Source organism: Lithobates pipiens, unplaced genomic scaffold (assembly GCF_037356315.1).
Source record: "Lithobates pipiens isolate NorthernLeopardFrog02 unplaced genomic scaffold, aLitPip1_a1.2 Scaffold_1, whole genome shotgun sequence".
Classification (NCBI taxonomy): domain Eukaryota; kingdom Metazoa; phylum Chordata; class Amphibia; order Anura; family Ranidae; genus Lithobates; species Lithobates pipiens.
The window spans coordinates 170,344,464-170,405,411 of NW_027507685.1; the positions used below are offsets into that span (position 1 = coordinate 170,344,464).

The 60,948-nt window shown below is 43.3% G+C and overlaps 1 protein-coding gene across 1 annotated transcript; it reads right to left on the reverse strand.

Moving 5' to 3' along the window:
• Nucleotides 1–5,398: 5,398 nt before the first annotated feature.
• On the reverse strand, nt 5,399–39,972 carry CCNQ (cyclin Q). The gene is made up of 6 exons (XM_077478871.1): nt 39,810–39,972; nt 32,477–32,580; nt 26,614–26,797; nt 23,693–23,825; nt 17,006–17,233; nt 5,399–9,507 (listed from the first exon to the last, which is right to left on the reverse strand). The coding sequence occupies exons 2-6, from the start codon at nt 32,568–32,570 to the stop codon at nt 9,418–9,420; spliced, it is 729 nt and encodes a 242-aa protein (XP_077334997.1). The 5' UTR covers nt 32,571–32,580; nt 39,810–39,972; the 3' UTR covers nt 5,399–9,417.
• Between the last annotated feature and the right edge of the window lie 20,976 nt (nt 39,973–60,948).

Below are 60,948 nucleotides of genomic sequence, written 5' to 3' on the forward strand. Positions count from 1 at the left end.
ATTGTGGAACAAGTAGGTTGATTTACTAAAGGCAACTAGACTGTGTGGGAATTTCCTCTTAGCTTAGTAAATGTGGTAAAGCTGTGCTGATGTCAATCATCCGAATATGTTCAAAAACCAAGCTTGTGATCGGGTATTCTTTGCTAAGTGAATTTGCATCACGTTCACTAAGCTTTGCGCAAATTCCTTTGGAAAGTATGACAGTGAACAGCCTATTTGCCTTTACTAAATTAACCCCTTTGACTCCCAACTGTGGGATATTGAAAGCCTTAAGCAGACCTTGCGGTAAAATGCTGTTTATTCTGTCCCCTTGTATAAATTTCTAGCATACCGTAGGTCCAAACATACCTTTAAAGAAATATATTTTTCTGAGCATGGCACCGCTACCTTTCTGGGAAGAATTCTGGGTGATATTCTGGAGATGACCTTCCAAAAGCAAAAGCATCTTCTCACTGGAATTTAGCTATGCTGTATTCTTCAGAATTCTGCTGGAAGGACTGTGATGCCACCCTGGCCTTGGCACCATGGACGAAAGGCAGGGTTAAGATAAGTATATAAATAAGTATGTATATAACTTTTCTGTAAAGGTATGTTTTAAACCTACTGCTAGTGATTTATACAGGCGAAGGTTGCCTGGACATTATAAGTGGACCTTTCACTTCAAAGTGTAATTTATATGGCGACTCCACATGGTGGAGTGAAGGGAGAATGGTGTGCAAAATCATTTTTCGTTCACCTCTATGGTCCAATCTAGAACCTAAAGCGTAACTAAAGTCTAAAAATATCCCCTTGCCAAGTCTTCTTCCAGGTTCAGCATCTTTGACCATCTTGATTGGTCATGTATGATCAAAATATATCTTCTAGTAGAGTAGAAAAGGACTAGGAACCCATCAAGTGGAAATCTCTTCAAGGCCAGAGGAAGTCCCCTCTACAAGTGCAACCAAGGGCATGTGTGTTCCCAGGCTTCGCTTTCATTTCTACTGAACTAGATGGACGTATCTTTTTTCAACCAGACTGTGTGACTATGTATGTAACCATGAGTTTGGGCACTTATGAAAATGCACGCATTAGCAGGTGCCATGAACAATTACTGGTTCCCATCACATGTCTGCTAAAGGGCAGCGCATTTCTGTGCATGTTGGAAAAGAAAGCGGTTTGGCACGTGTGCCTGGTATGCAAAGGTGTGAATCTACCCTTCATTGTCACCAAAAGAGGGGTCCCCACTGGAACACCTCTTGTTCTGGTGACAACTTCAACGTTTTGGATTTTCTATCACTTACTGTCTCAGTGACAGTGGTCACCAGTACAAATTAAGAAGGCGGATCTGTTTAAAAGGCCACAAAAAAAAAATAGACAAATGGTAGTGAGGTGCTGGATATGGATCCCTAGCTTAGGAGACAAAAAAGGGGACGGTGATTGAGTCCGAAGGCTTCGGGTTTGGCAGAGCTCCTTACAGCAGGGCCCCCCTGCTGGGCACAGGGGTTACCAAAACTGAGAAGTCTAAATGTAGACTACCTACTATAGAGTCCAGAAGTATTTTATTCATTCTGTAGTAGACAAAAGGTAAAAACAGAAGGCAGCCAACCCGTTTGGAGGAACAAACAATCCCCTTCATCAGGGCTTCAGCATTTATCAAAGTGCTCTGCTGCATAACAACACTCCTTCACTCTTCACTCACTGATCATTCTTATTAACTTACATAAATCAATCAAATTTCACGTTAGTAGAGTAAGTCTTCCTCTATAGCAGGGGTCTCCAAACTTTCTAAACAAAAAGTCCAGTTTACTGTCCTTCAGACTTTAGAAGGCCCGGACTGTGGCCATTGGGAGTAGAAATTGACCTGGCATCAGTGGAAGTATTGGTGCCTGTGGGAGAAATATTGCCCATCATTGGCATCAGTAACAGGAATAGGGCCCATCATTGGTATCAGTGGAAAGAATAACGCCCACTGGAACTGGAGGGTGATCGATGGCGGGAGGTACTGACCTGCACCCACGACTAGAACTGGATGCGTTGGCTGCGCCCCTGGTCCCCCCCTTCCTTCCATCCCCCCTCCCTTACTCTCCCTCTGACGTCCCCTCCCCCCCCTCTTTCATGCTCTCCCTCCTTCCCTTTTTTCTTTTCCTTTCCCTCTCTGCTTCTTCTATCTGTGGCACGCAGCTTGGATGTGGGGGATCCTATTGAGAACCTCATAGCCTAGGCTGCTCTGCTTTTACACAAAAATGAGGAACGAGATTCGCGGAACCATCCAGTGGTACAGGAAGCCCCTAGGCAGAAGGATACCTCCTACTACAGCATGGTTGAGACCCATAGAAATTGTTACATTTTCTCACTTTGGTGAAACTCAGGGCCCCAGGTGAGCCTGGGGGTCGCCTTAGAGACTAAATGTTCTTTAATGATATTTCCACACCTCATATGGGTTACGGGGGTTTTCTCAGTTCATTGCATACCATGATGCCCTGTGTGCCTATTTCTTATGGATGTTGTATTTCGTGTGTCTTTGTCCTTGATATAAATAAAAGATTTGAAAAAAAAAAAGAATAACGCCCATCATTGGCATCAGTGGGAGAATAGGGTCCCATAGTTGGTATCAGTGGAAGGAATAATCCCCCATCATTGGTATCAGTGGAAGGAAAAGTGCCTCATCATTGGTTTCAGTGGAAAGAATAGTGCTCCATCCTTCATGTCAGTGGGAGGAATAGTGACCCATCACTGGTATCAATGAGTGGAAAAATGCCCCATTATTGGGGTCAATGGGAGAAATAGTGTCCCATTGTTGATGTCAGTAGCAGGAATTATGCCCTATTGTTGGTGTCAGTGGGAGGAATAGTGCCTTGTATCAGTGGGAAGAAAAGTGCTCAAAGAGCTGAATACGGGGGCCACATCTGGTCCCCCGGCCGGAGTTTGGAGACCATTGCCCTATATTAACATTTCTGCTTCAGCTTTTTCATTGCAGGTAAATAATGAATTCCAAGCAGAAGTAACATGCCATCATTGAGTTCTTAATGAAGGAGGGGTGCAGGATGACACCATTGACATCCACAGGAGGCTAAAGATTGTCTATGGAGATTACACCATTGACAAGAGCGTCTTGTCACTGTTGACTCTTGTCAGACAATCTGCATCACTCCTTCATTAAGAACTCAATGGATTACGAGCAAAAGCTTCATGCAGTCATTGAGTGCTTGATGAAGGAGGGGTACAGGCTTTCCGACAGCCACAAAAGGCTACAGAATGTTTTTGAAATTATAATATTGACAGGAGCATTGTCTTGTCAACAGTGACTCTTGTCAATGGTGTCATCTCAGTAAAACATTTTGTAGCCTTCTGTAGGTGTCGGAAAGCCTGTACCACTCCTTCATCAAGAACTCAATGAAGGTAAGTTGCTTCTGCTTGGAAACCATTATTTACCTGCAATACAAATACTTTCGGTACAGCCCTTGTATATCCAGAAGCCAATTAGTCACATTGATAACTGCCAAAGCCCTGATGAATGGGATTATTTGACTGCCAAAACAGGTTGGCTACCTTCTTCTTTTACCTTGTATCTACTATGGCAGTGGTTCTCAACCCGGTCCTCAAGTACCCCCAACAGGCCATGTTTAGAGAATTTCTCTTAAATAAACTAACTCCGATTTAAAGCACTTGTGCAAGATAAAGGAAAACCTACAAACACGGCTTGGTGGGGGAACTTGAGAACAATATTGGTTCCATAGTACAGTGGTTCTCAACAAACTACTGCTGGAAACTTTTGTTTTCTGGTTCAACTACATTAAAAAAAAAAAATGACAAAGGTTCTAACCTTTTACCACTCTGTTCCAAAAAAAGAAGAAAAAAAAAAAACAATTTTAAATGGATATAGTTGTGCTTTATGCATAGTAGTATTGAATCTTATTACGACTACTGCCCCCCGGCAATGCCTTTATCTCCCTTTCTTCCTTGGAGGCCATTGCCATTTTTGTTTAGGCATCATTCATGGTCAGAAGCTTTTTCCTTTACGAAGATGCTGGCCCAGGGATGATGCACTTAGATAAATCTCAGCAACTGCACAGTAAGTAGTCATTTTGTTCTTGGATGTACGTACACGTTGTCCCACAGGGATTGACCCTCTGGTGCCATCTTTCGCCCTGCTGCATGAAAGTTACATTGCTATGAATAATCACTGGAAGTGGGACATGGTAGAAATGCGTCCTCCAACTGAGGAAAAAAATTGGATTGTTTTTATTAAGGTAATGAAAATGTGCATCAGCAAAGAAGGTGGGCTTTAACACCCATTCGTCTATGGGTGGCAGAACTTCCTGTGCTGAGAGGGCGGCACAGTGGTGTAGTGGTTAGCACTCTCACCTAGCAGTAAAAAGGGTCGCTGGTTCAAATCCCCAACCATGACACTAACTGCCTGGAGTTTGCATGTTCTCCCTGTGCCTGTGTGGGTTTCCTCCAGGTACTCCGGTTTCCTCCCACACTCCAAAGACACACAGGTAGGTTAATTGGCTTCTTTCCAAAATTGGCCTTAGTATATGAATGGGGACCTTAGATTGTGGGCACCTTGAGGGTAGGGACCAATGCGAGTGTGCCATGTACAGGGATAGGGGTAGACACTCCCTCAGGTTGAACTGGATGGACTGGTGTCTTTATTCAACCTTACCAACTATGAGAGAGCTATAAAGACAGATTTTGGGTTCCACTAATATTGGGGACCACTCCTGACCACTGTGACAGCCAATAAGCTGCTTCTCTGATTAATGCTCTCCTTGCCCGGCCTGTCAGTTTAGGTGGACGGCCATATCTTGGTAAGTTTGCAGTTGTGCCATACTCTTTCCATTTTCAGTGCTCTGAGAGATGTTCAAAGCTTGGGATATTTTTTTATAACCTAACCCTGCTTTAAACTTCCCCACAACTTTATCCCTGACTAGTCTTGTGTGTTCCTTGGCCTTCATGATTCTGTTTGTTCACTAAGGTTCTCTAACACAGTGGCCACCAACCCTGTCCTCAGGGCCCACTAACAGGCCAGGTTTTATGTATTACCTTGGGGAGATGCAGACTAGAATAGTGCAATCACTGAGCAGGAAATGATATCACCTGTGATGTATTTCAGTTATCTTGCAAACCTGGCCTGTTGGTGGGCCCGGAGGACAGGATTGATGGGCACTGCTCCAACAAACCTCTGAGGGCTTCACAGAACAGCTGTATTTATAGTGAGATTAAAATGACACCTCTTGACGCATGGGCCTTTGCAGCGAGAGGCCGAGAGCATGCACCGTACAGTGGCCGGTGGTGACTGCCAATCACAGCGATCACATGACCCGAACGCCCGCCACCTAGCTTTGAGAATCCTTAACAAGGCCGGGAGGGCGGTCTGCAGGAAAGGGGTAAAAAATTCACACCGTGACAACTTAGGCACGTTCACACAAAAGCAACATGGTGTCCACTGCTTTAATGGCACATTTCAAATAAGGACAGGTCATAGTAACAATTTGCAAAAACCCGTACAGCGGTTTAAAATGGACATGGATACAATAACGGACTTTGCAAAGCAGAACAAACTTCACTTTACACTTCAGTTACATACATTGGAAGGATTTCACCAACTTCCTTGTAGATGCTCCCCTACCTCTATATACTGAGCCAGATCATTCCACTCACTTCCTTAAACGGAAGGAAGAAAGAACGCTCAGTGAATTGGGGGGGGGGGGGTCCCACTATATTCTCACGAGTTGTAATAAAAAAAAAAAAAAAATATTATGGGAAGTATCAAGCCAATCAGATGGGCAAACTAAATTTCTGAGCTGGGGGGGGGGGGGGGGGGCAGATATGTTGAGAAGACCCTGACTGAGTTCAAGAAAGAGACCTATGAATATTTGGGGGGGGGGGGGGGCGTAGTCAGTTGTAGAATAAATGGCAATTAAAATCAGCTTTCCAATTCAAAGCTGAACATTCAACATTGACTAAATATCAACGTCATGTGTATTCCTCTTGAATCTCGGCGTGCTTTCTGTATTTCTTTCACATCTGTGCCGTGATCCAGTGTGAGGCTTCCTGTAATAAAGACAGTGCACTGCTGCTCTCTCTCCTTGTGCAGGGGGACTGGTCTAGACTACACCCACCTTGGAGTTATAGAGGAGGTCTAGCACTAGAATTATTGCTCTCGCTCTAACGTTCACTGCGATACCTCACATGTGTGGTGGGAACACCGTCTACATGTGCGACTTACATATGCGTTCGCTTCTGTGTGCAAGTACGGAGGGATGGGGGCTTCCTTTTTTTAACTACCTTTATTCCTATTACAATAGGACAGGTCCTCTTTATGGAGGGATCTCGGGTCAAAAAGACCCCAAAATCTCTCATTTACCTTAACCACATGCCGACCAGCGCACGACGATATATGTCGGCACAATGGCATGGCTGGGTAAATGGGCATACAGGTACGATCCCTTTAAATCGCGGGATTGTGGGCGGGGGCGCGTGTGGCCGCGAGCCCCGTGGACTTTGCCTGCTGGGGGCCCGCGATCATGTTACGGAGCAGCGGAATGAGGAGATGCCTATGTAAACAAGGCATTTCCCCCGTTCTGCCTAGCCACATCACAGGGATCTACTGCTCACTGTCATCGGGAGAAGTGATCTCTGTCACGTCCTGGTGAGCCCACCACCCCCCACCCACCCACCCACAATTAGAATCACTCCCTAGGACACACTTTCCCCCTTGATCGCCTCCTAGTGGTTAACTCTTCCATGCCAGTGTCATTTACACAGTAATCAGTGCATTTTTATAGCACTGATCGTTGTATAAATAACAATGGTCCCAAAATAGTGTCAAAAGTGTCCGATGTGTCTACCATAATGTCGCAGTCACGATAAAAATCACAGATCGCCGCCATTACTAATAATAAAAAAAAAAAAATGAATAATAAAAATGCCATAAATCTATCCCCCATTTTGTAGACGCTATAACTTTTGCACAAACCAATCAATAAACGCTTATTGTGACTTTTTTTTACCAAAAATATGTAGAAGTATACGTATCGGCCTAAACTGAGAAAGAAATTAGTTTTTTTATATATTATTTGGGGATATTTATTATAGCAAAAATGTAAAAAAAAAATATTGCTTTTTTTTTTTTCAAACTTGTCGCTCTTTTTTTGTTTATAGCACAAAAAATAAAAACTGCAGAGGTGATCAAATACCACCAAAAGAAAGCTCTATTTGTGGGGAAAAAAAGAATGGCAATTTTGTTTGGGTAGAACGTCGCATGACCGCGCAATTGTCAGTTAAAGCAAAGCAGTGGCGAATTGCAAAAAGTGCTTTGGACGGGAAGGAGGTAAATCCTTCCGGGGCTTTAGTGGTTAAAAAGCAAAAGATCAAAAATACATATATTTTTTTTTGGATCTCTTGCTTTAATCATTTCCGGACCAGCTCATGCTATACGTCCATACTTTGAAGAGGAATACCGTTGTCGTGGCAGCAGATAGCTGCCATAACCCAGGTATCCTCTTCTTCAGCCGGCGGTCCGCTTTCAGATAAAAGTGGTCTCAGCGGCAGACTCGCCACAACATAATTTTTATGGTGGGCACGCGCTCCATTGGTCTCCACCACTTACAGGAGCCGCTGCTAGTGACATCAAACGTCACTTCCGCCCAATGCTGCCCTCAAAAGGAGAATTTTAAGTTTTTTTTCAAATTATAATTTTTTTTTTTGTGTAAATATGAGATCTGAGGTCTTTTTGACCTCCGATCTCATATTTAGGAGGACCTGTCATGCTTTTTTTTTGTCTACATTTCTTGTAATAGGAATAAAAGTGACCCAAATGTATTTCTTTTTTTAAAAGGACAGTGTCAAAATAAAAGAAAAAAAAAGTGAGAAAAAAAAAAGCCCAAAACAATTAAAGCGCCCCGTTCCACTGAGCTCACGCGCAGAATGAACGCATATGAAATTGGTGTTCAAACCACGATTCCATCAGGTATCGCCGCGATCGTTAGAGCGAGAGCAATAATTCTAGCCCTAGACCTCCCTGTAACTCAAAACTGGTAACCTGTAGAATTTTTGAAACTTTGCCTATGGAGATTTTTAAGGGTAAAAGTTTGTTGCCATTCCACGAGCGGAACCAATTTTGAAGTGTGCAATACTGTGTATCAATTTACTTTCACAATATAAAATAAATAATTGGGCTAACTTTACTATTGTCTTATTTTTATTTCAAAATGTTAAATGATTTTTTCCAAAAAAAGTGTGCTTGTAGGACCACTACGCAAATACGGTGTGACAGAAAGTATTGCAACGACCACCATTTTATTCTCTAGGGTGTTAGAAAAAAAATAATATAAATAATATGTTTGGGGGCCTAAGTAATTTTCTAGCAAAAATTTGTAAACACCAAATCTCAAAACGAGGCTCTGTCCTTAAGTGGTTAAAAAAAATGTTTACTTCCACCCTGGACCAGAAGTGACGTCATGATGTTGCTCCGGTCCTCCAAGGCCATAGAGGTGATCAAAGACTATCTAGTCTTTGTCCGCCTCTGTGACCAGCCAGCCGCACGGTTTTTCAGGTGCGCCTGTAAAAATAGTAAGCCTGAGAAACACCGGCGAGCAGAGGGGGGCTGGAGGGACAGATGCCCCCCCTCCTCACTTCTGAAAGTGTTCCAGCGGCTCATGAAAAAGCCAGCCATCGGCTAAAAAAAAGAAAAAATACCGGGGCTATGGTCGATAGCTCCAGCCATAACCCAGTAAACCAATTCAAAGCCACAACAGTCTGCAGTCTGTAAAGTGGTTAATGAGTAAGCAAAGCAGCATATAACACACAAGTCAAACCTACTGCCTGAGATCATAACTAATGCATTTCACCCATGACGCAATGCATTATAGTTTGTGGCCTGAGGTTGGAGGTCTGTAGTGTAATGAGCAAGCAAAGAAGCTTACAAGGCAAAGTTAACTGTACTTTGAAGACATCATCGGTGTGCAGACCTTCCTTGAGTACAGCGTGGAACAAGAGGGGGTTTCTAGGCTGCGGAAGGCGGGCTGGGCCACAGGACCAAAGAGCACATATGGAGTGTTGGCACGTGCAGAGATCGTCCAACTGTTTACATATAAAGTTTTTGATTCCTGGAAGGCTTGTCCTGTGATCTGCTCTGATGACCCATCTCTAGGCCTCTAGGCTTGACAACCCAATAAATGCTCCAAATGATTCTGAATGTAAAGTCCAAATTTAACAGTGTTCCAGCATAAAACCTCATTCTGAACTTTGTAATCAGGAAAAGTCACAAGGCAATAGTTGAAAAGTTACTTTGGAGGAGTTGGCGTTGTGAAAAGATGGTTTGAGTTATAACTAATGTACCCAAGGCCGGCCATAGCAGGGATTATCTGAAAGAAGCTGCCAATATATCCCTTGTCTCCAGGTAGTTCATTTCAGTCCTTGGTAACATTGTGGTCAAGGTATTTCAGTATCCAGGGTATAAATGTTTATTAGTTCAGATATGATGTCATTGATGGTTGTTCTTGTTATATCCTCACTAAATACCTGTAGTCAAGGGGAAAAAAAGTGTTAGATGCACCAATGTTTTTGAACTTGTCTGGCATATGCAAGTTAAAAAGGCATAGTCCACCTTTTGTAATAAAAAAAAAAAAAAAAAAAGGAATAAATGCAACAATGAAAAAAATAAATAAAATAAAACATAAAAAAAAATAAAAAAATGCACCCACATCTATGAAACAAAATAATAATAATAAAAAATATAAAAAAAAAATATAAGGAAGGCAGCAAAAAACCCAGCAAAGCATGATCTGATTTGCTTACAGGGAAAAAAATCCTTCCTGATCCCCCGAGAGGCAATCGGATTTTCCCTGGATCAACTTTACCTATAAATATATATTCATATCCAGTTATATTATTTACATTCAGGAAAGTATCCAGGTATTTTTTTAAAGCAATCTACTGAGCTGGCCAGAACCACCTATGGAGGGAGTCTATTCCACATGTTCACAGCTCTTACTATGAAAAAACCTTTCCGTATTTGGAGATGAAATCTCCTTGCCTTTAGACCAGGGGTCTCCAAACTATGGCCTTCCAGTTGTTCAGGAACGATAATTCCTGTCATGCCTAGTCATGTCTGTGAACGTCAGTTTTACAATACCTCATGGGACGTTTAGCTCCACAACAGCTGGAGGACCATAGTTTGGAGATCTCTGCTCTAGACATAAAGTGTGCTGCCTTGTCCTCTGTGATGACCTTAACGTGAACAACTCAACAACAAGTTCACTATATGGTCCCCATATATATTTGTACATGTTGATCATATCCACCCTTAATCTCCTCTTCTTAAGAGAGATTAAATTCAGTTTCTCTAATCTTTCCTCATAGCTGAGTTCCCTGCACATTCTCCAGTTCCCCGATATCCTTTTTGAGAACTGGTACCCAAAACTGAACTGCATATTCCAGATGAGATCTTACTAATGATTTGTACAGGGGCAAAATTATCTCTCTTAATACAAGAAAGGACTTTGCTCGCTTTGGAAGCCGCAGCTTGGCATTGCATGCTATTACTGAGCTTATGATCTACAAAAACCCCCAGATCCTTCTCCACTATGGATTTCTCCAGTTGTTCTCCTCTTAATATGTATGATGCATGCATTATCTTAGCCCCCAAGTACATAACTTTACATTTATCAACATTAAACCTCATCTGCCACTTAGTTGCCCAACTGAGCTCATCTTGTAAAAATTGGAGACATCATGTATGGACGTTACTCCACTGCATAGCTTGGTGTCAAGACAGAAATGCTACTTTTAATCCCAGGTCCTATATCATTTATAAAGATATTAAAAAGTAAGGGTCCCAGCACTGAACCTTGGGGTACACCACTGATAACCTTAGACCATTCAGAGTAAGAATCATTAACCACGACTCTCTGAATTGGTCTTTTAGCCAGTTTTCTATCCATTTACAAACTGATATTTCCAAACCTGTAGACTTTACATTACACATGAGTTATGTGTGGGGAACTGTGGGGAACTGTGTCGAACGCTTTTGCAAAATCCTAGTATACCACGTCCACCGCCAACCCTCTGTCCAAGGTTTTACTTACCACCTCATAAAAAGAAATCAGATTTATTTGACAACTTCTGTCTTTCATGAATCCATGCTGTCTGTTGCTTAAAATATTTTTTCCAGCAAGAACTTGTCTATGTGATCTTTTATTAAACTCTCCAGTATCTTCCCAACTATAGCAAGAACTCACCTATGTGATCTTTTATTCAACTCTCCAGTATATTCCCAAACTATAGAAGTTAAACTAACAGATCTATAGTTACTTGGTAAAGACTTTGATCCCTTTTTAAACATGGGCACCACATTGGCCTTATGTCAATCCAGTGGTACCATTCCAGTCATTAAATGAATCCCTAAATATTAGAAAGAATGGCTTTGAAATGACAGAGCTCAATTCTTTTAGGATCCGTGGGGTGGAGGAAAAATATACAATAGTATGATGCTACCCAACATTTTCCAGCTTTTAAATACAGGGAAAGAGCAAGCATGGGGGGCCTGAGGGGATACCCCGGAACTAAGGGAAGTAAGAACAGAATTGAGAAGAAAAAGAAAGGAGGTATGCAGCTTTCTTCCCAAGAGAAACTGTCCATAATAGGGGGAAGGGCAAAAAAATAAAATAAATAACAATAATCAATAAATAAAAATCAAAGGTATCGGAAACATTTCCCAGGCTATCATTCCAGCCCAATCCAGATTCGTTGCAAGGCCAAATGTCCAGAAAATGTAAGGTCCTCCATCTCTTGAATATCATTGACTCTGGCAAATCACTGTCTCAGTGATGGTGGGGATGGACTCTTCCAGGAGCTAGGGATACATGCTTTGGCTGCGTCTAATCAGCTGTAGCAGCATGGACTTCTTGTATCTCTTACAGGACATGGAGCTTAAATGGAGAAGTATTGCCATCAGATTACCTTCTAAGGTATACCCCATAATGTGATGAATGATTTCCAGAACTGGACATTTTGTTTCATTCGTTTATTACTATTCTAATTATTAGGGATAAAATAAAAAACAATTTTGGGGAAAGTGAGGTTCTCTTGAAGGGCTTGTTGACACATGAGGCAGTAAAACGCCACAGTTGAGCCAAAGTTTTATAGCACCCCCCCCCCCCCCCCCCCGAATGCTACCTTGTAACCCTTACAGTACATGGGCAGATCCACTGCAATGGAGGGTTTTTTATCTTTCCCCAGAGATAGTCTTTGCAGTTTGTAAGTTACCTTTTTAGCTGCAGACAGCGGCTGGGGATACACATGCTGCAGCAGCTGGGGAAGAGGGTATACATGCTGCAGCGGCTGGGGGGAGGGTATACATGCTGTAGTGGCTAGAGTGGGGTCCACATGCCTTAGCGACTTGGGGGAGGGTATACATGCTGCAGCAGTTGGGGGGAGGGGTACACATGCCGCAGTGGCTGGGGGGAGGGTATACATGCTGCAGCAGCTGGGGGGGAAGTACACATGTCCCAGTGGCTGGGAGGAGGGTATACATGCCGCGGCAGCTAGGGGGGGCGGGTATACATGGTGCAGATGGGGGAATACACATGCCGCAGCGGCTGGGGGAGGATACAAATACCACAGTAGCTAGGGGGGGTGCACATGCCACAGTAGCTGGGGGGAAGGTATACATGCTGCAGCGGCTGGGGGGGTACACATGTCGCAGTCGCAATGCTTTGCGGCCATGGCAGGAAATACCCCCCTGTTGCTTTTGGTGGTGCTACCACCCACCAATCGCAACCTATTCAAGTGAATAGGGCTGCCCTGCAAGTTACATGCAATCGTTGCAATGCAGCACATTACTGTGGAGTCCAAGGGCTTAAAATAAACAGTGAGGAGGCAATACAGCCCCTCCTCACCGCCTGTTAAGCATTGAACGATTTTCAGAGGAGCGGCAGTACTTGCCACACAAGTGAGCGAGCCCTGAGAAATATAGCGGCATTATTACCTTCCTTCTACCAGCTAATAGGATAATAAAGGAGGAGGAATACGCTAATAAGTCCATCACTCTGCTCTCTCCTCATGCCCGCACATGTACATTCTCCTAGGACTGCACCTTCCTCTTACAGTGGCCACAGGGCTGCTGTGCAGAGGATGACAGGAGACTGGTATTAACAACTTATGCCAGTCATAAAATAATAATAATAATAATAATAATAATAATAATAAATAGACAACTGCACTACGTAGGGTACATATACCTAAAAACTGGCTTTGAAGAGGCGATGAAAGGAAAATGGGTAAAATAAAAAGTGGGGCTGGGATGGGGGATTGAATGGTTTTAGAACAGCTGAATTTGCCTACTTAGGAGTGCGCTTTCCTGGAATAAAAAGAAGAATCTCACTGTTAGTTTATATAGAACATCCCAGAATAGCTCTTGAAAAGTTGCCATGGCACAGTAACCGAGCTGGTATTTAAACTGAAATTTGCATAATATTTGCAGTCAGCTTAAAGCCCAACTCCAGGAAACTCGAACACCATCCTCTGTAGTGGGGGCTGTGCCTGCACTGCATGGGGTTAACTACTCGTTTAGGTGGATGGGCCTAGAAAAGAAAAGATTTATTTAGCCAATCCCCCCCCCCCCACCCCCTGCTGGTAGACTGGTCCCTATAGAGCAGTGATGATGAACCTTGGTAACCCAGATGTTTTGGAAATACATTTCCCATGATGCTCATGCGCTCTGCAGTGTAGTTGAGCATCATGGGAAATGTAGTTCCAAACATCTGGGGTGCCAAGGTTCGCCATCACTGGGTGTCTTCTCTCTGGATTGAAAGAGTGAAAGCATTTTACTTAACCAATCCTCTGCTCCCCCCAGCGGGAGGCGGCTCTTTACCCCTCTCACCCCATAGCGGGCAGCACTCCTCCATGCTATGGCAATGGACTGTTTCTGCATTGCACTGCTATGGTCCCTGCGTTGGTCTGGGTGATGTCAGAGGGATGTTACTGCCTTCGTAGCTGCCTGTCCCGTGTGTGCTCAGAGTAAGACTCCACGACACCTTCCAGTGGGCCTCCTACAACCCATACCAAATGGAGAGAGGCCCTGGACTCACCTGGATTTCATTGTGGAGTTGCCCAACTCCCAAGGCAACACTGTTATCTTTATGGTGGTTGACCGGTTCTCAAAGATGTGTCATTGTATTGCACTTAAGAAGTTGCCTACCTCTAAGGAACTGGCTTCCATTTTTGCTCGGGAGATCTTTCGCTTACATGGGCTACCCAAAGTGATTGTCTCGGACAGGGCAGTCAGTTTGTCTCCCGGTTCTGGCAGTCTAATGGGGCTGCAGAGCGAGCCAATCAGTCCTTGGAGCAATTCCTACATGGCTATATTTCTGACCACCATAACAACTGGTCAGACCTATTACCATGGGCAGAGTTTGCTCACAACAGTGCCTTGAATGCTGCCTCCTGATTGTCTCCATTTATGGCGAAATATGGTTTCCAACCTTCCATGTTGCCTGTCTTGTTTGTTCCACAGAGTATTCCTGCATTAGAGGAGCATCTCCGTGGTCTTCGTTCCACTTGGGTACAAGTCCAGGAGGCTTTGCATCACGCTAATGATAGGTACAGACTCAATGCTGACCGCAGACGCCTGCGCCTTCCTACCAGGTTGGGGACAGGGTCTGGCTGTAATCTCGCAACCTCCGATTTCGTGTTCCCTCACTGAAGTTTGCACCTCGGTTTATTGGGCCTTTCCGTATCATTCGCAGGATTAACCCAGTGGCTTACGCGTTGGACCTTCCTCCTAGTATGCGCATCTCAAATGTGTTTCTTGTCTCCTTATTGAAACTGTTGGTCTGTAACCGATTTACCACCTCGGTGCCACGCCCTCACCCTATTCAGGTTGAAAACCATTAAGAGTATGAGGTACACTCCATAGTTGACTCCTGTAGGTTCCGTGGGCGCATACAGTACCTGGTGCATTGGAAGGGGTACGGTACGGAGGAACGCTCCTGGGTTTCATCCTCGGATGTACATGCTCCTGTCCTCCTCCGCAAGTTCCATAGACGGTTTCCCCTCAAGCCTAGTGGCCCTCCGAGGGAGAGGGGTCATTGAGGAGGGGGTACTGTCAGGGCTGGCTTAGCCCTTCCTTCTCTGGGCTGGCTGCTCAGCTGTCGGCTAATTGCCAGCTCTCATTTCTCTCCACAGTTACCAGCTGTTCCTGATCATGCTTGTCTGACCTGCCTACTTAAAGCTGTCCAGCTCACTTCACCTCTGCCTTCGCCTTGGTCACATCACAAGAAACAATCTCCTGCAGTTCTGTTTAAAGACTGGCTGCTTGCTGACATCCCTTCTGGCTCCTTATCCTGCTTGATGTTACTCTACTTGGATCCCTGACTTCTGGCCTGGCTGATTACCCGATCTGGTTATTGAACTCTGGCCTGGCTGACTACTTGATCCAGTTACTGAACTCTGGCTATGCTTTGACTATGCTTTTTCTATTTACCTTTTTATTTAATAAACAAGTGTGATTTAATTGTACTTCTGTCTCGGTCTGATTCATGGTTACTGACAAGTTGTCATTTCAATCATCAGCTGAAGTGTTGGTCAGTTGTCAGGTCTGGGCTCAACCCTTCCTTCTCTGAGCTGGCCGCTCAGCTGTCGGCTAATTGCCAGCTCCTATCTCTCCACAGTTACTCAGCTGTTGATGATATCCTGCTCATCAGTCCTGCCTACTTAGTCAAGAGGATCTCTGCCTTAGTCTCTGTGATGTTGACCAAGGCGATCTCCTGCGATCCTGTTAAAGACTGGCTTTGCTGACATCCCTTCTGGCTCCAGATCCTGCTTGCTGTTCCACTACATTGATCTCCGACTTCTGGCTTGGCTGACTATCCGTTCCGGTTACTGAACTTTGGCTATGTTTTGACTACATTTGTTCTATTTACTTTTATTTTTAAACAAGTGTGATTTAACTGTACTTCTGTCTCAGCCTGATTTCATGGTTTCTGACATCAATGTATTCCGAGAGCAGAGGAATCCCCGCTGTCAGAATACAAGGGGGTGCTGATAAGTATTGCGCCTTACCCAGAAAAAATTTGAGGGAGAAAGCTGTAAAATTGCAGGGTGTATTGGCAAATTTGTCTATATTCAATGGTGCAAAAATCAACTACCTATAATTTTAACTTATCATTTTCATGTCCAAAATGAACATGGCAGCACCTCCAGAAAAAGTCAATGTGGCAGAGCCTAGGGCCATAATCAATTTCCTGTTACTCCAAGGGAAAGGTGCAAAGAAGGTCCATGATGAAATGTCACAAACGTTGGGTGACGGTGGCCCTTCATATGCAACAGTTATAAGGTTGGGTTGTCCATTTTAAAACTGGCCAATTTCGGTGTTGAAAGTGAGAAACCCAGTGGAAGGCCTGTTTCTGTCTCAAAAGTCGAAGGTTTTGGGATCCGCTTTGCCCCAAGCTTTCTCATTTACAAGTTGTTGTGGATAATGGGACCAACTCTCTCACGTGATTATTCCCCAATATGTAGCAATACTTTTGGGTTGATATTAGGCTCCATGAACATGTCATTGATGGCTTTCACATTTGCAGGAACAGAGAAAGAAAAAGGCCTTCCACTGGGTTTCTCACGTTCAACACCGAAATGGGCGGTTTTACAACAACATTCAACTGTTGAATATGAAGGGCCAATATCACCCAACTGTGTGGCTTGGGTGACAGGCAGAGGGATTCCAGGAAGTAAATGCTTCATGAATCATCTGCCCTTAATCAAGATGGCCACGGCCGAGAAATGTAATGGGGTTGTTTCTCAACAAAATAAAGCATGAAGACATGGATGGATGGGGGAGTTTGCTTTGAATGTTAAAAATGAATTAGCGTTTATGGTGCTCAGATGCAGTGCAGATCCGCTTTAACATTTCTTCCTTCTCATTCAACAAGTGTGTCTGCCTACCATACCAATACACTGTGACACTGCACCAGTAAACAGCAACCTGCAATTATAAAAGTGACCAGTCGGCACAGGTACCTACCTTCCACCATTGGTTCTCTGCACTGTCGTTCCCTTGGACTTCCACTCCGTAGCACTGCAGAGCGAAGTATATTACCGCTACAGCGATATGCTGGGCCTCGTAGCGCAGACAAATGTCTCCATGGTAGCTGTCTCTGAGAAGAGACCAGGAAGCTGTAGCAATGGGGTTGCGCTCCCAGCTGTGCCGATTCATCCAGTTCTTTACCGAAACCAGGTAATGCAGCAGATACTGAAAGTGAAATGATATGACATTAGTAACTCTCCACATTAAACGCTTCAGTTTTAACCACATGAGCTCCGGAAAGGTTTTACCCCCTTCCGAGACAGGATTATATCCAGGCCCAGATCTGGGGAAGGGTACAGAAAAACATCTGCAGCATTGAAGGTCCCAATGAGCACAGTGGCCTCCATCATCTGTAAATGGAAGAAGTTTGGAACCACCAGGACTCTTCCTAGAGGGGGCCGACCGCCCAAACTGAACGATCGGGGGAGAAGGGCCTTAGTCGGGAAAGTGACCAAGAACCCGATGGTCACTCTAACAGAGTTCCAGTGTTTCTCTGTGGAAGGAGGAGAACCTTCCAGAAAAACAACCATCTCTGCAGCACTCCACCAATCAGGCCTGTATGGTTGAGTGGCCAGACAGAAGTCACTCCTTAGTAAAAGACATGACAGCCTCGCCTGGAGTTTACCAAAAGACACCTGAAGGACTATAAGACCATGAGAAACAAAATTCTCTGATCAAAAAGTGTCAGTTAGTGTCAGAATGTCTGCCGCATTATCACAGCCCCGCTATATGTCAAATGATCGCTGCCATTACTAGTAAAAAAAAATAAAAAAATATCCCACATAGTTTGTAGACACTAGAACTTTTGCGCAAACGAATCAATATATGCTTATTTGAATTTTTTTTTACCAAAAATATGTAGCAGAATATATATATTGGTCTAAATTTATAAAAAATAAAATAAAAAAATTGATTTTTTTCAATCTTTTTTTTTTATTGGATGTGTAGAAAGTACAAAATATTTTTTTTCTTAAAACTATCGGTCTTTTTTTTGTTTATATGCAGAGGTGATCAAATGCCAAAAGAAAGCTCTATATGTGGGGGAAAAAAAAAGGACCCAATTTTATTTGGGTACAGCGCCGCATGACCGCTCAATTGTCAGTTAACCACTTCCAGACCGCCGCACGCCAATGTACATCCCTACTTGGGGACAGATATCATTATGGCAGCAGCTAGCTGCCATAACCCCGGTATCCCCGTGTTCGACCAGCAGTCCGGTACAAGATAATAGTGGTCTCTGCGGCGGATTCGCCACGAGATCACTTTTTAATCGGTGGTGGGAGAGGGTCCCTCCCCCTCCTCCCGATGCAATCCGGTGTACTCCGCCGCTTACCGGAACTGACGACAGCAGCAGAGGCGGTCGCGTCTGTTCCCTGGGCTAACATGGAGACGAGTGAGGGGAAGATGGCCCCCACCCGTCTCCATGAGACTGCAGGGCGGAAGCAACGTCAAAACGTCACTTCCGCCCATAGCTCTTAACCACTTGAGGACCGCCGTATTGCCATTGTACGTCAGCACAATGGCACAGGCAGGCATAATCACGTACATCCACGTGATTGCCTTCCAGCGGGTGGGGGGTCCGATCGGACCCCCTCCCGCTGGTTACGGCGGTCCGATTCGGTCCAGGAGCGCTCCGTGATGAGGGGATGGCCGTTGGTTTTCGGCCACCCCCTCTGGATCGCTCCTGGCCAATGAGAAGCTTCCTCCCCTGTGTATTGTTTACACAGGAAGGAGGAAGTGATGTCATTCTCCTCGGGGCGGTCTTTTTGACCGGACTACGAGGAGAACAGTAAAAGTAAGTGTGCACCAACACTACACTGACATGTAGGTACACACAGGCACACAAACCCCCCCCGATCCCCCCCCCCGATCGCCCCCCGATCCCTCCCCCCCCAGTCACAGTGTCACTGATTGCATTGATCATTTCTTTACTGATCAATGCATTCAGTGTCAGTTGTGACAGTAAAAACTGTCAGGACAGTTAGTGTTAGGTCCAGGGTAGCCCCCTATCACCCCCCAATAAAGATTTAACCCCCTGATTGCCCCTAGAGTTAACCCTTTCACCCCCTTTTGCCAGTGTCACTAAGCGATCATTTTTCTGATCGCTGCATGTGTCGCTAGGTAGCTAGTTATTTTTTTAGGTTCACCGCCAGGTTTTTATAGCGCTAGGTACCCCGATATACTACCCAATAATGTTTTTAACCCCCTGATTGCCGCTAGTTAACCCTTTCACCCCCTTTTGCCAGTGTCACTAAGCGATCGTTTTTCTGATCGCTGCATTAGTGTCGCTACAGTCGCTAGGTAGCTAGTTATTTTTTTAGGTTCACCGCCAGGTTTTTATAGCGCTAGGTACCCCGATATACTACCCAATAATGTTTTTAACCCCCTGATTGCCGCTAGTTAACCCTTTCACCCCCTTTTGCCAGTGTCACTAAGCGATCATTTTTCTGATCGCTGCATGTGTCGCTAGGTAGCTAGTTATTTTTTTAGGTTCACCGCCAGGTTTTTATAGCGCTAGGTACCCCGATATTATACTACCCAATAATGGTTTTAACCCCCTGATTGCTGCTAGTTAACCCTTTCACCCCCTTTCACCAGCGATCACAGTATAAGTGTCACTGGTGACGCTGGTTAGCCAGTTAGTTATTTAGGTTCCCCGTCAGGTTTTTATATAGCGCCAGGGACCCCCATATACTACCTAATAAAAATTTGAACCCCCTGATTGCCCCTAGTTAACCCTTTCACCACTGATCACCGTATAAGTGTTACGGGTGACTCTGGTTAGTTTGTTTTTTATAGCATTTTATATTCAAATCCGGAAGGCAGTGCTTGGTTTTCGGGGTCCCGTACGTGGCTAGGCTCCCAAAAAGTCCCCCACATGTGGTATCCCCGTACTCGGGAGAAGCAGCAGAATTTATTTTGGGGTGTAATTTGACTTCTGCACATAGCATGTGTGAGCAATATATCATTTAGTGACAACTTTGTGCAAAAAAAAAAAAAAAGTTTGTAATATTCCCGCAACTTTTGGCAAAATATAAAATATTCCATGGACTCAACATGCCTCTCAGTAAATAGCTTGGGGTGTCTACTTTCCAAAATGGGGTCATTTGGGGGGGTTTTGTGCTATTTTGGCATTTTATGGCCTTCGAAACTGTGATAGGTAGTGAGGAGTTAAATCAAAAATTTGCACCCTTAGAAATCCTGAAGGTGGTGATTGGTTTTTGGGGTGCCGTGCGCGACTAGACTCCCAAAAAGTCCCACACATGTGGTATCCCCGTACTCGGGAGAAGCAGCAGAATGTATTTTGGGGTGTCATTTCACATATGCCCATAGCATGTGTGAGCAATATATCATTTAGTGACAACTTTTTGTAAAAAAAAATTTTTTTTTTTTTTTTTGTCATTATTCAATCCCTTAGGACAAAAAAAATAAATATTCAATGGGCTCAACATACCCATCAGCAATTTCCTTGGGGTGTCTACTTTCCAAAATGGGGTCATTTGGGGGGGATTTGTACTGCCCTGCCATTTTAGCACCTCAAGAAATGAGATCGGCAGTCATAAATTAAAAGCTGTGTAAATTCCAGAAAATGTACTCTAGTTTGTAGACGCTATAACTTTTGCGCAAACCAAAAAATATACGCTTATTGACATTTTTTTTACTAAAGACATGTGGCTAAATAAATTTTGCCCTCAATGTATGACTAAAATTTAGTTTATTCGATTTTTCTTATAACAAAAAGAAGAAAATATCTTTTTTTTTCAAAATTTTCGCTCTTTTTCCATTTATATCGCAAAAAAAAAAAATCGCAGAGGCAATCAAATACCATCAAAAGAAAGCTCTATTTGTGGGAAGAAAAGGACGCAAATTTCGTTTGGGTGCAATATTGCATGACCGCGCAATTACCAGTTAAAGCAGCGCAGTGCGAAATTGCAAAAAGACCTCTGGTCCTTAAGGTGTTTATTGGTCCGGAGCTGAAGTGGTTAAAGGGCCATTTTATTTTTTTAAATGACAACTTTTTTTATTTATTGCATTTTAGTGGAAATATGAGATCTGAGGTCTTTTTGACCCCAGATCTCATATTTAAGAGGTCCTGTCATGTTTTCTATTACAAGGGATGTTTACATTCCTTGTAATAGGAATAAAAAAAAGTGAAAACAAAAAAACAAACAAACACATTTTAAAAATAGAAAGTAAAAGAAAAAAAAATATATCAATTTTTAAACGTGCCCCGTCCCGCCGAGCTCGCGTTCAGAAGCGAACGCATATGAAAACGGTGTTTAAACCACACATGTGAGGTATTGCCGCGATCGGTAGATCGAGAGCAATAATAGCCCTAGACCTCCTCTGTAATGCAAAACATGCAACCTGTAGAATTTTTTAAATGTTGCCTAAGGAGATTTTTTAAGGGTAAAATTGCACCCGCCATTCCACGAGCAGACGCAATTTTGAAGCATGACATGTTGGATATCAAATTTACTCGGCATAACATTATCTTTCACAATATATAAAAAAAAAAATAAAAAAAAAATTGGGCTAACTTTACTGTTGACTTATTTTTAAATTAAAAAGTGTACTTTTTCCCGGGGAATGCCCCAAGGCTATGTTCTGTACTTTTCTCTTTTAAAACAAATAAAAAGAATTAAAAAAAAAAAGTGTACTTTTTCAAAAAAAGGTGCGCTTATAAGACCGCTGCGCAAATCCGATGTGACAAAAAGTATTGCAACGACCGCCATTTTATTCTTTATGGTGTTAGAAAAAAAAAAAAAGGTATAATGTTTGTGGGTTCTAAGTAATTTTCTAGCAAAAAAAAAAACTTGTAAACACCACATCTAAAAAAAGAGGCTCGGTCTTAACCACTTCAGCCCCGGAAGAATTTAACCCCTTCCTGACCAGAGCACTTTTTGCGATTCGGCACTGTGTCGCTTTAACTGAAAATTGCGCAGCCTTGCGACATGGCTCCCAAACAAAATTGACGCCCTTTTTTCCCCCACAAAAAAATTATTTTGGTGGCATTTGATCACCTCTGTGGTTTTTATTTTTTGCGCTATAAACAAAAAAAAGCAACAATTTTGAAAAAAAAACGCATTATTTTTTACATTTTGCTATAATTATCCCCCCAAAAATATATTAAAAAAAAACTAAAAAATTTTTCCCTCAGTTTAGGCCGATACGTATTCTTCTACATATTTTTGGTAAAAAAAAAAATAATCGCAATAAGCGTTTATTGATTGGTTTGTGCAAAAGTTATAGCGTCTACAAAATAGGGGATAGTTTTATGCCATTTTTATTCATTTTATTAATTCTTTGTTCTTTAACTAGCAATGGCAGCAATCAATGATTTTTATCCTGACTGCGACATTATGGCGGACACGTCGGACATTTTTGACCCATTTTTGGGACCATTGTCATTTATACAGCAATCAGTGCTACACAAATGCACTGATTCCTGTGTAAATGACACTGGCAGTGAAGGGGTTAACCACCAGGTGGGTAGTGTAATGCGGTCAGACTTTCTGATGGAAAATGTGCGGTCGGATAGTTTTGTCGGAAAACCCGATCTTGCCTGGGCTCCATCTGACTTTTTACGCCAGAATTTCCAACACACAAAGTTTGAGAGCTGGAGCTAACAAAATTACGACAACAAAATCAGATCGTTTAAATTCCGATCATGTATAGACAATTCCGACGGACAAAGTGCCACGCATGCTCAGAATAAATTACGAGACGAAAGCTATTGGCTACTGCCCCCTTTATAGTCCTGTTGTACGCGGTTTACGCCACCTCGTTCTGAACGATCGGATTTTCCGACAACTTTGTGCGACAGTGTGTATGCGAGACAAGTTTGGGCCAAAATCCGTTGGAAAAAATCCAACGGATTTTGTCTTCGGAATGTCCGACCATGTGTACAGGGCATTAGGGTTAAGTATGTCCTGGCCAGTGTTTCTAACTGTGGGGGGGGGGGGGGGGGCATGGCTACATGTGACACATCACTGATCATAGCTCCCGTTCACAGGGAGCAGAGATCAGTGTCCTGTCACTGGGCAGGACGGGGAGATGCTTGTTTACATTAGCATCTCCTCGTTCTTCCTCTCCGTGAGATGATTGCGGGTATCCCCCGCGGCATGAGTCCGTGGGACCCGACTCATGAAGCTTGCTGCTGGTGGCGCGCGCCCGCCTCTTAAAGGGCAGCGTACAGGTACGTTAGTTTGCCTGTATGAGCCCTTCTGCCGACGTATAGGAGCATGAGGTGGTCGGCAAGCGGTTAAAGTAACGCGCGCCATAGTGCAAAAAATGGCCTGGCCATGAAGGGGGAGGGGGGGTAAATCTTCCGGAGGTCCAGTGGTTAAATACACAATTAAGCTCTACTTTTTTTTTTGCCATCCACATTTCGGTACACATTGTCTATTCTATTATACAGACAGAAAAGACTGACAATGTACGCCGGGTCTCATGCTGAGAGTGAAGCACGACAGAGATAAACTTCACTCCATGGGTATCCTTGGAACATTCTGTACTCATTTCCCTAATGACGGGTAGTCATAGTGTTATCATTACGTGAGTCCTGCCAAGTCATGCTTCCATTATGCCGCTGCACATAACATGCTGTGTTCAATCACTCACTTTGTGCGGATGGTTAAAGGAGACCCGAAAATGTAGCAGCCTCAGCACCAGCAATTCACACTGCACAATGCTGTCCCGGAGCTCCCAGAACTTGGAGTCCACTTCTAGCGGATCACTCCCCGGATTCAGATACCTGCTCAAGACACATGCGGGAAAAAAAAAGGACCATCAAACTCACCTCAAACTCACTGCTCTACAATTTTACAAAATTTTCATAGATTTACAGTGGGGTTTAGAAAAGAATTACTCCTCCCCCCCCCTTAAAATAATCAAATTGTGTTGCTTTGCAGCCTGAATCGAAGACAGGAACTTTTTTTATCCAGCTGTATTTACTAGAGCAACTTAACACCGACATGTCAAAAAAAAAAAAAAAAAAATACAAATATAATTCAAAAACAGAATCACAGAGTTGGAAAAAGGATCACCCCCCTTATGTCAGTGTTTCATTCCAACCTTTAGCTTTAATTAGTAGAGTCAAATCTCAAATTTTTGATTTCATTCAAACCTTTAGCTTTAGTTAGTAGAGTCAAAACCTTTAGTTGAGTTAAATCTCAAATCTTTTGAATCAACAAGTTTTATTTCGTTTTCAGTGCATACATGTTACAGTGTACATTTCCAGGTATGGTACATATTATACAAGGCTTCAAACAACAGTCGTGTCTCCATCTGAAATATTTGTTATCACAAGTCCTATGCATGAAATAAAGTAAAGAGGTACCTCGTGTCCATGTTTTGTGGTTTGCTATATTACCCATGGGCTTGGTGATCCACATGCTGTTGACTTTCCCATGCGTGGTGTGAGAGTTAGCCCTTGTACACACGGTCGGACATTCCGATGGACAATGTCCGATAGGACCGTGTTGTCGGATAATCCGACATTGTGTGGGCTCCATCTTTGGCTCCCTGACATTTTGGCTTGACTGACTATCCGTTCCGGTTCCTGAACTCTGGCTATGTTTTGACTATGCTTACCTTTTTTATTATTAAAAAAGTGAGATTTAACTGTACTTCTGTCTCAGTCTGATTCATGGTTTCTGACAGTTGGAAGGTAAACCTTCTTCCCATTGACAACTTTCTGGCAGCAGATTTTTCTAAAGAATTTGAAGGTATTTTGCCCCATCCATTTTTCTTCTATCCTGACAAGTGCTCCAGTCTCTGTTGCTGAGAATCACCACCATAACAGGATATTACCACCCCCATGCTTTACTGTAAGAATGGTGTTCTGCCAGACATATCGCTTGCAGGTTTAGGAGATATTTCCAGTACCTACAGGTAAGCCTTATTATAGGCTTACCTGTTGGTACAAGTGGTGTAACTAGGTTTACAACCACTTATTTGACTGTGTTTCAGCCTACATATGAAATTGATGATCATTAGCACATGCTTGGGATAATTGGTTAATCAGACACCTGACTCCAAGGCTGGGTTCACACCGCAGCACGCTCCGGCTCACAGCGGGGGTCAAGTGCGTCTCCATTCATCGCTTTAGGTCTGATTTTTGCCCAAATTTTGACCTAAAATTACCAGAAAACACACAGGAGTCCTGTGCGATTCACGCCGGAGCCGCTCTGGAGATGTATGAACCGGCTCCATAGAGAGCCGGTCACAATCTCCTGCTATTCAAATTGGATGCGGGGAAGCCCACATCCAATTTGCAACAGTGTGAACCTGGCCTTATCCTACAAAATCCCTGACTTGTGTGCAAGTGTCAGGGCTGGGCTCAGCTGTTGGCTGATTGCCAGCTCCTATCTCTCCACAGTGACTCAGCTGTTGTTGATATCCTGCTCCTCAGTCCTGCCTACTTAAGCCGCCCATCCCAGAGGATCTCTGCCTTTGCCTTGGTCAACATCACAGAGACCATTTCCTGCATTCCTGTTAAATAAAGACTTGCTTTGTTAACATCCCTTCTGGCTCCAGGTCCTGCCTGGTGTTCCACTACATTGATCCCTGACTTCTGGCTTGGCTGACTATTCATTCTGGTTCTGAACTCTGGCTATGTTTTGACTACATTTGTTCTATTTACTTTTATTATTAAACAAGAGTGATTTAAAATGTACTTCTGTCTCTACCTTATTTCATGGTTTCTGACAGCAAGTGTACAAAGTGTGTAAGAATTTATGCAGGTTTGAAGCCAAAGGGGGTTCACACCAAATATTGATTTGATTTAGATTTTTTTTCTCTTCATTCGCTTTATATTTTAATTGTTTTGTTTTTATCAATTTTACAAAATGCAGATTTATGAAAGCCATCTTACGTTACAGCATTTCTTCACACTTGTCTAACGCCCCATACACATGGTCGGACATTCTGACCACAAAATCTGTCGGATTTTTTCCTATGGATTTTGGCCGAAACTTGTGTTGCATGCACACGGTCGCACAAAGTTGTCGGAAAATCCGATCGTTCTGACCGAGGTGACGTAAAACACGTATGTCGGGACTATAAACGGGCCTGTAGCCAATAGCTTCCGTCTCTTAGTTTACTCTGAGCATGCGTGGCACTTTGTCCCTCGGAAACGTCTACACACAATCGATCGGAATTTATGCGATCGGATTTTGTTGTCGGAAAATTTTAGATATTGCTCTCAAACTTTGTGCGTAGGAAAATCTGATGGAAAAAGTCCGATGGAGCCCACGCGCGGTCGGATTTTCTGGACAACATGATCTGATCGCAAATTTTCCGTTGGAAAGTCGGACCGTGTGTACGGGGCATAGGAATTTTGCACAGTAGTGTGCTTTACTGTCTCCCTGCCTGAAACAAAAACAATGCAAGAATAGGAATAAAGCCAAGTGTCGGCCCCGCTCACACTATCCCAATTAAAGAATAGGACCACGGCCCATGCCCTCACCCACTCAGTCCATTGGCATCAAACATGTGAATATGCATAAAGAAGCAACATGCCACGCAAAAGTAGTTCTCACCTATGACAAACATTGATGATGTCTCGCGTTCGAAGGTGCTGCTCCTCTACCTTTCCAGCCAGGTAAATGGCGGACATTGCCACAAGGTACGGGTCATACTCATCAAGCGTGCTCTCATGGAAAAACTTGTGATAGATTGTACAAGCTGTAGCTATTGGGATGGACTGCATTCCCAACTTAACACCTACGAAACAGATAATTAGTTCTGTTATATCCGTGATTTGTACAGAATCAGATATCCTAATGGGTCAGGCCTAGATCTACTTCACATGGGCTTCAGCTTGTATAAGAAGTGTGAACAGCAAGCTTTGACAAAGCATCTGCAGTGCTTTTAGCAGGCTTTGTTGAAGCTTTTAACCACTTCAATACTGTGCACTCTCCCCCTTCCTGCCCAGGCCAATTTTCAGCTTTCAGCGCTGTCGCTGTTTAAATGACAATTTTGAGGTCATGCTACACTGTATACAAACAGGATTTTTAATCATTTTGTTCCCACAAATAGAGATTTCTTTTGGTGGCGTTTGAGCACCTCTGCAGTTTTTATTTTTTGCTAAAGAAATAAAAAAAGACAGATTTTGTTATAAAATTTTGTAAATAAGTATGTTTTCTCCTTCACTGATGGGCATTGATGAGGTTGCACTGAAGGGCACTTATAAGGTGGCACCAATGAGGTGGCACTGATAGGCGCTGATGATGGGCACTAATATGCACAGTCCTTCACTGAAGGTGGGGACAGGCCTAGCTGTTCATTCTCAGGAGAGCCACTGGCTGAACCCGGAAGAGGCGACAGCTTCCTGATGATATCATTCAAACAGAATCGGGGGGGGGGGGGCGGGGGAGAACAATGCTGAATGCTGGGTCTGCTTGGCGGCACCCACTGTGCAGCACCCGCAACCAGATAAGCAGGGGTTAACCATTTGCTTACTGGGCACTTATACCCCCCCTTTCTGCCTAGGCCAATTTTCAGCGCTGTCACACTTTGAAGGACAATTGCGTGCAGTACCCACATGCCATTTTTATTTTATTTTTTTGAGACAGATAAAGATTTTTTTTTTTTTTAGTTTGTTATAAAATTTAGCAAATAAGTCATTTTTTTGCTTTACTGATGTGCACTTATATGCGGCACTGATGAGGAGACACTGATAATATGTGTAAATGTCCCATTACTGGCTCTCCTCTCCTGACGCATGAGAAAATAAGAGCTGATAACTAGCAACTCTGTTTACATTGTGCTCAGCTGTGATTGGTCACAGCTGATCACATAGTAAAGGGTTGCTGTGATTGGCCCTTTAGCACGATCTGTGATCCCCAGGGGATGCACAAGGTTGACGTGGTTCCAGGACATCAATGGACGCCCTCCCAGAAAACAACATGCTGTAGTCATCTTTCGGCTATAGCACGGCCGGGAAGGGGTAAAAATAAAATTGGAGGAGGAAGATCTGCTTTAAGAGCAATGATGAGCCCATAGTCCTGCATTGGATATTAGGATGCCGAGGGACAGTGCACTGCCGGAGAGGTTATCAACTTGACAACATGAGATGCATTGGGTGCAAAAAAATAAATAAATAGCATAGATAGATAGGGATAAGTGTTTCTGTAAGACAGAGGAGCCACTTTGTCAATCTTATACCTAAAGGGGGTTGTGTTGAGTCTTTTGTAGAGTTCCTTTGATGTGGAGATGTGCAAATCATAGTGGCACCTGCAATTTCTGCCTCTGGTTAGCCCATGTTCCAAAGTCTTGAATTTTCCTTCGATCTCTTGTTCTGCAATTTAAAATTCCCCCTATGCACTATGACACATAAGTCATTTAAGTTGTGGTCGCTTCCTGCAGAAGGGAGCAGCTAGGAGAACAAATGTTCCACGTAAGAAGCTAAGACTATATGTGCTGGCCTGCAGTACCGTTTAGTCACCTGAAGATGTCGCTGTCACTCTTCTCAGATTGAGACAAAGCACAGAACACGAATATTATACCCTGAGCCCCTACAAAGCCAGAGGATGCATCAAACCAATGAAGGGTTCAAACTAAGCAAGACGAATAGGATTATCACTGCTCAGCTTGAATCTTCATAATCCAGGTGACAAATTGAAGCCTGTAGTTAGAGCATAGCAGGCAATCGGAGAAATGATGGATAAGTTCAGTGCTGGCGGCACAGCAATAAATCAGGTGTTCAGAATGACACCCCGGAGTTGGCGATAAACTTAATAGAACGCTTGCGAAACTCTTTTTGTTTACTAAAGTCAAAGAAAGCCTTAGAGGGTAGAAACACGGGAGAGGCCATTGCTAGATTGGTTGGAAATTATCATCCTGGATGGTAATGCCTTTACTAGACAACTGCAGACTTAGCACAAGCAGGTGGTCTGCGAAATCTGAACTCTCGTTTTTGCATGTTTTCTCCAGGACAGTAAGTTTGATGGTGAAGCCAGGACCAGGTTAATGGTTCTCCTGTCTCCTTCCAAGTCCATCCATATCAGTCAACCAGAACAATCCCCCTCCAGATCCATCCATACATACCTGTCAACTAAGACAGCCTCCCTTCATAAATACCCATCACCCAGGACAGTCTCCCTCCATACATACGTGTCACCCATGACAGTCTCCCTCCAGGTCCATCTATACATACCCATCTCCCAGGACAGTCTCCCCTTAAGCACCCAAAGTAGTGTCCTTTCAGGTCCATCCATACTCATCACCCAGAATAGTGTACCTTCAGGGCCATCCATACCTACCACTGGAAACATCCAGGTCCATCCATACCCACCACCGAGAACATCCAGGTCCATCCATACCCACCACCGAGAACATCCAGGTCCATCCATACATACCACCGGGAACATCCAGGTCAGTCCATACCTACCACCGAGAACATCCAGGTCCGTCCATACCTACCACCGAGAACATCTAATTCTGTCTAAACCCACCTCTAAGATCAGTCTACCTTGAGGTCCGTCCATTCCCACCACCGCAGTCAACCTCCAGGTCCATCTATAGCCACCACTAAGGATGAGCTCCAGCGTGTTCGCATGGTCCACGTGCAGAGCCCGACAGGAAGTCGGCGCAGCGCTGTGCTAATCACAGGCAGTGAGACATTGCCCCGATCTCCGCAGCCATGCATCGGGGCAATGTCTCACTGCCTGTGATTAGCGCAGCTCTGCGCCGACTTCCTGGCGGGCTCTGCACATGGAGTATGCAAACACGCCTGAGCTCACCCTTAGCCACCACCAAAAACAGTCTACCTTCATGGTCATCCATACCCACTACCGAGAATATCCTGGTCTGTCCATGCCCACCACCAAGAACATCCAGGTCTGTCCATAGCCACCACCGAGAACATCCTGGTCTGCCCATACCCACCACTGAGAACATCCAGGTCTGTCCACAACCGAGAACAGTCTACCTCCAGTACCATCAATGGTGGGCAAGATGGATCCAGGGGGTGATAGTTCTGATCGACAGGCATTTAACGCATTTATACTTACCTGCTCTGTGCAGTGGTTTTGCACAGAGCAGCCCCCACCTTCCTCTTCTGGGTCCCCCGCCAGCGCTTCTGCCTTCTCCCAACCCTACAGCAAGCCGCAAACTATACTATAGAGTGCCCCTATACCACAGTAAAAAATCTTCTGCCTTTATAAATCACTTTTAAATCACTTCCTTCTCCTGCCTAGGACTGCATGTTCCATGAGGCATTGCTCCTCACAGATTCACAAGCTCTCAGGCACTTACTGACATGTATGGACAGTGTACTCAGTTGTATGTGTGCTGCACTGTGTATACTGACGTGTAAAAAATAATGCATGCTGTATGAAGGCCTACTAATCGGCTGACCAACTAAGCAATAATGAACATAGTCGACTATTTTTATCATGAAACTAAAGATATGTTGGTATTGCGCTGCCCCTATATTAAATAACCCTCCGAGGGTGATAAGTATAATGCCTAGTTACACAAATCAATAGTGTAGTATAAAAATATATCTAGAAATGTCTACTGAATAATAACAAAAAGTGCAAAGTGCTACATTAAATAAAATAAAATACACCACAGAGGTGATAGAATCCAAATAAATGAAAATCAAGTGAACAAAAGGTAAGTAACTATTTTGATAAAGTGCAAAAAAAAAAAATGCAAAAAATAAAAATAAAAAAAATTTAAAAAGGAAACGCACTACAGAGTCAATTGAAAACCTCCACGGAAACACAACTGCTTCAATTGAGTGCAAAGCCAGAAAACAGTGAATTGATCATAAAGTGCCAAGTGCGTCTTATAAATGTGCAAATAAGTAAACACTCTCCAGAGGTGATATAAGTGTACCACCCTAATAATAAACAAATGATATACAAGAAAGTAAGAAAGAGTATACCTAGACCAAAAAGAGGGTACCCTCTCCTGATCACATGGAAATAAACTTTAGAATTAAACAAAAAATATATATAGTAGTAAACGCACTACAGAGCCAGCTGTAACATACGTTATAACAGAATGAACCCGGCCTCTATAGATTAAATATACATACTGCAATCCATCAAAAAGAAAAAGATATAGATATTCAAGTCCATAAATAAACAACAGTCTCCTGATGAAGTCACGTGATGTGATGTCACGCGTAGGGACGGGAAGGAAGCTGACTGTGGATGCACTTTCTGCTGATTACTAGAAAAAGGCTTTTTTCTATCTATTAACGTGTGAGTACCCTGTGTATGAAAATTTTTAATAAATGCTATTTGTGAAATACTACACTATGGTATTCCCTCTCTATTAATCTATTGGGTCCTATGGAGCAATAAGAATAAAATTCAAAGGAGAAGGTGACTGAATTTACCAGGAGAGAAGACATATAAAGAAATCTATATACCTCTATGCGAATCCCTCCTTGCTATAGGTAAGGGGCCACTGCCCACTAAAGTGTGATCACAGCGGGATTAAGCACTGGGAGATCCACACCTCAGTTGAATTTGCACAAGTTTGCACAAAGCACTTGCACTTAAAGGAGACTGTTGTTTATTTATGGACTTGAATATTTATATCTTTTTATTTTTGATGGATTGCAATATGTATATTTAATCTATAGAGGCCAGATTCATTCTGTTATAACGTATGTTACAGCCGGCTCTGTAGTGCGTTTACTACTATATATATTTTTTGTTTAATTCTAAAGTTTATTTCCATGTGATCAGGAGAGGGTACCCTCTTTTTGGTCTAGGTATACTCTTTCTTACTTTCTTGTATATCATTTGTTTATTATTAGGGTGGTTCACTTATATCACCTCTGGAGAGTGTTTACTTATTTGCACATTTATAAGACGCACTTGGAACTTTATGATCAATTCACTGTTTTCTGGCTTTGCACTCAATTGAAGCAGTTGTGTTTCCCTGGAGGTTTTCAATTGACTCTGTAGTGCGTTTACTTTTTTTTTTTGCACTTTATCAAAATAGAAATTTTTTAAGAGACTGTTTTTAGTTACTTATCTTTGTTCACTTGATTTTCATTTATTTGGATTCTATCACCTCTGTGGTGTGTTTATTTTACTTAATGTAGCACTTTGCACTTTTTGTTATTATTCAGTAGACATTTCTATATATATTTTTATACTACACTATTGATTTATGTAACTAGGCATTATACTTATCACCCTTGGAGGGTTATTTAATATAGGGGCAGCGCAATACCAACATATCTTTAGTTTCATATTAAGTGGATACGGTGTGATCCATTCCGGTAGTAGCAGCAGCCCCTGACATTTGATAGATCACCAGTGGTAACGCAGGAATAAAACACTATAATTTATTTTTATCATGGATTATGTGGATGAGTGGGTTGAGCTGTAAAAGATTGGGATGTGGGTTGGAGTGAACTCTCATAGAACTCACCGGCCTCCATAATAAACCTTGTCACCCTAAAGTGAGTCTTCACGGCTTTGTCTTCATCAGATGATGCAGCAGAGCCGGCCTCAACCTCCATCATGCCGAGATCCCTGATAATGAGATAAGAAAGAGAATAACAGGGAGAAGTATAAAATAATAAAACCTGGAATCAGTGGATTCACGCTAATATAAAACTATAATAATATACAGTGGGTAAAATAAGTATTGAACATGTCACCATTTTTCTAGGTAAATAGGTTGGTAAAGGTGCTACTGACATGAAATGTTCACCACATGTCGGTCCATACATACAAAGAAAACAAAACAAATAAGTTCAGAAATGAAGTTCTGTGTAATAAAATGGAATAACACAGGGAAAAAGTATTGAATGCATGAAGAAAGGGAGGTTCAAAAATGCATGGAAAGCCAAGACACCAGCTGAAATCTATCAGTAATTAGAAAGCAATCCTGCCCCTTGTCAGTGCAAATTAATATCAGCCGCTTCAGTCTCAACCAATGGCCTATAAAAAGGTGTCTCATTACCAAGGTGTCACACAAGAAACATCTCATGGTGGGTAAAAGCAAAGAGCTCCCTCAAGACCTTCACAAACTTATTGTTGCAAGACATACTGATGGCATTGGTTACAGAAGGATTTCTAAACTTCTGAATGTTCCAGTAAACACTGTTGGGGCCAAAATCCAGAAGAACATCATTACACCATAAACCAGCCTCGACCAGGTGCTCCTCGCAAGATTTCTGACAGAGGAGTGAAAAGAATTATCAGAAGAGTTATCCATGAGCCAAGAGCTTCAGAAAGACCTGGAATTAGCAGGTACAATTGTTTCAATAAGTAATGCATGCACTCAGGCGCCATGGCCTACATGCAAGCTCACCACGCAACACTCCATTGCTGAAGAAAAAGCACGTTGAAGCTCTTGAACAGTAGAGAAGGCCCCAACAGTGGAGAAGGCCTCAACAGTGGAGAAGGCCTCAACAGTGGAGAAGGCCTCAACAGTGGAGAAGGCCTCAACAGTGGAGAAGGCCTCAACAGTGGAGAAGGCCTCAACAGTGGAGAAGGCCTCAACAGTGAGCACTCACTGTTGGGGCCATAATCCAGAAGAACATAATTTCACCCTAAAATGGCCTCGGCCAGGTGCTCCTCACATGATTTCTGACAGAGAAGTGAAAAGAATTATCAGAAGAGTTGTCCAAGAGCCAAGACCCTTGTGTAGAGCTTCAGAAGACCTGGAATTAGCAGGTACAATTGTTTCAATAAGTAATGCACTCAACCACCATGCCCTGTATGTACGCTCACCATGCAACACTCCATTGCTGAAGAAAAAGCATGTTGAAGCTTGTTTACAGGCCTGTGAAATACTGAGAGAATATAGTCTGGTCATATGAGACCAAAATTGAACACTTTGGATACCATAATACACACCAAGTTTGGAGGTCAAATGGCACATCACCCCAAAAACACCCCCCATACCAACAGTGAGGTTTGGAAGTGGGAACATCAAGGTGTGGGGCTGTTTTTCACTATACGGTACTGGCAAACTTGATGTCATTGAAGGAAGGACGAATGGAAAAATGTACCAAGATATTCTTGATTCACCATAAACCAGCCTCACACAGGTGCTCCTCGCAAGATTTCTGACAGAGGAGGGAAAAAAATTATCAGAAGAGTTGTCCAAGAGCCAAGGACCACTTGTGGAGAGCTTCAGAAAGACCTACAATTAAAAGGTACAATTGTTTCAATAAGTAATGCACTCACCCACCATGGCCTGTATGTACGCTCACCACACAACACTCCATTGCTGAAGAAAAAGCATGTTGAAGCTCTTCAACAGTGGATAAGTGAGCACTGCTGGGGCCATAATCCAGAAGATCATCATTTCACCCTAAACTGTCCTTAGCCAGGTGCTCCTCACGTGATTTCTGACAGAGGAGGGAAAAGAATTATGAGAAGAGTTGTCCAAGAGCCAATGACCACTTGTGTAGAGCTTCAGAAAGACCTGGAATTAGCAGGTACAATTGTTTCAATAAGTAATGCACTCTCACCTGCCATGCCCTGTATGTACGCTCACCACGCAACACTCCATTGCTGAAGAAAAAGCATGTTGAAGCTCATTTAAAAAAGTTTGCTGCACAACATTTAGACAAGCCTGTGAAATACTGAGAGAATATAGTCTGGTCAGATGAGACCAAAATTGAACTCTTTGGATGCCATAATACACACTATGTTTGGAGGTCAAATGGCACATCACCCCAAAAAACATTCCCCATACCAATAGTGAGGTTGGGGGGTGGGAACATCATGGTGTGGGACGGTTTTTCACCATATGGTACTGACAATCTTCATATCAAGAAGAGTAAAAGAAGAGTAAAACAGAAAAGAATAACAGAAAATAAAAGAATAGAACAGGGGTAATGAATTAAAATTCAAGGAGGTCCGATCGCCAAAATTTTCTTTGGGCCGAGGTCCGAATCTCAAGTCTGTTCTATGACTCAGAAAATATTGTAGTAACTGTATATCTATCAAAAACATGAGAAATGTACAATTTCCTTAGCATTTCAACAATATTTATTGTCAAGTTAAATCAGGTGTCCCCATCACAGTGCCCCTTTACATCAGGTGCCCCCATCACAGTGCGTCTTTAAATTGGGTGCCCCATCACAGTGCCCCTTTACATCAGGTGCCCCCATCACAGTGCGTCTTTAAATTGGGTGCCCCATCACAGTGCCCCTTTACATCAGGTGCCCCATCACAGTGCCCCTTTACATCAGGTGTCCCCATCACAGTGCCCCTTTACATCAGGTGCCCCCATCACAGTGCGTCTTTAAATTGGGTGCCCCATCACAGTGTCCCTTTACATCAGGTGCCCCATCACAGTGCCCCTTTACATCAGGTGCCCCCATCACAGTGCGTCTTTAAATTGGGTGCCCCATCACAGTGCCCCTTTACATCAGGTGTCCCCATCACAGTGCCCCTTTACATCAGGTGCCCCCATCACAGTGCCCCTTTACATCAGGCATTGCTGTCAGAGTGTCCCCTTACATCAGATGTCCCCATCAGAGTCCCCCTTAACATAAACTGTGCACATCAGGGTGCCCCTTAACATAAAATAAGGGTCATGCTGATGGGCACATTTTATATTAAGGGGCACTCTGATGGACACAACAAAATGCGCCCCTTAACTTAAAATTTTCCCATCAGAGTGCCCCTTTTAATATAAAATGTACCCATCAGTGTTGCTCTTAAAATAAAATATGCCCATTAGCGTGCCCCTTAACATGAAATAAGGGTCACACTGATGGCCGCCTATTATGTTAGGAGGCTCTCTGATGGACAAATTCTATTTTAACCACTTGCCGCCCGCCCTATTACAAATTGACGGTGGCAAAGTGGTTTCATAATCCTGACCAGACGTCATATGACGTCCTCAGGATTGTGAGCCGCTGCGCGCCCCCCGGGGGCGCGCATCGTGGCGATCGTTGTTGCGGGGTGTCAGTCTGACACCCGGCAACTACGATCTCGGTAAAGAGTCTCCGACGGAGACTCTTTACCACGTGATCAGCCGTGTCCAATCACGGCTGATCACAGTGTAAATGGGAAGAGCCGGTGATCGGCTTTTCCTCACTCGCGTCTGTCAGACGCGAGTAGAGGAGAGCCGATCGGCTGCTCCCCTGACAGGGGGGGTCTGTGCTGATCGATTATCAGCACCCCCCCCCCCCCCCCCGAGGATGCCCACACCAGACCACCAGGGAAAAGGTAATTCCCCCTAGACCACCAGGGATGCCAATGGTCAGCACAATGGATGCCAATCAGTGCCCATAATGGATGCCAATGGGCATCACTGATTGGCATGCATTATTGTTTGGCACTGATTGGCATTCATTAGTACAGTATAACACCAATGCCGCTTATGAGTGCCCACCTGTGCCGCCTATGAGTGCCCACCTGTGCCGCCTATGAGTGCCCACCCGTGCCCATCTGTGCCGCCTATCCATGCCCATCTGTGCCGCCTATCCATGCCCATCCGTGCCGCCTATCCATGCCCATCCATGCCACCTATCAGTGTCCATCCGTGTCGCCCATCCGTGCCGCCCATCAGTGTCCATCAATGCCACCTCATTAGTGCCGCCTTATCAGTGCCCATCAGTGTAGCCCCATCAGTGCCCATCAGTGAAGGAGAAAACGTACTTATTTACAAAGTTTCGAAACTGAAACAAAAAAAAAAACATTATTTTTTTCAAATTTTTCGGTATTTTTTTATTTGTAGCGCAAAAAATAAAAACCGTAGAGGTGATCAAATACCACCAAAAGAAAGCTCTATTTGTGGGAAAAAAATGATAAAAATTTCATTTGGGTACAGTGTAGCATGACCGCGCAATTGTCATTCAAAGTGCGACAGCGCTGAAAGCTCAAAATTGGTCTGGGCAGGAAGGTGTTTAAGTGCCCTGTATTGAAGTGGTTAAGGGGCACACTGATAGGTATATTATTAATATGCACAATGCTGGGCTTTTTTTGTAAGAAGCACATGGGTATATTTTTTATGTGCACACTGATGGGCATGTTTTGTTAAGGTGCCCCTTAACAAAAATATGCCCATCGGTGTGCACAATAAAAATATACCTATCAGCGTGCCCCTTAACATAAAATAAGGGTCACGCTGATGGGCACCTTTTATGTTAAGGGGTACTCCGATGGACAAATTTTATTTTGCAGGGCACACTGATGGGATATTTTTTATGTGCACATCGATGGGCATATTTTGTAGGGCACATTTTGTTGTGCCCATCAGCGTGCCCCTTAACAAAATATGCCCATTGATGTGCACATTAAAAATATACCCATCAGCGTGCCCCGCAAAATAAAATGTGTCCATCGGAGTACCCCTTAACATAAAAGGTGCCCATCAGCGTGACCCTTATTTTATGTTAAGGGGCACGCTGATAGGTATATTTTTATTGTGCACACTGATGGGCATATTTTGTTAAGGGGCACCTTAACAAAACATGCCCATCAGTGTGCACATAAAAAAATATACCCATGTGCTCCTTACAAAAAAGCCCAGCATTGTGCATATTAATAATATACCTATCAGTGTGCCCCTTAAAATATGCCCAACAGTGTGCACAATAAAAACGAATGAATTATCCATAATGTGCCCACATACCTTTACTACAGGAGCGAGGGCACAACTGAAACTGCCTGGCAAGGAGAGCCAGGACCCGGGAATAGGGAACCGCGGGCAGCAGGGGGCGGGGCGCGCATGTGACGTCACACCCCTACTGCCCGTGAGCGTGTCTCTCTTCAGCTTCGAGAGACGCGGCCAGGAGCAGGGGGCGGGCGCATGCGCGCAGCGTCACTGGTTGCTGGGGAAACCCGCGGTCCCAGCAAACCAGTGATTGCTTCAATTTAGTAGTATGCTGGCGGGACGGCGGTCCGGGCAGAAGCTCCGTTCGGTCCAGACTCGGACCGCGGGCCGCCATTTAATGACGGCTGGAATAGAATATAATAGAGTAAAACAGAACAGAATAGAAAATAAAATAATATCACTGTCTTCTGAAATTTGAATTTCAAATAGAATAAATTCTAATTTGAATAGAAAATAGAATAAAAAAATAGAACAATAATACAATTTAAAAAAAAACAATAGAATAGAAAGAATATAACAATTTCCAAAAATTCTAATAGAATAGAATAGAATAGGAAGATGGTTATATTTTATTCTTTTCTATTGTTTTTTTCTATACTATTCTGTTATTTTCTATTCTATTTTAATCTATTCAAATTTGAATTGATTATATTTTTATTTTTTGGGAAGTGGTTATATTCTTTTTATTCTATTTTTTTTTTAATTCTATTCTCCTCTATTCACATTTCAGAAAATGGTTACATTCTATTCTTTTTTTTTTATCTTATTCTGTTGCTTTATTTTCTTTTCTATTGTGTCCTGTTTTACTTGATTATATACCATTCTTTTATTTTCCGTTATATTCTTTTCTGTTATTTATTTTTTTCTATTTTAGTCTTTTATTTTTCTACTCTATTTTATTCTCTTTGGAAATTGGATAAACAAATCGAAAACGATTTGAATTCGGAGAATTTCGAATCGATTCAAATATGAATTCATGAAACTAATTCCGAAATGAGTTTAACTAAATGAAGTTATGTAAATGCTGAATTAAAACAACAACAAACAAAAAAAAAAAATTGTTCTGCACATGTCTAATACTGACATGTGGGGAAAATGTAATGTCAATAGCACCTTTAGAAAAAAAGAACAATAAATTGCAACACCCACCATTTTATTCTTTAGTGTCTTTGCATAAAAAAAAAAAAAATGTATATATTATATATATATATATATATGTAATTTCCTTGCAAACAAATACTGATCTCTGCATGTATGGGAGAGATTTCAGAAAGTTTTATTCAACTTTCAATTTTTTTTTTATTTCACCTAACTTTATTGATACTCCATAGAGGACAGAAAACGTTTTACTCTTTATTTTCTAACATGCACCCTCCTCACAATGTAGTGCCTGGACAACCTACCTTTTCCCCACACAGGAAAGGGGGAGTGTCTAGCAAATTATTACTGACATTTAGAAAAGTCAGGAGGAGCTGGGCCACCACAGACAGTAACTGGAAACTCCCTGAGGAGGAGGAAGCTAGGATGTAGGAGCTGGGCCAGCACAGACAGTAACTGGAAACTCCCTGAGGAGGAGGGGGAAGCTAGGATGCTAGGAAGTAGGACGGAGGAGCTGGGCCAGCACAGACAGTAATTAGCCCTCTGATCCCCTGGGCATGCCTAATTACTGTCTGTGCTGGCCCAGCTCCTCCCTCATTTGTCTACATAGCCCTGTGTGTACTGTCTGTGCTGGCCCAGCTCCTCTTTTTTCTTGTCATAATCCTGTCCTTTTCTGGGAATGAGCTGGGCCAGCACAGACAAGGCTATGTAGGCAAATGGGGGAGGAGCTGGGCCAGCACAGACAGGGCTATGCAGGGAAATGGGGGAGGGGCTGGGCCAGCACAGACAGGGCTATGCAGGGAAATGGGGGAGGGGCTGGGCCAGCACAGACAGGGCTATGCAGGGAAATGGGGGAGGAGCTGGGCCAGCACAGACAATGAGCCCTTCCATGAAAGCAGTATGTTCTATGGAGTGGGAGGGGCTGACTGCAATTAGAACACATCAGAACATAGACTCATCATCAGTACAGAGGAGATATCCCGCCCACACTGCTCCCAGCATGCCCTGCGAGTGTAGGCGGACGCGCGATGCATGCTGGGAGATGTAGTCCTCTACAGCCCACACACAGCCCTAGTACCTGGCAGTCTGGACGACCTCCGTGTATTCACAGCGCGAACTGACTACTACCCCGCGTCGTACGGACCTGAGCCCCGTCCACACCAATCAGAGAATACCATCTAGAGCCCAGCCCACGCCAACCTACATCCCCGTGCCCACCAATCAGAGAGAATATCCTCTCTAGAGCCCAGCCCCGCCCACGCCAACAAGGAAATTCAGGGAGGACGCCGCCTCTAGCCCCGCCCACACTAATGAGAGTGAGGCTCGCCTACAACAAGCACACTGTCGGATAGCACACTGCGGCTGCGTAGATGGAAAGGCTCTGGTTTGCTGGTTGATCAGGGAAGAGGGCTCCTATTGGCTGGCTAATCAGGGGCTCTGATTGTCTGGCTGATCGAGGGAAGCTGGTTCTGATTGGGCTGGTTGATTAGAGAGGCAATTTTAGAAGCTTCTGAGGTAAAACAAAGTGTCAGAAGGAAGCATGGAGGCTGCCATGGCTGGCAAAGAACTCGGGGAGCCGCCTTCACATAAAAATGCACGGTCTGCTAACCTTTACAGCGCTCAGTACATATAAAAAAAATTGGAAAACGTAAACAAAACAAAAAAAAAGTAAAAAATAAAATACAAATGTAAAAAAATAAAGAAAAATGTAAACAAAAAATGAATAAATGTAAAAAAAATAAGAAAATATAAACAAAAAATAAATGCATTAAAAATAAAAAAAAATAAAAAATGTAAACAAAAAAATAAATGTAAAAAATAAAATAAATAAAAATGTAAACAAAAAAAATAATTAAATGTAAAAAAATTTAATAAAAATGTAATAAAATAAAAATAAAAAAAGAAATATGTAAACAAATAAATGTAAAAATAATTAAATGTAAAAAAATGTAATAAAATAAAAATGTAAAAAAATAAAGAAAAATGTAAACAAAAAAATTAATAAATGTAAAAATATAAACAATAAAGAAAAATATAAAAAAATAAATGTAAAAAATTCAATAAAAATGTAATAAAAATAAAATAAATATAAATGTAATAAAATATGATGCAAAAATAAAGAAAAATGTAAAAAAAAAAAAAAAAAAAAAAAAAAAACACCTTACAAAGAAAAGTACTGAAAGTAAAGCTTGTGTGAAATTGTGGAGGTCCGTCACTCTGATAGCCCCCCCAACAACTAAATATAAACACAAGGCCCCTTTTACACTGAGTTTTCAGGCGTTTTACCACTAGAAATAGCGACTGTAAAGCTGCCTCCCATTCATTTGCAAGGGGTGCTTTCACACTGAGGTGGGACGTTAGAAAAAGTCCTGCAAGCAGCATCTTTGGAGTGTGTTTGGAGCGATGTAAAAAAGCTCCAAAAATGAATGGGCATGGCCTCCGAATCGCCTTAAAAGCTATTCGAAAGCGCGGCAAAAGAGGTGTTTTTTGGTGTGTTTTTGGTGCACTTTTATTGATTATAACAGAAGGTGCGTTCTTGCTGCGCTTTTCGAGAAGGTCGCTGAATCAATCAGGACTTTTTAAATAGGCAGCAGAGGGATGTGAGCAGTTACGTGGCATTTAAGGGGGTCTATTGTACTTGCCGAGGTGGGCAGTTGTGAACGAGGCCTGGAGGAGGCAATAAGCCCCTGTTCACACCTGACCTATTTGAAGAAAGAGCGGTCCAGCGATCGAATTACATGTTATTTTATGGTACCCCATCACGTATTGGACACTATGTTGACGCTCAAAGCCCAGAAAACATGCAAGTGCTTCTTTGCAACAAAAAAACAAATAAAAAGGGTGATGCCCGGGATCTCTATGGCTCCAGGTAAACACACAGGACTTGCTGATCTCTGGGGTCGGGGGGGGGGACCCAATGGAAATACTGTAAAAGAACGAAAAGAGGGCGCACCAACCTTGCGCATTACCAAGTGATGTTTGTGAATACTTCTCTTTATATTAATAAACAAACCAGTCATAAAAGCATTTTTAGTCCACAATGGACACAAAGCGACCAGCGTGCCAGAGGACCTTCCAGATGGCTGACGCATTTCAAGGGTGGAAGCCCCTCTTCCTCGTGCTTTTGGCCCCAATAGACTTCAATGGGAGTGTCTGAAAAATATCCAAAAATAAGCTCCAAAATCACGTAAACGCACTCAAGTGTGGACCCAGTTTAAAGCTCTACGAACAATGGAGTTTAGGCGCAAAGCACGGGAATCCAGCGTTTAGCTGTGGATGAAGGGGGCAGGTGCGCTTGTACAGTCCCAACGCTGGCAGCCTGTCAAACTCAGTGAGAGTTGCCGCTGAACAGCATTAGATAGGCTCTGCCTGACCCAAGATGGCTGTCAGAGTCAAATGGGGCGACAGCATCCAACCAGATTGCTTTCCCAGTGACCCCAGGAAACCATAGAGGAAACTTGTTCCTCGTGATTTCATCTCCAGCTACAGAACCACCACAGTTGAGTGCCACCTGCAGTGAAAGGAACTGTCTGCACCTGCCTACACCCCCCCCCCCCCCTTTAACAGATGCCGTCATTGGCATCGCAACATGGTAACAACAGCGACTGAGGTAAAGAGGTCTCAAGTCTCACCTCAGGTCAAAACCTCTCAAGTCTCAAGTGTAAATTCATCTCATTGGTGGTCAGTGGGAAGAATGCTCCTTACATTGGTGGTCAGTGGGAAGAATGCTCCTTACATTGGTGATCAGTGGGAAGAATGCTCCTTACATTGGTGATCAGTGGGAAGAATGCTCCTTACATTGGTGGTCAGTGGGAAGAATGCTCCTTACATTGGTGATCAGTGGGAAGAATGCTCCTTACATTGGTGATCAGTGGGAAGAACGTTCCTTACATTGGTGTTCAGTGGGAAGAATGCTCCTTACATTGGTGATCAGTGGGAAGAATGCTCCTTACATTGGTGATCAGTGAGAAGAATGCTCCTTACATTGGTGATCAGTGGGAAGAATGTTCCTTACATTGGTGATCAGTGGGAAGAATGCTCCTTACATTGGTGATCAGTGGGAAGAATGCTCCTTACATTGGAGATCAGTGGGAAGAATGTTCCTTACATTGGTGATCAGTGGGAAGAATGCTCCTTACATTGGTGATCAGTGGGAAGAATGTTCCTTACATTGGTGATCAGTGGGAAGAATGTCCCTTACATTGGTGTTCAGTGGGAAGAATGTTCCTTACAATGGTGATCAGTGAGAAGAATGCTCCTTACATTGGTGATCAGTGGGAAGAATGTTCCTTACATTGGTGATCAGTGGGAAGAATGCTCCTTACATCGGTGATCAGTGAGAAGAATGCTCCTTACGCTGGTGGTCAGTGGGAAGAATGCCCCTTATTGGTGTTAATGTTCCTTACGTTATTGGTCAGTGTTGAGAAAGCCCCATTATATGTGTAGCGCTACCCCCACAGGAGCAGCTGGTGAACAAGGGTTCCCCCCACCCTGCACAGCCTGGCACACAGAATTTCCACAGCACTCTTGAGTCAGGAAACAGTCCTTGCATCCTTGTTTTTTTTTTTTTGGTATATTTATTAGGGGTAGTGAACATGGATGGGGTAAAGAGTATTATGGGATGCCCACTTGAATTTGGTAGAACTCTCCAGGATCAACTTCTTCTATACAGACTATGTACACATTTCTCAGCTTCCTCCAGCACAACATTTGCTTGACGGACAACTCACAAAACCAGCTGGCACACTGTTAGGTGATCTGACAATAGTGCTTAGTCAGATTTCAGCAAATGCCCTTTACAGGCAGGGACCATGGGTCTCTTTGGTCGTGTAGCAAAGTCCTAGTGCCCAGCTGTCCTCCTGTGGCTACTGATCCCAGCACCACCTCTTCAGACACTGAAAGCCCACCTGGCTGCAGCTGCCCCCTTCTCCAGCCCTACCAGCTAATCTTCCACACTCCTCCCAGACTGACTCTGCATCCATCTCAGACTGCTTTCACCAAGTCCTCTCAGGCTGCTCTTCATCCTCCCCGACTGTAACACTCACCAGCCCACCTGGCTGTCTTCTCCTTGGAGATCTCCTGGATGTGCTCACTGGCTCCTGCCACTTTTTTCCTCTTTGGATGTTCAGAAGATCCCTCCTTGACCCAAGCTCCCAGACCCGGGGTCACTCATCCAGACTAAGGGGGTTACCCTCAATCTCCAACTTCCACCTGAAGTCTCCTGCCCACCTGAGCTGACCCTGAGTATTTGAGGGGGCCAGCCCCCTGCCAACACATCTGTTGGGGATTGGTCAGGGCACTTATGAATACTCAAGGTAGCTTCTCCTAACCTCCCTCCCAATCTTAGTTACCAAGTTACAGAGGTAGGAGAGATGCTGCTTAATGAGTCATACCAGCCCTCCCTGGATCACTCACCTGACCCAGGTTAAGCACAGACTTGGCCCTAGCAGTCTCTGGGGGATGCTCCTTCGATTGGTGGTCAGTGGGAATGCCACACTTACAGGTAGCTTCAAAAATGTAATTGGCGCTGTTGCTGTTGACTTTCGCAAGTGGTATTGTCCCTGAAGCTATGCAGAAACCATAAAATGGGAGGTCAGTCAGCCATAGCTCAACAAACATCTAGCAATCTCTGGAGGAACCCTGGGTTTCCATGAAACTGTGATTGAGAATGGCTGGACTAAGACATTTTTAAAAAGGAGAAGTATGTCCAAACCGCATTTGGCTGTACTTCTCCTATGGATCACAGGAGCGCAGTTTCTTCTGCACATCTGTGACCCGTTTTCAGCAGACAGCGAACTGAAGTCACAGAGCCAGTCCAGGCTTCGGAAAGATCGCAACCAAATGGTCCAGATCTGCCCACATGCCTGGACCGGCACCCAGCTCAGCCTCTCAGCAAGCCGCTGAGAGTCTGAGCCAGCCGTTCTAGCCATCTCAACAGCCCAGTGATGGGGGGGGGGCAGAGCAGAGAGGCAGTGGCTGACAGTCACCAGCTCTCTGCTCAGGGAGCCCTGAGAACTGAGCGATCAGCAGTGTTAGAGGCGGTGGGGGGCAGATGCCACATAAACCTAGGTAAGTATGATTCTGAGAAAAAAAAATATGCTTCTCTTTTGAGGTCCTAGAGATTTATAACTGATAAATTATATTTTTCAATCCATTTTTTCAGCCAATCACAAAGCTTGGAACAATATTGTCAATACAACTGATGATGAACTACTTGTTGGTGATTTCTGGTACCTAGACCAATCGCGGATACAGATATATGGCCACCATTAGACTTCTAGAAGAGAGCTTGCAACGTGTGCTAGCATGGTAGCTCTCAAAGTTCTGATGGGCATTGGGCATAGACCTACAGTAAAATGCACATTATGAAACCTTCCTCATGCTGATTCAGGGATCCAGAGCCCCTGGAGTTGTTCCTTAATAAATGTATTTTTATCTTTGTTTTTCTTCTTTAGTCTATGGTTTCTTCATGCTCCACCCTCTAAATAATGAACGCTAAAACTAAACTGACCGTTGTCCTGGATACGGCTGTACAAAAATATCACACTGTATAGAGCTGGGAAAGAATCTTAGTTCTACGGCTTTAAAACAAATCATAACAGACCATAATACCAAAGTATAAAAAAATGTAATTTGTAAATCGAGTTATTTAAAACGTGAATCATTTGTACCTCTATGTGCAATTTTGAATTATCAATAAATCCACCAATGTGTATCACTTAGTACTCCAGGTAGAATTCCTCCACCTCCTGGACTGGAGCTCACCGGATCAAATGGCCACTAGACATGTGTGATTCGTTTCGTCCGAATTTCTGGAAATTCGTACATTCGGGAGGATCCGAAATACGAATTTCTATGCTTCCGAATTGTATACGAAATACAAAACTTCGTTGACTAATTTCGGATCCAAATTCCGTTACAACGGAAACGTGACTGGTGTTTTGTTGACCAATCAGACATTTTCTTCTGCTGAGTGAGGGTTGGGAAAATGACCTTTATTTAATATGGGAGTGGGAGACTGGTACTGGTAGTCGATGGGAGATTCAGAATCGGACAAAATAAGAATGTTCGTTAATATCGTATTATTATTGTCATAATAATTACAATTATTTGTTATGAAGAAGTTAAAAACCCAGGAAGTCAGCACAGCACAGGGAAGGTGGGAACCCCTCATAATGGGCACAGCCCTCGATATGGTGGGAGCCCCTCATAATGAGCACAGCCCCCGGGATGGTGGGAGCCCCTCATAATGAGAACAGCCCTCGGGATGGTGGGAGCCCCTCATAATGGGCACAGCAGGTGTATAGACCCGGGAACTCAGCACAGGGATGGTGGGAACCCCTCATAATGGGCATAGCCCTCGGGATGGTGGGAGCCCCTCATAATGAGAACAGCCCTCGGGATGGTGGGATCCCCTCATAATGGGCAAAGCCCTCGGGATGGTGGGAGCCCCTCATAATGGGAAAAGCCCCCCGGGATGGTGGGATCCCCTCATAATGAGAACAGCCCCCCGGGATGGTGGGAGCCCCTCATAATGGGCACAGCAGGTGTACAGATCCGGGAACTCAGCACAGGGATGGTGGGAACCCCTCATAATGGGCACAGCAGGGGTACAGCCCCAGGAGAAAGTCAGCACAGCACAGGGATGGTGGGAGCCCCTCATAATGAGCACAGCACAGGTATGGTGGGGATGTAATGGAGCACTATTTCTCCCTCTGATACCAACGATGAGTCACTATTCCTCCCACTAATACCAATGCTGGAGCAGTATTCCTCCCACTGATACCAATGATGAGTCACTATTCCTCCCAATAATACCAATGATAGGACAACATTCCTCCCACTAATACCAATGCTGGAGCACCATTCCTCCCACTGATACAAATAATGAGTTACTATTCCTCCCACCGATACAAAATTGGACAATAGTAGATTGCCTGATCTGATGAGTCTTAATTTCAGCTGCAACATTCAGATGGTAGGGTCAGAATTTGGCATAAATATGAAAGCATGGATCCATCCTGCCTTGTATCACCAGGTCAGGCTGGTGGTGGTGGTGTAATGGTGTGGGGGGATATTTTCTTGGCACACATTGGGCCCCTTAGTACCAGTTGAGCATTGTTTAATCACCATGGCCTACCTGACTATTGTTGCTGACCATGTTCATCCCTTTTATGACTACAGTGTACCCATCTTCTGATGGCTCCTTCCAGCAGGATAATGCACCATGTCACAAAGCTCCAATGATATCATCACTGGTTTCTTGAACATGACAATGAGGTCCTTGTACTCCAATGGCCTCCACAGTCACTAGATCTCCATCCAATAGAGCACCTTTGGGATGTGGTGGAATGGGAGATTTGCATCATGTATGTGTAGCTGACAAGTCTGCAGCAACTGTGTGAAGCTATCATGTTACTGTGGACCAAAATCTCTGAGGGATGTTTCCAACACCTTGTTGAATGTATGCCACATCTGGAGCTTGCTAGAACTTAATCCAGTTCCACTAATTCTGGTTTTTAACTCACCACTTGGTCTAAATGTTGAAAAAATTAAAAACCAGAGTTTGGACCCTGTTATAACCTCCTGTTTTAAAGTACCTGTGTAGTGTTTGTACCTGAGTGTTGGGAGTGCACGTGGGCTGTGAGTGCATGTAGGCTACGAATGCATGTTGTCTGCGAGTGCACGTGGGCTGCGAGTGCACGTGGGCTACGAATGCACATTGTCTGCAAGTGCACGTGAGCTATGAGTGCACGTGGGCTGTGAGTGCATGTAGGCTGCGAGTGGTCTACGAGTGCAAGTAGGCTGTGAGTGAACAAGGGCTGCAAGTGCACATAGTCTACGAGTGCACGTTGTTTGTGAGTGCACGTGGGTCTGCAGGTGCACGTGGTCTGCAAGTACCTGTGTATTGTATTGTTGAGTATTAGTGCCAGGAGGCTAGTTGTTAGGTAATTTGGACAGGGTATAATTAAATTGGTAGGTACAATGCCAAGCGGGTGTGGAGATGTGACTTCTGGCGGCATTTACGCATTCGTTGATTATCTGATCGAGGGCGAATACTGCTGTGCAAAATGTAAGAACATTGCTTCCCTGGAAGCCCAGGTTCTGAATCTAGGGAAGCAAATGTCAGCCCTGAGAAGACCGTCCATACTAAAGGGGAGCCGAAAACGTACCTGGCAGGGGCCAGCACAGAGGCAAGTGGAGACAAAGAGGTGCAGGCACCAGAAAAGAGTAGATGAGTGACAGGAAGGATAGAGGGGGAAGTGCCAGGGAGGACGATCCTGGGCTGGAGCACCCCGATAAGTATGCTCCATTGAGTTACATTGGTGAAGCCAGTCAGGGACCAGCACTGCTGGAGCTGGGGGACTCTCTTGGCTGCCGGGGGAAGAACTCCTCCAGTGAGAGTGGGAGGGGGGAGCGAAGGGAAAGGACAGACATTTTCTGGTAGTAGGGGACTCAATTCTTAGAAGGACAGAGAGGGCACTAATGGAGCAAGGGAGGAGGTGGAATCCTTATGGGTAGAGCTCCAAAGGGATGAAGCTAAGGGGAAAATAATACTGGGAATATGCTATAGGCCCCCGAACCTGAGGGAGGAGGGGGAGACGGATCTCCTATCACAAGTTAGATTAGCAGCAAGGATGGGAAGTGTTATCATAATGGGGGATTTTAATTATCCAGACATAGACTGGGCGGAGGGAACCACGCATTCATCTAAGGCTCGCCTTAATTCCTAAATGTCTTGTAGGACAATTTCATGGGTCAGATGGTAGACGCACCAAATAGAAATAAAGCCTTACTAGATCTACTGATTACCAACGATACAGACCTGATCACGAATGTGGAAATACGGGGCAATTGAGGAAACAGCAATCACAGGTCAATTGGCTTCAGTATAAATCACACAAATAGGAAACATAAGGGGAATACAAAAACAATTCATTTTAAAAGAGCCAACTTCCCTAAACTACGAACCTTACTAGAAGATATAAATTGGGATAAAATCTTAAGAAAAAAGAACACGGAGGAGAGATGGGTTTTCTTTAAGAGCATATTAAAAAAGGGTATTAGCCAGTGCATCCCATTTAAAAAAGCAAACAGAAGTCCTGGATGGCTTAACTCCAATGTAAAAATGTATATAAAAGCAAAAGAGAAGGCCTTCAAAAAATACAAGGTTGAGGGATCATCATCAACATTCAAACTTTATAAATAATGCAACAAAAAATGTAAAGGTGCAATTGGGGCGGCAAAGATAGAACATTAAAGACACATAGTGGAGGAGAGCAAAAAAAAAAAATCTCAAGAAATTCTTTAAGTATATAAACAGTACAAAGGAGGACAGACTATATTGGCCCCATAAAGAATGAGGAAGGACATCTGGTTACAAAGGATGGGGAGATGGTGAAGGTATTAAATTTATTAGTAACCAAAACTGCAGTGTTTATCCTCATGACACATCACAGGAAGCACCTCCATGGTTAACAGACAGAATTAGAATTAGACTTGGGAAACTTAACATTAATAAATCACCGGGACCAGATGGCTTGCACTAGGGTACTTAGAGAACTCAGTCAAGTAATTGCCAGACCATTGTTCCTAATTTTTATGAACAGTCTACTGACTAGAATGGTACCAGCGGATTGGAGGAAAGCTAATGTAGCACCAATGTTTAAAAAGGGCCCAAAATACATCCCTGAAAATTACAGACCAATTAGCCTAACATCAATATTATGTAAACTCTTGGAGGGGATGATAAGGGATTATATACAAGATTTTAGTTGCCAGCTAGATAAAAGAAGGCCTGTATATCTGGATTTTGCAAAAGCATTTGACACAGTTCCCCATAAACGTTTACTGTACAAAATAAGGTTCATTGGCATGGACCATAGGGTGAGTACATGGATTGAAAACTGGCTATAAGGGCCAGTTCAGAGGGTGGTGATAAATGGGAAGTACTTGGAATGGTCAGGGGTGGGTAGTGGGGTCCCCCAGGGTTCTTTGCTGGGACCAACCTGTTAAATTTGTTCATAAACGACCTGGAGGATGGGGTAAACAGTTCAATCTCTGCATTTGCAGACGATACTAATTAATGGGTTGGGCAATTAAATGGCAAATGAGGTTTAATGTGGAAAAATTTAAAATAATGCATTTGAGTGGCAAAAATATGAATGCAATCTACTCAGTAGGGGGGAGAACCTCTGGGGCAACCTAGGATGGAAAAAGATCGGGGGTCCTAGTACATGATAGGCTCAGCAATGGCATACAATGCCAAGCTGCTGCTAACAAAGCAAACAGAATATTGGCATTAAAAAGAGGATCAACTCCAGAGGTAAAACGATAATTCTCCTGCTCAACAAGACTCTGGTCCGGCAGCACCTGGAGTATGCTGTCCAGTTCTGGGCACTAGTCCTCAGGAAGGATGTACTGGAAATGGAGCGAGTACAAAGAAGGACAACAAAGCTAATAAAGGGTCTGGAGGATATTAGTTATGAGGAAAGGTTGTGAGCACTGAACTTATTCTATCTGGAGAAGAGACGCTTGAGAGGGGATATGATTTACCACAAATACCGTACTGGTGACCCTAGAATAAAACTTTTTTGTGAAAGGGAGTTTAACGAGACACGTGGCCAATCATTAAAATTAGAAGAAAAGCGGTTTAACCTTAAACTACGTAGAGGGTTCTTTACTGTAAGAGCGGCAAGGATGTGGAATTCCCTTCCACAGGTGGTCTCAGCGGGGGGCATCAATAGTTTCAAGAAACTATTAGATAAGCACCTGAACGACCACAACATACAGGGATATACAATGTAATGCTGACATATAATCACACACATAGGTTGGACTTGATGGACTTGTGTCTTTTTTCAACCTCACCTACTATGTGATGAAAGCAGTTCTGAAGGCAAAGGGGGTCCAACCAGGTACTAGCAAGGTGTACCTAATAAAGTGACCTCTGAGAGGAGATTCTTACATCGTGCCAAGCTGGCCCAATGTTTGCAAAAAATATATAATTATTAGAGTTCCACTTTAAACATTTTTGGCTGGAGTTCAGCTTTATAATGCTGCCATGCTGCTTAGCTGTCCCAGTAATAAAAAAAAAAATTAAAAAGGGGAATTTAATCTAAAGTTTTGATGTTTTTAGTGTTTTAACAAAATCCATTTTATAGGAAATGTAAAACTAAAAATAAAATTCAAGATGATAAACGCTTGTATAACTTTGTTCGCCAGCTGGCGAAGCGTCGTGAGTAAAATGAGTATTATAGAATTAAGCTCCCTGTGTCATGACTTAAATCTTTGTCCTCCTCCGTAAATGACAGTACATCTGCAATGTCACCAAGCAACTGCTGCAGAACAATTACATGCATTGCTTCACACAGTTCACCTTCATGAATCAGGACGTCTTCCTGTTAGAGATAATTATCAGGCTGTTCTTTGTTTATAGAGCACCCACGTATTGCACTGTGCTATACCTTATTAGAATCTACTGTGTGTGGAATATGTTACTTATAAAAGCATAAAAGCTTTACTCATATAGACAATAATAGCTTGTGGAACTTTAAATAAATCAGAACATTGATTGTCTCACTTCTCAGCTTGGTGATTTTTCATAACTGGTAATCCAGAGCACCACAGTCTGTGCCGGCGCCAAATGATCACCTTTTCTTGATGTGACCCCATCACTGGACAGTCTATAGCAGGGGTCTCTAAAATTTCTGAACTAAGAGCCCGTCCAAAATGAAGAGGGGGCCGGACTGTGGCCATTGGGAAAGACCTGTGAATGGAGGAGAAAGGACCTGTGAATGGAGGAGAAAGGACATGTGGATGGAGGAGAAAGGACATGTGGATGGAGGAGAAAGGACCTGGGGTTGAAGGGGGAAGAACCTGTGACTGGAGGTGGAAGAACTTGTGGATAGTGGAGGAAGACCCTGAAGCTGGAGGAGAAAGGGACCTGTAGCTGGAGAAAGAACCTGCAGCTGGAGGAGGAAGAACCTGTGGTTGAAGAAAAAAGGACATGTGGCTAAATATGGAAGGTTCTGTGGCTGGAGGTGGAAGAATTTGTGAATAGTGAAGGAAGGACATGTGGATGCAGGAAGAAGGCCCTACAGCTGGAGAAGTAAGAATCTGTGGCTAGAGGAGGAAATACTTGTGGCTGGAGGAGAAAGGACCTGTGACTGGAGGTGGAAGAACTCATGGATAGTGGAGGAAGGCCCTGCAGCTGGAAGTAAAAGGACCTGTAGCTGGAGGAAGGATCTGGGGCTGGAGGAGGAAGGACTTGTAGCTGGAGGAGCAAGAAACTGTGGCTGGAGGAGGAAGGACCTGTGGCTAGAGGAGAAAGGACCTGTGGCTAGAGGAGAAAGGACCTGTGGCTAAAGGAGAAAGGCTGGAGGAGGAAAGGCTTGTAGCTGAATGAGGAAGGACCTATGGCTGGAGGATGAAGGACTTGTGGCTGGAGGAGGAAGGATCTGTGGCTGAAGGAGGAAGGACCTGTGGCTAGAAGAGAAAGGACCTGTGGCTAGAGGAGAAATGACCTGTGGCTAGAGGAGAAAGGACCTGTGGCTAGAGGAGAAACAGGACCTGTGGGTGGAGGAGGAAGGACCTGTGGGTGGAGGAGGAAGGACCTGTGGCTGAAGGAGGAAGGACCTGTGGCTAGAGGACGAAGGACCTGTGGCTGAAGGAGGAAGGACCTGTAGCTGGAGGAGGAAGGACCTGTGGCTGGAGGAGGAAGGACCTGTGGCTGAAGGAGGAAGGACCTGTGGCTGATGTAGAAATGCCCTGTGACTGGAGGAGGAAGGACCTGTAGGTGGAGGAGGAAGGACCTGTGGGTGGAGGGTCGAGGACCTGTGGGTGGAGGAGGAAGGACCTGTGGCTGGAGGGTAAAGAATCTGTGGCTGAAGGGAGAAGAACCTGTGGCTGGAGGTGGAAAACACCTGTGGCTGGAGGTGAAAAAAAAACTGTGGCTGGAGGTGGAAAAAAAACTGTTGCTGGAGGTGGAAGGCCCTGAAGCTGGAGACCTGTGGCTGAAGTGGGAAGAACCTGTGGCTGGAGGAGGAAGAACTTTTGGCTAGTGGAGGAAGGCCCTGAAGCTGGAGAAGAAAGGACCTGTGGCTGGAGGGGGAAGAACCTGTGGCTGAAGGTAGAAGAACTTGTGGTTAATGGAGGAAGGCCCTGAAGCTGGAGACCCATGGCTGGAGGGTGAAGAACCTATGGCTGGAGGTGGAAGAACTTATGACTAGCGGAAGGCCCTGCAGTTGGAAGACCTTGTGGCTGGAGAAAGAAGAACATGCAATTGGAGCAGAAATGAGCACATAGGGAGCGAAGTTCCTCTTTAACACAGAATGTTTTTCTAGCATATCCTTCTGGAGCAAACTCAACACAGCATATGACTAAGATAATACGCTATGCTCACAGATAGTTTAGGCCTAGAAGGGAGTAAAGGCTATCTTATTCCCTGATCCACGGCTTCTCTAAAGAGCACTGGGGAATGCTTCCTGCCAGATCCAATGCAGGGCTATGGATCCAGCATCAGTCTTGAAGACATCAGGACCTTAGACCTCTGAAGCATGGGCGGAGAAGATGCAGCAGAGACCAGCCTAACACCATAGAGATGAGGATCAGGTAAGTAAATCTACTTTTTTTCCATGCCCTGTACACCTAAACGAGGAGTTAACCTTTGCAGTGAGGCTGCATTTTCAGATTCCCTGGAGTTGGGCTTTAATTTCTTAGCTATTTCAAAATCAAGAACTACCACAAGGTGGCACTCCTGTCCCCCCCACTCACCTCCAGCTCTACATCAACCCAAATGGAATTTTGTGTGTCTGCAGCAGTGACTTAGCAGTGGGATGGTCATGTCAGGAGTACTCTCCAGAAATCCTTTTGATTCATCTACTTTTTTTTTTGGCAACTTTATCATCCTAACCTGACTGCAGAATGCGGAAAAAAAAAAGATTGGCCTATTGAACTGGCGTGCCTCGCTCATTGCCGGTTTGTGAGCCTCATCCGCTGAGCAGAGTAATATTAAAGAGTCTGCGCTAGGTAAGGCTTGTATTCCCTAAATATTCTCTCCTTTCCTCCGGTTGCCATGGTTGTGCAGATGCTGCATGGTTACAGAGCACCAAGCATTGCTCATCCAGTCTTGCCTGCTTGCTTGGCTGTAAATTGATTTTTTTTAATTTTTGTTTTTGTTTGGTGTAAAGCCTGCTGGGGGATTCTAAACTTAGCTGTGAAGGTTACTGCCAGAAAGGTGGGTGGGTGATCCCACAGACTGCAGGAAGGATCATTAAATGACCTCCAGGAGTCACCCCAAAGAAGGAAGTAGCAAGGTCGCATAGTAACATTATTATTCTGGATTGATACATTGTATCCGCTCTATAAATAGAACACAATTGATAGAACTGCGCTGTGATTGGTGCTAAGGGGGTGCTCAGCCTGCTGCCAAATGCTTGGAAATGTCTGTTCTGTCTCCCCCCCCCCAGGGCAAAGCCCATCTGCTCATTGGCTTCCTGTTGTCATCCAGGCGCTGTGCAGACGGTGTCTCCACTTATGAATGGTCTGTGATCCACGCTTGGGAAGATGGACTGTGTGCCTAGAATTTAAAACGCTGCTCCTAGTGGTTACTGGGGGAGGTTACACATTCCCACCTAGAAGCACTGGGAAAGGACTGCTGAATCTGCTTGCAACATGTTATGTGAAATTTAGATTAGAGTTTTTATTTTACCGTGACTAACATTTATTGCCCTAAAATGTTCTCCTAATCCCAATTGAAGAAAAGGGGTTCTACAAGGTGTGTGCGTATGTATAATATATATATATATATCAGATTATATTAGGAGAACAATTATATATATATATATATATATATATATATCTATAGCTATCTATCTATCTATATATATATATATATATATATATATATATATATATATATATATATATATATATATATATATATATATATATATATATATATATATATATATATAGCTATCTATCTATCTATATATACATACATATATATATATATATATATATATATATATATATATATATATACACACACACACGTTTATATACACACACATATATTTCTTTATTTAACTATCTATTTTATATATATATATATATATATCTATATCTATAGATATAGATATATAAAATATATAATTAAATAAAGAAATATATGTGTGTGTGTATATACAGTGTAATATATATATATATATATATATATATATATATATATATATATATATATATATATATATATTTTTTTTTTTTTTTTTTATGTATTTAGTTATATATTATGAGTATATATATATATATATATATATATATATATATATATATATACTGTATATACACATAATTAAACTAAATACATAAAGAAATATATGTGTGTGTATATACAATATATATATATAAAATATATAATTAAATGCATATATATATATATATATATATATATATATATATATATATATATATATATATATATATATATATATATATATATATATATACACTGTATATGCACATAATATATAACTAAATACATAAAGAAATATGTGTGTGTATATAAAATATATAATTAAATACATAAAGAAATATATGTGTATATAATATATATATATTATATATTACACTGTATATACACACGCATATATTTCTTTATGTATGTAATTATAATATATATATATACACACACAGTGGGGAAAATAATTATTTGATCTCCTGTTATCATAGGTGTATTTTATATGATAGAGACAGAATATCAACCGAAAATCCAGAAAAAGACATGATACAAATGTTATGAATAAGTTGCAGCTCAGTGAGTAAAATTAGTATTTGATCCACAAGCAAAACATGACTTAGTACTTGGTGCAGAAACCCTTGTTGGCAAGCACAGAGGTCAGACGTTTCTTGTAGTTGGTGACCAGGTTTGCACACATCTCAGGAGAGATTTTGATCCACTCTTCTTTACAGATCTTCTCTAATTCCTTAAGGTTTCATGGCTGTCTCTTGTCAATTCAAAGTTTCAGCTCCCTCCATAAATTTTCTATAGGATTAAGGTCTAGAGACTGGCTGGGCCACTCCATGACCTTAATGTGCTTCTTCTTGAGCCAATCCTTGGTTGGCTTGGTGGTATGTTTTGGGTCATTGTCATGCTGGAAGACCCATCCATGACCCATCTTCAGTGTTCTGGCTGAGGGAAGAAGGTTCTCATCCAAGATTTTACAATACATGGCCCCGTTCTTTGGCCCCTCAATGCGGTAAAGTCAGTCCGTACCTTTAGCAGGGTAACAGCCACAAAGCATCATGTTTCCATCTCCATGCTTGACTGTATGGATGGTGTTCTTAGGCTCATAGTCACCATTTTTCTTCCTCCAAACAAGAAGAGTCCCCCTCCTCAAGAAGGCACATGTAGAGTCCTGCCAATGAACATCTAAACGATTCAGAGAAGGATTGGGGGAAAGTGCTGGTGTCAGATGACACCAAAATTGAGCTCTTTGTCATTAACTCGAGACGCCGTGTTTGGAGGAAGAAAAATGCTGACTATGAACCTAATAAATGTTTACGTTTGGGTTTATTAGCATTTTAATAAAATATCATGGAAGCGTAGGGGGGAGAGATGAGCAGGAAGGGTTATGTAATTGGGGGGTGGGGGGGGGGGGGGGTGAGGACGGGTTATGGAAATAAGGTGGTAGAAGGAGATAAGTGGGAAGCGTTATGGAGATGAGGAAGGGGGAAAAGATAAAGAGAACTCTGTGTTCCTTGTAATCCATCAAAAGTTAAGTAGGCAGGGCTGACACCACATGTTTAAGAATTAGGTAGTAGGCAGGGGTGACACCACATGTTTAAGAATTAGGTAGTAGGCAGGGGTGACACCACATGTTTAGGAATTAGGTAGTAGACAGGGCTGACACCATATTTTTAAGGATTAGGTAGAAGGCAGGGCTGACACCACATGTTTAGAAATTAGGTCGTAGGCAGGGCTGACACCACATGTTTAGGAATTAGGTAGTAGGCAGGGCTGACACCACATGTTTAGGAATTAGGTAGTAGGCAGGGCTGACACCACATGTTTAGGAATTAGGTAGTAGGCAGGGCTGACACCACATGTTTAGGAATTAGGTAGTAGGCAGGGCTGACACCACATGTTTAGGAATTAGGTAGTAGGCAGTGCTGATACCACATATTTTGGAATTAGGTAGTAGCAGGGCTGACACCATATGTTTAAGAATTAGGCAGTAGACAGCCTAACACCACATGTTTAGGAATTAGGTAGTAGGCAGGGCTGACACCACATGTTTAGGAATTAGGTAGTAGGCAGGGCTGATACCACATATTTTGGAATTAGGTAGTAGCAGGGCTAACACCCCATGTTTAAGAATTAAGCAGTAGACAGGGCTGATACCACAAGTTTAGGAATTAGGTAGTAGGCAGGGCTGACACTACATGCTTAGCAATTAGGTAGTATGCAGGGCTGACACCACATGTTTAGAAATTAGGTAGTAGCAGGGCTGACACCACATGTTTAAGAATTAGGCAGTAGACAGGGCTGACACCACATGTTTAGAAATTAGGTAGTAGGCAGGGCTGACACCACATGTTTAGGAATTAGGTAGTAGGCAGGGCTGATACCACATGTTTAGGAATTAGGTAGTAGGCAGGGCTGACACTACATGCTTAGCAATTAGGTAGTATGCAGGGCTGACACCGCATGTTTAGAAATTAGGTAGTAGCAGGGCTGACACCACATGTTTAAGAGTTAGGCATTAGATAGTAGGCAGGGCTGACACCACATGTTTAGGAATTAGGTAGTAGGTAGGTCTGACACCACATTTTTAGGAAATAGGTAGTAGGCTGGGCAGACACCACATGTTTAGGAATTAGGTAGGTCTGACACCACATGTTTAGGAATTAGGCAGTAGGCAGGGCTGACACCACATGTTTAGGAATTAAGTAGTATGCAGGGCTGACACCACATGTTTCGGCATTCAGAGCCGTGTTGTCATGTCACAGAGGAACTTAGGAGCACCCAATATTCCTGGCACATCACCATTTATTTTTATGTACTTGCAAACATGGAGAAACGAGCATGTATTACAGAAATGTACAAGCACATTTTCTTTTTATTTCGCCGTGACTTCCACTGTAATCGATGAAAGCAAAAGATGTGTGACATCCCTCCCACCTGTGCGACGTGACGGCTCACTCCAGAATGGCAGGCCACCCTGCCGGCTCTTCGTGATCATCATGTGACCTTGGAACGTTCTTTAAGGTCAGGTATCAGAGGAGACCGCAGTCAGCAGTAATTCTCCGGGAGCTGATGAAATATGCAGTGTGCTCTGTACACAGAATTTACCCAAATAGCGTCTCCTGGGGCGCGTACATCAGAATAGGACCACACACAGGACCGTCGTCTTTTGGCACTCTCTGTGTTCGTTTTTGGAAGGAAATCATATTTGTCCCCAACGTTCCAGAGGGACATTCTATAGATGACGCGTGTCACCGAATTCCAGATGAAGCCATAATAGCATGGTTACAACCAACACCTTGATGCTAAAAAAGAATACACCATATATTACACTAATATACCATATAATGTACCATATATATATATATATATATATATATATATATATATATATATATATATATATATCAATCATATATAGTGTATATACACACATATATATACAGTTATGCTCAAAAGTTTGCCTACCGCTGGCAGAAATTGTGAAATTTTGTCATTTATATTGTAAATATGACCGATCATGCCAACAAGAATTCAAGCATAGCAATTACATGAAGACATTTATTATCACATAGTTTTTTGGCTCCTTTTAAAATCATAATCATAACTAGACATGTGTGATTCCTTTCGTACGAAATCGAACATTCGTACGAATCCGAAATCCAAATTTTTATGCATACAAATTCCGTCCGAAAAATGAAATTTAGTTTACGAATTTCGGATCCAAATTCAGAACGAAAATTCGTAATTGTTACGAAAAGTTAACAAACCTAAAAGTTAAAAACCCCAGGAAGTCAGCACAGCACAGGGATGGTGGGAACCCTATGGGGAATTTCTATGCTTACGAATTTTATACAAAATACAAAATTTTGTTAACGAATTTCGGATCCAAATTAACAGAATTGTGACTGGTGTTTTGTTCACTGATCAGAGGAAGTCAGCACAGCACAGGGATGGTGGGAACCCCTCATAATGGGCACAGCGGGTGTACACACAGACCAGGGAACTCAGCACAGAGATGGTGGAAACCCCTCATAATGGGCACAGCAGGTGTGCAGACTTGGGAACTCAGCACAGTGATGGTGGAAACCCCTCATAATGGGCACAGTGGGCTGGGAACTCAGCACAGGGATGGTGGGAACCCCGCATAATGGGCACAGCAGGGGTACAGACCCAGGAACTCAGCACAGGGATGGTGGGAACCCCTCATAATGGGCACAGCAGGGGTACAGACCCGGGAACTCAGCACAGGGATGGTGGGAACCCCTCATAATGGACACAGCAGGTGTACAAACCCGGGAACTCAGCACAGGGATGGTGGGAACCCCTCATAATGGACACAGCAGGTGTACAGACCTGGTAACTCAGCACAGGGATGGTGGGAACCTCTCATAATGGACACAGCTGGTGTACAGACCTGGGAACTCAGCACAGGTATGGTGGGAACCCCTCGTAATTAACACAGCAGGTGTAAAGACCCGGGAACTCAGCACAGGGATGGTGGGAACCCCTCGTAATGATAAATTCATCATAACGAACATTTGTAATTGTTACGAAAAGTTAACAAACCTAAAGGTTAAACACCCAGGAAGTCAGCACAGCACAGGGATGGTGGGAGCCCCTCATAATGATAAATTTATCATAACGAACTTTCGTTATTTTAACAAAAAGTTTACGAACCTAACGAAAATTCATATTTCGTACGAATCCGAATTGAATTACATGAATTACGAAATACGATTTTCTTTTCGTACGAAACGTAACTAAACAAATTTTTATGATGCCGCCAATGTCTAATGATAACAGAAATCACCCAAATGACCCTGATGAAAAGTTTACATACCCTAGAAGGTTTGGCCTTGGTACAGAGAAGGTGGCACACACAGGTTAAAATGGCAATTAAAAGGTTAATTCCCCACATTTGTGGCTTTTTAAATCACAATTAGTGTCAGTGTATAAATAGTCCATGAGTTTGTTAGCTCTCACATAGATGCACTAAGCAGGCTAGACACTGAGCCATGGGGAGCAGAAAAGAACAGTCAAAAGGCCTGCGTAACAAGGTAATGAAACTTTACAAAGATGGGAAAGGATATACAAACGATATCCAAAGCCTTGAATATGCCAGTCAGTACTGTTTAATCACTTAAAGTGGTGTTGCCACCAAAAAAATAAAACTACTTAAAATTCTTTAAAAAAAACAAAAAAAAATAATTGGCAAAAAAAATAATTTTTACTCACCTCTAAATACCGGTTGCTAGGGGGTCCCTCGTAGTCTGCCTTCTTCATTGCCCGGTGACATCACTTCCCCTCGCGCCGCACATTCACCTGGGACCTGTCATGTGTCCCAGGTGACTGTACGGCGTATCACGGCGCCCTGCGCCGCTCGCGCATGCGCAGTGGGTGCCCGGCTGCGAAGCCACAGCCGGGTGCCCACAGTATGCATGATGGCGCCACGAGCGGAGCGGGGAGCGAGGGGGGGGCTTCGTTCCCCCGCATCGCTGGACCCTGGGGCAGGTAAGTGTCCGATTATTAAAAGCCAGCAGCTGCAGTATTTGTAGCTGCTGACTTTAAAATTTTTTTTTTTAGGGGGTACCCCACTTTAAGAAGTGGGAAATTTGGACACGCTTCTGCTTGAGTCCAACCTGCAACCACTTGTTACTGACCTTTGGCTTGTTTACTGACTACATTTCTGCTTGATTCCTACCTGCATCCATTTGTTATCGACCTTAGGCAGAAGTGAAGTCCAGGAACTTGCCAAAGGTCGGTAACAAGTGGTTGCAGGTTGGACTCCAGCAGAAGTGAAGTCAAGGATCTTTCCAGAGTCCAACCTGCAACCACTTGTTACCAAACTTTGGCTTGTTTACTGACTATGCTTCTGCTTGATCCCTACCTGAAACCATTTGTTACCAATCTTTGTCTTGTTTACTATGTTTCTGCTTGATTCCAACCTGCAATCAATTGTTACCGA

Coding starts and splice junctions, on each gene's coding strand:
- CCNQ (XM_077478871.1), bottom strand. CDS start 32,570: ATGATGGAGGTTGAGGCCGGCTCTGCTGCATCATCTGATGAAGACAAA. Junction 26,798..32,476: donor AAGGTTTATTATGGAGGCCG/GTGAGTTCTATG, acceptor TCTGTTTCGTAG/GTGTTAAGTTGGGAATGCAG. Junction 23,826..26,613: donor ATCATCAATGTTTGTCATAG/GTGAGAACTACT, acceptor TGTCTTGAGCAG/GTATCTGAATCCGGGGAGTG.